This window comes from Lithobates pipiens, unplaced genomic scaffold, assembly GCF_037356315.1.
Source record: "Lithobates pipiens isolate NorthernLeopardFrog02 unplaced genomic scaffold, aLitPip1_a1.2 Scaffold_25, whole genome shotgun sequence".
Lineage (NCBI taxonomy): Eukaryota > Metazoa > Chordata > Amphibia > Anura > Ranidae > Lithobates > Lithobates pipiens.
In genome coordinates this window covers 238,642,920-238,715,008 of record NW_027507787.1, presented here as the reverse complement: position 1 = coordinate 238,715,008, position 72,089 = coordinate 238,642,920, and the positions used below count along the sequence as shown (strand labels likewise).

The 72,089-nt window shown below is 46.3% G+C and overlaps 2 protein-coding genes across 2 annotated transcripts in view; both read right to left on the bottom strand.

Annotated features, from left to right (window-relative positions):
* Window positions 1-1,439, bottom strand: part of HOGA1 (4-hydroxy-2-oxoglutarate aldolase 1) — a 77,670-nt gene extending 76,231 nt beyond the window's left edge. The window contains 2 exon segments of the mRNA XM_077455705.1: window positions 1,248-1,398; window positions 1,401-1,439. Of these exon segments, the coding sequence (XP_077311831.1) occupies window positions 1,248-1,398; window positions 1,401-1,424 (175 nt within the window). The 5' untranslated portion in view covers window positions 1,425-1,439.
* A 14,258-nt stretch (window positions 1,440-15,697) lies between these two features.
* Window positions 15,698-68,528, bottom strand: ANKRD2 (ankyrin repeat domain 2). The gene is made up of 9 exons (XM_077455704.1): window positions 68,312-68,528; window positions 55,835-55,942; window positions 47,520-47,681; window positions 40,737-40,844; window positions 34,153-34,251; window positions 32,435-32,533; window positions 27,408-27,506; window positions 22,067-22,165; window positions 15,698-16,002 (listed from the first exon to the last, which is right to left on the bottom strand). Exons 1-9 carry the CDS (start codon window positions 68,372-68,374, stop codon window positions 15,904-15,906), a joined length of 936 nt encoding a protein of 311 aa, XP_077311830.1. The 5' UTR covers window positions 68,375-68,528; the 3' UTR covers window positions 15,698-15,903.
* Between the last annotated feature and the right edge of the window lie 3,561 nt (window positions 68,529-72,089).

The following is a 72,089-nucleotide window of genomic DNA, read 5'->3' as shown; positions in this document are numbered from 1 at the left end:
ATCACCTACCACCCACCATCTACACCCACCAATCACCTACCACCCACCTCCTGAGATTTTATTTCATTAAATAATTAAAAGATAAAAGAAAAGGGGGAAAAAAGTGCAAGAAAAGCTAAAGAAAAATTCATCCCTTTATATATATATATATTCATACGGGTCCGCCCAGGTGTACAAAATCCCGCGTGCTGCATTTGTAGTCAGATGGAAAAAAAATGTAATATATATATATATATATATATATACTGGATACAGTATATAGAGGAGTGTATAGGAGTATATCGTTTCCTGTACACAGTATATATAAATATAAAGGACTAAATAGGGTCCTGTATATAGATAGTGTCCTGTATACAGTATATAGAGGAGTAAATACAAAGGGCCCTGTATACAGTATATATAGAGGAGTATACAGATAGGGTCCTGTATACAGTATATAGAGAGGAGTATATAGATAGAGGTCCTGTATACAGTATATAGAGAGGAGTATATAGAGGTCCTGTATACAGTATATAGAGAGGAGTATATAGATAGGGTCCTGTATACAGTATATAGAGGAGTAAATACAAAGGGTCCTGTATACAGTATATAGAGAGGAGTATATAGTGTCCTGTACACAGTATATAGAGAGGAGTAAATACAAGGGTCCTGTATATGGAGGAGTATATAGATAGGGCCCTGTATACAGTATATAGAGAGGAGTATATAGAGGTCCTGTATACAGTATATAGAGAGGAGTATATAGAGGTCCTGTATACAGTATATAGAGAGGAGTATATAGATAGGGTCCTGTATAGATTATATAGAGAGGAGTATATAGATAGGGTTCTGTATAGAGAAAGGAGTATATAGATAGGGTCCTTTATACAGAGGAGTATATAGATAGGGTCCTGTAAACAGTATATAGAGAGGAGTATATAGATAGGGTCCTGTATAAAGTATATATAGAGGAGTATACAGATAGGGTCCTGTATAGCGTATAGAGAGGAGTATATAGATAGGGTCCTGTATAGCGTATAGAGAGGAGTATATAGATAGGGTCCTGTATAGCGTATAGAGAGGAGTATATAGATAGGGTCCTGTATACAGTATATATAGAGGAGTATATAGATAGGGTCCCGTATACAGATAGGGTCCTGTATACAGTATATAGAGAAAAGTATATAGATAGGGTCCTGCAGAGAGTATATATAGAGGAGTATACAGATAGGGACCTGTATAGAGGTGAGTGTGCGCATGCTCAGTACCTCGGAGAGGGGTGGCGGAGTATTTCCGGAGGTTGTCGGTAAGTCGCTCATAGTCCACCCGTTCCCGGGGGGTGAAGGGGGTGGAGATGGGGGGGAAGATGCCGGAGATGTCCGGTACGGGCCGGTTTGCGGTGACATAGGAGCGGACAGAGCGGGGAGGAGAGCTCGGAGCAGCATGCTGGCGATCGGAGGAGTCCGGCGGGGACGGAGGGGTTAATGATTGATCGAGCCTTCCCCTCCCCCACACCGGGGTCACACTCGTTACATTATAACCCATCCACCTCTCCTCAGCCAATAGGAGGCCAGGAAAGTGTTCGGAGATTATTGCTACATTGTTACCCCTCTATCTCACCGACAGCCAATCAGAAGCCAGGAAAGTTTGTGGAGTTTTAATACAACTCCTCCGCCTAACCAATAAGAGACCAGCACTATTATACCAATACTCTCCATTCCAACTCCCCCCCCATGCTCTCTGCTGCCCCCCCCCCCCCTGTACTCTCCAACTCCCCCCAATGCTCTTCACTGCCCCCCTGTACTCTCCAACTCCCCCCAATGCTCTCCACTGCCCCCTGTACTCTCCAACTCCCCCCAATGCTCTCCACTGCCCCCCTGTACTCTCCAACTCCCCCCAATGCTCTCCACTGCCCCCTGTACTCTCCAACTCCCCCCAATGCTCTCCACTGCCCCCCTGTACTCTCCAACTCCCCCCAATGCTCTCCACTGCCCCCCCTGCTCTCCAACTCCCCCCAATGCTCTCCACTGCCCCCCCTGCTCTCCAACTCCCCCCAATGCTCTCCACTGCCCCCCCTGCTCTTCAACTCCCCCCAATGCTCTCCACTGCCCCCCCCCCTGCTCTCCAACTCCACCCAATGCTCTCCAACTCCCCCCCAATGCTCTTCACTGCCCCCCCTGCTCTTCAACTCCCCCCCAATGCTCTCCACTGCCCCCCTGCTCTCCAACTCCCCCCAATGCTCTCCACTGCCCCCCTGCTCTCCAACTCCCCCCCCCCCCCCAATGCTCTCCACTGCCCCCCCTGCTCTTCAACTCCCCCCAATGCTCTCCACTGCCCCCCCTGCTCTCCAACTCCCCCCCAATGCTCTCCACTGCCCCCCCCTGCTCTCCAACTCCACCCAATGCTCTCCACTGCCCCCCCTGCTCTCCAACTCCCCCCCCCCAATGCTCTTCACTGCCCCCCCTGCTCTTCAACTCCCCCCAATGCTCTCCACTGCCCCCCTGCTCTCCAACTCCCCCCCAATGCTCTCCACTGCCCCCCTGCTCTCCAACTCCCCCCCCCCCAATGCTCTTCACTGCCCCCCCTGCTCTTCAACTCCCCCAATGCTCTCCACTGCCCCCCTGCTCTCCAACTCCCCCCCAATGCTCTCCACTGCCCCCCTGCTCTCCAACTCCCCCCCCCAATGCTCTCCACTGCCCCCCCTGCTCTTCAACTCCCCCAATGCTCTCCACTGCCCCCCTGCTCTCCAACTCCCCCCCCCCCCCAATGCTCTTCACTGCCCCCCCTGCTCTCCAACTCCCCCCAATGCTCTCCACTGCCCCCCTGCTCTCCAACTCCCCCCCCAATGCTCTCCACTGCCCCCCTGCTCTCCAACTCCCCCCCCAATGCTCTCCACTGCCCCCCTGCTCTTCAACTCCCCCCAATGCTCTCCACTGCCCCCCTGCTCTCCAACTCCCCCCCAATGCTCTCCACTGCCCCCCCCTGCTCTTCAACTCCCCCCAATGCTCTCCACTGCCCCCCCCCTGCTCTTCAACTCCCCCCAATGCTCTCCCACTGCCCCCCCCCCTGCTCTTCAACTCCCCCCAATGCTCTCCACTGCCCCCCCTGCTGCTCTCCACTGCCCCCCCTGCTCTTCAACTCCCCCCAATGCTCTCCACTGCCCCCCCTGCTCTTCAACTCCCCCCAATGCTCTCCACTGCCCCCCCCTGCTCTCCAACTCCCCCCAATGCTCTCCACTGCCACCCCTGCTCTCCAACTCCACCCAATGCTCTCCAACTCCCCCCCCCAATGCTGTTCACTGCCCCCCCTGCTCTTCAACTCCACCCAATGCTCTCCACTGCCCCCCCTGCTCTCCAACTCCCCCCCCCCCCAATGCTCTCCACTGCCCCCCTGCTCTCCAACTCCCCCCCCCCAATGCTCTCCACTGCCCCCCCTGCTCTTCAACTCCCCCCAATGCTCTCCACTGCCCCCCCTGCTCTCCAACTCCCCCCCCCCCCAATGCTCTCCACTGCCCCCCCCTGCTCTTCAACTCCCCCAATGCTCTCCACTGCCCCCCCTGCTCTCCAACTCCCTCCCCCCCACCCCCCCCCCCAATGCTCTCCACTGCCCCCTGTGCTCTCCAACTCCCCCATGCTCTTTGCTTCCCCCCTGTACTCTCCAACTTCCCTCAGTGCTCTCCGCTGCCCCACCGTGCTCTCCAACTCCCCCCATGCTCTCCGCTGCCCCACCGTGCTCTCCAACTCCCCCCATGCTCTCTGCTGCCCCCCCCCCGTACTCTCCAACTCCCTCCTCCCTGTGCCCTCCACCCCCCTCCCTTCTCCAGCCCCTCCAGTGCTCTCTGCTGCCCCCTTGTGCTCTCTAACTCTCCCTGTGCTCTCTAGCCCCTCCAGTGCTCACCTCCTTCCCCCCCCCGTGCTCTCCGCTGCCCCCCTGTACTCTCCAACTCCCCCCATGCTCTCTGCTGCCCCCTTGTGCTCTTCACTGCCCCACCGTGCTCTCCAACTCCCCCCATGCTCTCTGCTGCCCCCCGTACTCTCCAACTCCCTCCTCCCTGTGCCCTCCACCCCCCCCCCCCCCTTCTCCAGCCCCTCCAGTGCTCTCTGCTGCCCCCTTGTGCTCTCTAACTCTCCCTGTGCTCTCTAGCCCCTCCAGTGCTCACCTCCTTCCCCCCCAGTGCTCTCCAGCCACCCCAACGACTCCTCCTATCCTGCTCCCCCCTGATCTCCAGCCCCCCCTCAGTGCTCTCCAGTCCCCCAGTGCCCTCTGCCCCCCCCCCCCCCCGTGCCCTCTGCCTTCTCCCCCCAGTGCCCTCTGCTATTGACAATATGGTGTACTTAGGAGTTCGGCTTTACCTATTCAGCCCTGGAAGAGTTTTCCCCCTTCATTACCAGGCCATTTTTTGTGATTCGGCACTGCATTGCTTTAACTGACAATTGCGCGGTCGTGTGGCGCTGTACCCCAAACATAATTTGCGTCCTTTTTTACCCACAAATAGAGCTTTCTTTTGCTGGTATTTGATCACCTCTGCGGTTTTTATTATTAAACAAAAAAGACCAACAAAAAAAAAAAAACATTTTTTTTTTTTTTTTTTACTTTCTGCTATAATACATATCCAAAAAAATATATATAAAAAACGAATTTCTTCATCAGTTTAGGGCAATATGTATTCTTCAGCATATTTTTGGTAAAAAAAAATCGCAATAGGCGCATATTGATTGGTTTGCGCAAATGTTATCGCATCTACAAACTACGGGATAGATTTAGGGACTTTTATTGTTTTTACTGGTAGCAGCGATCTGCGATTTTCTTATTTTTTTTTTTCCCGGGACTGGGACATTGTGGCAGACAAATCTGACATGTCTCTAGGCAGAACGGGGAATCGCCTTGTTTACATAGACAGTTCCCCGTCCTGCCTCTGTACATCGCGGGTCGGTGGCAGACATAGAGTCCGCAGGCGTGCTCCCGGGGGCCGACACGCCCGCTATCCTCCTTGCACGGACAGATGTGCAGGTACGTCGGTTCGCGCAGGAGAGCCGACCTGCCGCAGTATATCTGCGTGAGCCGGTCGGAAAGTGGTTAAGGTGAGGTCTTGGGGCCCCCTTTCACATTTGTGCGACCTGAAAGTCGCGCCTTGAAGCCATGCCTGTGTAATCTTGAGGTCTATGGATGGACCTCAAGTCGCATCGAAGTACTGCAGGGACTACTTTTGAAGTCGCACAGATATGAACGCTACTCATTGGAAATCATCGGGGGTACGACTTGTCATGCGACTTTGCAATCCCAAGTCGCACAAGTGTGAAAGGGCGCCTTACCCAAATAGGGTTTCCTTCCAGTTTTTCAAACATTGTGAGCAGGATCAGTGCGAATAAAGCGCTACAGATGGAAACAACATCTGAACAGTAAAAAAAAATACATTTTATGCGAAGCCACACAAAACCGCAGCTGGTGGAGACCCGCGTGGCACAGATAGAGCCAGCTGGGGGGTGGCAGGTCAGGAGGAGAGGGGCGAGGAGTGCCAGGAGAGTGTCATCTACCAATCCTCTACTAATGCAAGTCATAGGAAGAAATAATACCGTATTTATCGGCGTATAACACGCACCCCAAGTTTAGGAGGGAATTCGGAGTATAACATGCACCCAAGGGGGTTTTAAGGGGGGGAGAAAGTGTGTTTTATACGCCGATTAAATATGGTAAATGAGGGCGGGGATCGCTGTTAATGATCGTAGGGGTATCACACTGCCGATCTCAGCTGCAGGTCGGGGCGAATCAACAGTTCTGATTCAACTAGCCTATTCCATCCGACAAATGAAAATGAGAGCAGAAGGAATGTGAAGAGATGATCCAAGTAGAAAAGGTAATGAGACTCATTTATAAGAGCCGGAGGATGGGGGCCAGGCGCAGGCGCTGCTCGGATCCACCAATCACTACATACAGTACTATGGAAGAGAAGAGAAACCAGAAAAAACAAACTGATCACGTCAAAAATCTCCTATAGAAGAAATAAGAAGAAGGGAAAATCTATTCTATTTCTCTAAATGTAGCAGAATAAATCCTCAGATTGTAGAGACTGAGCAAAAACTTCAGGGGTGGAAAGCAGGTGCCAGAGGGTACCAAGAGGAGGGGGTACCACAGGGCTGGGGAGGATGAGGCTGGGAGGAGCCAGACTTGGGAGGATGAGGCTGGGAGGAGCCGGACTTGGGAGGATGAGGATGGGAAGAGCCGGACTTGGGTGGATGAGGATGGGAAGAGCCGGACTTGGGAGGATGAGGATGGGAAGAGCCGGACTTGGGTGGATGAGGATGGGAAGAGTCGGACTTGGGAAGATGAGGATGGGAAGAGCCGGACTTGGGAGGATGAGGATGGGAAGAGCCGGACTTGGAAGGATGAGAATGCGAGGAGCAGGACTGGGGAGGATGAGGATGGGAGGAGTCGGTCTTATGTGGATGGGAGAAGCCGGACTTGGGAGGATGAGGATGGGAGGAGCCAGACTTGGGAGGATGAGGATGGGAGGAGCCAGACTTGGGAGGATGAGGATGGGAGGAGCCAGACTTGGGAGGATGAGGATGGGAAGAGCCGGACTTGGGAGGATGAGAATGCAAGGAATTGACTGGGGAGGATGAGGATGGGAGGAGTCGGTCTTATGTGGATGGGAGGAGCCGGACTTGGGAGGATGAGGATGGGGGGAGCCGGTCTGGGGAGGATGAGGATGGGGGAGCCGGTCTGGGGAGGATGAGGATGGGAGGAGCCGGTCTGGGGAGGATGAGGATGGGGGGGCCGGTCTGGGGAGGATGAGGATGGGAGGAGCTGGTCTGGGGAGGATGAGGATGGGAGGAGCTGGTCTGGGGAGGATGAGGATGGGAGGAGCTGGTCTGGGGAGGATGAGGATGGGGGGAGCCGGTCTGGGGAGGATGAGGATGGGGGGAGCCGGACTTTGGAGGAGGAGGATGGGAGGAGCTGGACTTGGCAGGGTGAGGGTGGGAGGAGCCGGACTTGGGAGGATGAGGATGGGGGGAGCCGGTCTGGGGAGGATGAGGATGGGGGAGCCGGTCTGGGGAGGATGAGGATGGGGGAGCCGGTCTGGGGAGGATGAGGATGGGAGGAGCCGGTCTGGGGAGGATGAGGATGGGAGGAGCCGGTCTGGGGAGGATGAGAATGGGTGGAGCAGGACTGGGGAGGATGAGGATGGGTGGAGCAGGACTGGGGAGGATGAGGATGGGTGGAGCCGGACTGGGGAGGATGAGGATGGGTGGAGCCGGACTGGGGAGGATGAGGATGGGTGGAGCCGGACTGGGGAGGATGAGGATGGGTGGAGCCGGACTGGGGAGGATGAGGATGGGTGGAGCCGGACTGGGGTGGATGAGAATCGGAGCAGCTGGTGGAGACCCGCGTGGCACAGATAGAGCCAGCTGGGGGGTGGCAGGTCAGGAAGAGAGGGGCGAGGAGTGCCAGGAGAGTGTCATCTACCAATCCTCTACTAATGCAAGTCATAGGAAGAAATAATACCGTATTTATCGGCGTATAACACGCACCCCAAGTTTAGGAGGGAATTCGGAGTATAACATGCACCCAAGGGGGTTTTAAGGGGGGGAGAAAGTGTGTTTTATACGCCGATTAAATATGGTAAATGAGGGCGGGGATCGCTGTTAATGATCGTAGGGGTATCACACTGCCGATCTCAGCTGCAGGTCGGGGCGAATCAACAGTTCTGATCCAACTAGCCTATTCCATCCGACAAATGAAAATGAGAGCAGAAGGAATGTGAAGAGATGATCCAAGTAGAAAAGGTAATGAGACTCATTTATAAGAGCCGGAGGATGGGGGCCAGGCGCAGGCGCTGCTCGGATCCACCAATCACTACATACAGTACTATGGAAGAGAAGAGAAACCAGAAAAAACAAACTGATCACGTCAAAAATCTCCTATAGAAGAAATAAGAAGAAGGGAAAATCTATTCTATTTCTCTAAATGTAGCAGAATAAATCCTCAGATTGTAGAGACTGAGCAAAAACTTCAGGGGTGGAAAGCAGGTGCCAGAGGGTACCAAGAGGAGGGGGTACCACAGGGCTGGGGAGGATGAGGCTGGGAGGAGCCAGACTTGGGAGGATGAGGCTGGGAGGAGCCAGACTTGGGAGGATGAGGCTGGGAGGAGCCAGACTTGGGAGGATGAGGCTGGGAGGAGCCAGACTTGGGAGGATGAGGATGGGAAGAGCCGGACTTGGGAGGATGGGAAGAGCCGGACTTGGGAGGATGAGGATGGGAAGAGCCGGACTTGGGTGGATGAGGATGGGAAGAGCCGGACTTGGGAGGATGAGGATGGGAAGAGCCGGACTTGGGTGGATGAGGATGGGAAGAGCCGGACTTGGGAGGATGAGGATGGGAAGAGCCGGACTTGGGAGGATGAGGATGGGAAGAGCCGGACTTGGGAGGATGAGGATGGGAAGAGCCGCACTTGGGAGGATGAGAATGCGAGGAGCAGGACTGGGGAGGATGAGGATGGGAGGAGTCGGTCTTATGTGGATGGGAGAAGCCGGACTTGGGAGGATGAGGATGGGAGGAGCCAGACTTGGGAGGATGAGGATGGGAAGAGCCGGACTTGGGAGGAAGAGGATGGGAAGAGCCGGACTTGGGAGGATGAGAATGCAAGGAATTGACTGGGGAGGATGAGGATGGGAGGAGTCGGTCTTATGTGGATGGGAAGAGCCGGACTTGGGAGGATGAGGATGGGGGAGCCGGTCTGGGGAGGATGAGGATGGGGGAGCCGGTCTGGGGAGGATGAGGATGGGAGGAGCCGGTCTGGGGAGGATGAGGATGGGGGGAGCCGGTCTGGGGAGGATGAGGATGGGGGGCCGGTCTGGGGAGGATGAGGATGGGAGGAGCTGGTCTGGGGAGGATTAGGATGGGAGGAGCTGGTCTGGGGAGGATGAGGATGGGGGAGCCGGTCTGGGGAGGATGAGGATGGGGGGAGCCGGTCTGGGGATGATGAGGATGGGAGGAGCCGGACTTTGGAGAAGGAGGATGGGAGGAGCTGGACTTGGCAGGGTGAGGGTGGGAGGAGCCGGACTTGGGAGGATGAGGATGGGGGGAGCCGGTCTGGGGAGGATGAGGATGGGGGAGCCGGTCTGGGGAGGATGAGGATGGGGAGCCGGTCTGGGGAGGATGAGGATGGGGGAGCCGGTCTGGGGAGGATGAGGATGGGGGGAGCCGGTCTGGGGAGGATGAGGATGGGGGGAGCCGGTCTGGGGAGGATGAGGATGGGAGGAGCCGGTCTGGGGAGGATGAGGATGGGGGAGCCGGTCTGGGGAGGATGAGGATGGGGGGCCGGTCTGGGGAGGATGAGGATGGGAGGAGCCGGTCTGGGGAGGATGAGGATGGGGGGAGCCGGTCTGGGGAGGATGAGGATGGGGGGAGCCGGTCTGGGGAGGATGAGGATGGGGGGAGCCGGTCTGGGGAGGATGAGGATGGGGGGAGCCGGTCTGGGGAGGATGAGGATGGGGGAGCCGGTCTGGGGAGGATGAGGATGGGGGAGCCGGTCTGGGGAGGATGAGGATGGGGGGGCCGGTCTGGGGAGGATGAGGATGGGAGGAGCTGGTCTGGGGAGGATGAGGATGGGGGGAGCCGGTCTGGGGAGGATGAGGATGGGAGGACCCGGACTTTGGAGAAGGATGGGAGGAGCTGGACTTGGCAGGGTGAGGGTGGGAGGAGTCGGACTGGGGAGGATGGAAGGAGCTGGACTTGGGAGGATGAGTATGGGAGGAACCAGACTGGAGAAGATGAGGATGGGAGGAGCCGGACTGGGGAGGATGGGAGGAGCCACACTGGGGAGAATGAGAATGGGAGGATGAGAGGAGCCGGACTTGGGAGGAGCTGGACTGGGGGGAGGATGAGGATGGGAGGAGCCATACTTGGGAGGATGGGAGGAGGAGGATGGGAGGAAGATGAGGTTGGGAGGAGCCAGACTGGTGAGGATGAGGTTGGGAGGAGTTGGACTGGGGAGGATGGGAGGAGCCAGACTTGGGAGGAGCCGGACAGGGGGAGGATGAGGATGGGAGGAGCCGGACTGGGGGAGGATGAGGATGGGAGGAGCCATACTTGGGAGGATGGGAGGAGGAGGATGGGAGGAAGATGAGGTTGGGAGGAGCCAGACTGGTGAGGATGAGGTTGGGAGGAGTTGGACTGGGGAGGATGGGAGGAGCCAGATTTGGGAAGAGCCAGACTTGGGAGGAGCCGGACAGGGGGAGGATGAGGATGGGAGGAGCAGGTAGGCCTTAATGCCCATGCACCACATATACTGACCGGCCACTTTATTAGGGCCTCTTGCTAGTCCCGGGTTGGACCCCCTTTGGCCTTCATTCTTGGTGGCGTAGATACAACAAGATGTTGGAAACGTTCCTCAGAGATTTTGCTCCATAGTGACATGATGACATCACACAGTTGCTGCAGATTTGTTGGCTGCAGATCCATGATGCCAAACTCCCGTTCCACCACATCCTAATGCTCTATTGGATGAGATGTGGTGAGTGTGGAGGCCATTGGAGGACAGGGACCTCATTGTCCAGTGGTGAGATGATTGGAGCTTTGTGACATGGGGCATTATCCTGCTGGAAGGAGCCATCAGAAGATGGGGACACTGTAGTCATAAAGGGATGGACATGGTCAGCAACAATACTCAGGTAGGCCGTGTTGATTAAACCATGATCAATTGGTACTAAGGGGCCCAAAGTGTGCCCTTCCCCCCACACCATTACACCCCCACCACCAGCCTGAACCTGTGATACAAGGCAGGATGGATCAATGCGCCAAATTCTGACCCCACCATCTGAAATCCAGACTCATCAGACCCGGCAATGTTTTTCCAATCTTCTATTGTCCAATTTTTGTGATCCTGTGCCAACTGTAGCCTCGGTTTCCTGTTCTTAGCTGACAGGAGTGGCACCCGGTGTGGTCTTCTGCTGCTGTAGCCCATCTGCTTCAAGGTTGGATGTGTTGTGAGTTCAGAGATGGTATTCTGCATACCTTGGGTGTAACGAGTGATTATTTGAGTTTTACTGTTACCTTTTTATCATCTAGAACCTGCCCATTCTCCTCTGACATCAACGAGGCATTTTCCTCCACACAACTTCCACTCACTGGATATTTTCTCTTTTCCCCGCCATTCTCTGTATACCAGAGAGATGGTTGTGTGTGAAAATCCCAGAAATACTCAGACCGGCCCGTCTGCCACCAACAACCCACGCCACGTTCAAAGTCACTTAAAACACCTTTCTTCCCCATTCTGATGCTCGATTTGAACTTCAGAAAGTGGTCTTCACCACATCTAGATGCCGAAATGCATTGAGTTGCTGCCGTGTGATTGGCTGATTAGCAATTTATGTTACCAAGCCATTGAACAGATGTACCTAATAAAGTGTATATTTACCAACTGATCAAACTTCTGTTTTTTTGTTTACATTTCACGTTATAAGTCTTCCCTCTCTTGGCCAGGCAAGGCGCATTATAGCTCCACCCACATCTATGGGGCTCGTCTACTTTCATCCTTCTGCACTCACTGAGTCTTCATGTCTTGTCAGTTGAGAAATGGGGAGGCCAAGGGAGCCCATTGTTGAGCCGTGTTTAGGGCAATGGTGGGGCCAAGGGGGGAACAATTATTGGGCTGTGCTTGGGGCAACGAAGAGGCTAAGAGGGAACCATTTGCTGAGCTACAGTATGATTCGGGGTTATGGGGGGGCACTATTGTTGGGATATGTTTAGGGCAATAGAGGGGTTACAGGGCAATCATTGTTGAGCTGGGGAGACCATTTTTGGGCTGTGTTTAGGGCAAAGGCGGGGCCAAGGGGTAACCATAGTTTGGCTGTGCTTAGGGCAATGGACTGGTCAGGAGGGAAACTGTTGTTAGGCTGTGCTTAGGGCAATGAAGGGGCCCGGAGGGCTCCATTGTTTGACTGCACATAGTGAAATCAAGGGGCCAAAGGGATCAAGAAGGGTGCATCATTATTGGGCTGTGGTTAGGGCAATGAAGGGGCCAGGGTGGCTCCAATGTTTGATTGTGTATAGTGAAATCAAGGGGCCAAAGGGATCAAGAAGGGTGCACCATTGTTGGTCTGTGCTTAGGGCAATGGATAGGCCAAGAGAGAACCATTGTAGAGCTGTGCCTAGGGCAATGGAGGAGCCAAGGGGGGAACCATTGTTGGGCTGTGCTTAAGGCAATAGAGGGGCAGGGCTGTTATTGGCTGTGCTTAGGGCAATGATGGAACCAAGGTGGGAACCATCACTGGACTGTGCTTAGGGAAATTTGAAGGTCCAAAGGGACTACAATTGTTAGGATGTGCTTAGGGCAATGGAGAGGCCAAGGGAGAAGCATTGTTGTGCTGTTCTTAGGAACATCAAGGGGCCCAGGGAGGCACCATTGTTAGTCTATGTTTAGGGCAATGGAGGGGCCAAAGGAGAACCATTGTTAAGCTGTGCTTAGGGCAATGGAGGGGCCAAGGGAGAACCATTGTTGAGCTGTGCTTAGGGCAATGGAAGAGCCAAGGGAGAACCATTGTTGGTCTATGCTTAGGGCAATGGAGGAACCAAGGAGGGAACCATTGCTGGTCTGTGCTTAGGGCAAGAGTGCCAGGAGAGGAACTGTTGTTGGGCTATTCTTAGGGAAATGATGGGGCCAGGGTAAGCACCATCTTTGAATTATGGTTACGAAAACGAGGGGCCAAAGGGGTTACAATTGTTGGGATGTGCTTAGGGAAATTGAGGAGCCAAGAGAGAAGCATTGTTGTGCTGTACTTAAGAACATGGGGGGGGCATAATTTTTGGCCTATGCTTAGGGCAAAGGAGGGACCAAGGGAGAACCATTGTTGAGCTGTGCTTAGGGCAATAGAGGAGCCAAGGAAGGCACCATTGTTAGGCAGTGCTTAGGGCAATTGAGGGGCCAATGGGGGGCACCGTTGGTCTGTGCTAGGGGCAATTGAGGGGCCAAGGGAGAACCATTGTGTTGTGCTTAGGGCAATGGATAGACCAAGGGAAAACCATTATGGAGCTGTGCTTAGGGCAATTGAGGAGCCAAGGCGGGAACCATTGTGGAGCTGTGCTTATGGCAATAGAAGGGTCAGGAGAGGAACTGTTGTTGGGCTCTGCTTAGGGCACTGATGGAGCCAAGCTGAGTACCATCAGTGGACATTGCTTAGGGAAATTTGAGGGTCCAAAGGGACTACAATTGTTGGGATGTGCTTAGGGTAATGGAGAGGCTAAGGGAGAAGCATTATTGTGCTGTTCTCAGGAACATCAAGGGGCCCAGGAGGGCACCAATGTTGGTCTATGCTTAGGGCAATGAAGGGGCCAAAGGAGAACCATTGTTGAGCTGTGCTTAGGGCAATGGAGGGGCCAAGGTGGGCACCATCATTGAATTGTGAAGGAACCGTTGTTGGGCTGTGCTTACAACAAGAGAAGCACCAGGAGAGGAACTGTTGTTGGTCTATTTTTAGGTAAATGATGAGGCCAACGTGGGCACCATCATTGAATTGTGGTTAGGGAAATCAAGGGGCCAAATGGGTTACAATTATTGGGACATGCTTAGGGAAATTGAGGTGCCAAGGGAGAAGCATTGTTGTGCTGTGCTTAGGAACATCAAGGGGCCCAGGGGGGCACCACTGTTGGCCTATGCTTAGGGCAATGGAGAGGCCAAGAGAGAAAAATTGTTGAGCCTTGCTTAGGGTAATAGAAGGGCCAACTGTTGGGCTCTGCTTAGGGCACTGATGGAGCCAAGCTGAGTACCATCAGTGGACAGTGCTTAGGGAAATTTTAGGGTCCAAAGGGACTACAATTGTTGGGATGTGTTTAGGGATATTGAGGTGCCAAGGGAGAAGCATTGTTGTGCTGTGCTTAGGGAAATGGAGGGGCCAAGGTGGGCAGCATCATTGAATTGGGGGGGAACCATTGTTGGGCTGTTCTTACAGTGAGAAGCCCCAGGAGAGGAACTGTTGGTCTATTTTTAGGGAAATTATGGGGCCAACATGGGCACCATCATTGTATTATGGTTAAGGAAACAAAGGGTCCTAGGGGGGCACCATTGTTGGCCTATGCTTAGGGCAATGAAGGGGAGCCAAAGGAGAACCATTGTTGAGCTGTGCTTAGGGCAATGGAGGGGCCAATGTGGGCACCATCATTGAATTGTGGGAGAACCATTGTTGGGCTGTGCTTACAACAAGAGAAGCACCAGGAGAGGAACTGTTGTTGGTCTATTTTTTGGTAAATGATGGGGCCAATGTGGGCACCATCATTGAATTGTGGTTGGGGAAATAAAGGGGCCAAAGGGGTTACAATTGTTGGGATGTGTTTAGGGAAATTGAGGTGCCAAGGGAGAAGCATTGTTGTGCTGTGCTTAGGAACATCAAGGGGCCTAGGGGGGGGCCTATACTTGGGGCAATGGAGGGGCCAAGGCAGAAACATTGTGCTGTGCTTAGGGCAATAGAAGGGCCAGGAGAGGAACTGTTGTTGGGCTGTGCTTAGGGCTATAGAAGGGCCAAAAGGGGAACTGTTGTTGGGCTGTGCTTAGGGGCTATAGAAGGGCCAAGAGGGGAACTGTTGTTGGGCTGTGCTTAGGGCTATAGAAGGGCCAAGAGGGGAACTGTTGGGCTGTGCTTAGGGCTATAGAAGGGCCAAGAGGGGAACTGTTGGGCTGTGCTTAGGGCTATAGAAGGGCCCAGGTGATTACAATTGTTGGGATGTGCTTAGGGCAAAAACTTTTAAACTGATTTTTTAACACTGGAATTAGTTAGGCCGCGTACACACGCGCGGACTGTTCGCCCAACTTTGTCCGTCCAACAGTTTCGGCAAACAGTCCGCTCAAAATTAGCATGGACGGACATGGCCACACACGACGAACGAACAGTTTGCTGAAACCGTGCGCGATGACGTGAACGGCACGTACGACGGGACGAAAAATACGACGTCCTATACACTGCATTATAACTTTCGGCGTGTTAAGCCTTTCTGAGCATGCGCGGAACTTAGTTTGTCGAACAAGCCTACACACGAGGGGACTGTTCGCTCAAACAAGGTTTCAGCGGACAGTTTTACGGAATTTCCGAAAAACCTTGTTCGTCAAACTGTCCGCTGAAAGCCCACACACGAGCGGACTGTCCGCCCAAACACTGTTCAGCGGACAAAGTTGGGCGAACAGTCCGCCCGTGTGTACGCGGCCTCAGAGGTTGTGGGGTAAAAGGTGGGATCATTAAGAACAAATGTGACCCATCGCAACCTTGATACAACAATGCCATGCCTCCATCCCTAAATGTAATGCAAAAAAAAAAAATTGGAAGTAGAACTGGGACTTTACATGAAGCATGTCATTGTAATTGATGGAGATATGTATAAATCTAAGAATTGATTTAATTAATTTTAATTTAATGTCATAATCCTCTAAGGGTGGTCCATGATATTTGAGAGCATAATTGAATTAATAAATTAATTTATAATTTTAAATATAATCATAAAAGATTAACATAATAACTATAGTAATAATGAATTTAATACAAACAATCAATGGACATGATTAATACAATTTTTACAAATAAATGATTCATCTAAAGTCCCATTTCTACTTCCAAACATTGTTTTACAAAGGGGGAGATCAGCTGCTTGGACACCAAATGACGTATTCCTACTTGTGTAGATCCATATTACAGCTTCTTCCAAGAACGGCCTCACATCCAAACTGACAAATCCAAGCTATACAATTCAACTTTATTTTAACAAGAAGCATTTTCTGTACAATAATTTATACTATAAGAGAATCGGCTGTACAGTTATATACTATATCATACAATGTGCATTAAAAAACATTATTTTCAGAAGCATTTCCTAGTCGCATCCATTGCATCTCTCTGCTGTTTCTGAGCATCTCAGCAGTAATTAGTGAAGCGGGGTTCTTCTTTACACTTGCTTCTCCAAGCCGTGGTTTGCCCGCTTCACCAACGCTTCCCGGGTATCCGACTGCCACTGCTGCACCAGATCTGTTGGGGTTTTCCCATCCTGTGTTGCATAAAAAGTGAAAATTGTGTTATTGTAGAAGCTGTTCCTGAACCACGTCACCTATTCTATACTCTATTCTATACGCTCCATATACTCTATTCTATACGCTCCATATACTCTATTCTATAAGCTCCATATGCAGTATTCTATACGCGCCATATACTCTATTCTATACGCTCCATATACTCTGTTCTATACGCTCCATATGCAGTATTCTATACGCTCCATATACTCTATTCTATATGCTCCATATACTCTATTCTATACGCTCCATATACTTTATTCTATACGCTCCATATACTCTATTCTATATGCTCCATATGCAGTATTCTATACTCGCCATATACTCTGTTCTATACGCTCCATATGCAGTATTCTATACGCTCCATATACTCTATTCTATATGCTCCATATACTCTATTCTATACGCTCCATATACTCTATTCTATACGCTCCATATACTCTATTCTATACACTCCATATACTCTATTCTATACACTCCATATACTCTATTCTATACGCTCCATATACTCTATTCTATACGCTCCATATACTCTATTCTATACGCTCCATATACTTTATTCTATACGCTCCATATACTCTATTCTATACGCTCCATATACTTTATTCTATATGCTCCATATACTCTATTCTATACGCTCCATATACTTTATTCTATACGCTCCATATACTCTATTATATACACTCCATATACTCTATTATATACACTCCATATACTCTATTATATACACTCCATATACACTATTCTATACACTCCATATACACTATTCTATACACTCCATATACACTATTCTATATGCTCCATATACTCTATTCTATACGCTCCATATACTTTATTCTATACGCTCCATATACTTTATTCTATACGCTCCATATACTCTATTCTATACGCTCCATATACTTTATTCTATACGCTCCATATACTTTATTCTATACACTCCATATACTCTATTCTATACACTCCATATACTCTATTCTATACGCTCCATATGCAGTATTCTATACACTCCATATACTCTATTCTATACGCTCCATATACTCTATTCTATACAACTCACTCCAGTGGGGAAGAAGAATTCTTTCCTGATTCCCCAGGAGGCAATCACCTATTCCCTGGATCAACTACCCCTAGCATAATTACCTCTATAATTAGTATCCAGTTATATTTTATACATTTAGGAATGCATCAAGCTCTTTTTTAAAACAAACAATCTACTGTGCTGTCCAGAACTAGTTCTTGAGGGAGTCTATGCGACATTTTCACAGCTCTTACTGTCAAGAAGCTTTTCCGTATGTGGCGATTATGTATTTATACATGGAGATCATATTCCCCTTATGTATTTATACATAGTTACATACATAGTAGGTGCGACAAGTCCAACCTACGTGTGTGATTATATGTCAGTGTTACATTGTATATCCTGTATGTTGTGTGATTATATAGTGCCTTGCGAAAGTATTCGGCCCCCTTGAACTTTTCAACCTTTTGCCACATTTCAGGCTTCAAACATAAAGATATAAAATTTTTATTTTTTGTGAAAAATCACCAACAAGTGGGACACAATTGTGAAGTGGAACGAAATCTATTGGATTTTTGAAACTTTTTTAACGAATAAAAAAATGAAAAGTGGGGCGTGTAAAATGATTCGGCCCCCCCTTGCGTTAATACTTTGTAGAGCCACCTTTTGCTGCGATTACAGCTGCAAGTCGCTTGGGGTATGTCTCTATCAGTTTTGCACATCGAGAGACTGAAATTCTTGCCCATTCTTCCTTGCAAAACAGCTCGAGCTCAGTGAGGTTGGATGGAGAGTGTTTGTGAACAGCAGTTTTCAGCTCTTTCCACAGATTCTCGATTGGATTCAGGTCTGGACTTTGACTTGGCCATTCTAACACCTGGATACGTTTATTTGTGAACCATTCCTTTGTAGATTTTGCTGTATGTTTGGGATCATTGTCTTGTTGGAAGATAAATCTCCGTCCCAGTTTCAGGTCTTTTGCAGACTCCAACAGGTTTTCATCCAGAATGATCCTGTATTTGGCTGCATCCATCTTCCCCTCAATTTTAACCATCTTCCCTGTCCCTGCTGAAGAAAAGCAGGCCCAAACCATGATGCTGCCACCACCATGTGTGACAGTGGGGATGGTGTGTTGAGGGTGATGAGCTGTGTTGCTTTTACGCCAAACATATCGTTTTGCATTGTGGGCAAAAAGTTGGATTTTGGTTTCATCTGACCAGAGCACCTTCTTCCACATGTTTGGTGGGTCTCCCAGGTGGCTTGTGGTAAACTTTAGACGAGACTTTTTATGGATATCTTTGAGAAATGGCTTTCTTCTTGCCACTCTTCCATAAAGGGCAGATTTGTGCAGTGTACGACTGATTGTTGTCCTATGGACAGACTCTCCCACCTCAGCTGTAGTTCTCTGCAGTTCATCCAGAGTGATCATGGGCCTCTTGGCTGCATCTCTGATCAGTCTTCTCCTTGTCTGAGCTGAAAGTTTAGAGGGACGGCCAGGTCTTGGTAGATTTGCAGTGGTCTGATACTCCTTCCATTTCAAAATGATCGCTTGCACAGTGCTCCTTGGGATGTTTAAAGCTTGGGAAATCTTTTTGTATTGAAATCCGGATTTAAACTTCTCCACAACAGTATTACGGACCTGCCTGGTGTGTTCCTTGGTCTTCATGATGCTCTCTGCGCTTTCAACAGAACCCTGAGACTATCACAGAGCAGGTGCATTTATACAGAGACTTGATTACACACAGGTGGATTCTATTTATCACCATCAGTCATTTAGAACAACATTGGATCATTCAGAGATCCTCGCTGAACTTCTGGAGTGAGTTTGCTGCACTGAAAGTAAAGGGGCCGAATAATTTTGCACGCACCACTTCTCAGTTTTTTATTTGCTAAAAAAGTTTAAAATATCCAATAGATTTCATTCCACTTCACAATTGTGTCCCACTTGTTGGTGATTCTTCACAAAAAAAATAACATTTTATATCTTTATGTTTGAAGCCTGAAATGTGGCAAAAGGTTGAAAAGTTCAAAGGGGCCGAATACTTTCGCAAGGCACTGTATATCAGTATTACATTGTATATCCTGTATATTGCGGTCGTTCAGGTGATTATCTAATAGTTTCTTGAAACGATCGATGCCCCCCGCTGAGACCACCGGCTGTGGAAGGGAATTCCACATCCTTGCCGCTCTTACAGTAAAGAACCTTTACGTAGTTTAAGATTAAACCTCGTTTCTTCTAATTTTAATGAGTGGCCACGAGTCTTGTTAAACTCTCTCTTCCAGTCCGGTATTTATATATTGTGGAGTCACCAGTCCGGTATTTACAGTGGTGTGAAAAAGTGTTTGCCCCCTTCCTCATTTCCTGTTCCTTTGCATGTTTGTCACACTTAAGTGTTTTGGAACATCAAACCAATTTAAACAATAGTCAAGGACAACACAAGTAAACACAAAATGCAATTTGTAAATGAAGGTGTTTATTATTAAAGGTGAAAAAAAATCCAAACCATCATGGCCCTGTGTGAAAAAGTGTTTGCCCCCTAAACCTAATAACTGGTTGGGCCACCCTTAGCAGCAACAACTGCAACCAAGCGTTTGCGATAACGTGCAATGAGGCTTTTACAGCGTCCTGGAGGAATTTTGGCCCACTCATCTTTGCAGAATTGTCCTAATTCAGTTACATTAGAGGGTTTTCGAGCATGAACGGCCTTTTTAAGGTCATACCACAACATCTCAATAGGATTCAGGTCAGGACTTTGGCTAGGCCACTCCAAAGTCTTCATTTTGTTTTTCTTCAGCCATTCGGTGGTGGACTTGCTGGTGTGTTTAGGATCATTGTCCTGCTGCAGAACCCAAGTTGGTTTCAGCTTGAGTACACGAACAGATGGTCGGACATTCTCCTTCAAGATCTCTTGGTAGACAGCAGAATTCATAGTTCCTTTTATCACAGCAAGTCTTCCAGGTCCTGAAGCAGCAAAACAGCCCCAGACCATCACACTACCACCACCATATTTTACTGTTGGTATAATGTTCTTTTTATGAAATGCAGTGTTCCTTCTACGCCAAATATACTTGGACACACACCTTCCAAAGAGTTCCACTTTTGTCTCATCGGTCCACAGAATGTTGTCCCAAAAGTCTTGGGGATCATCAAGATGTGTTGTGGAGAAATTGAGACGAGCTTTGATGTTCTTTTTGCTCAGCAGTGGTTTTCTCCTTGGAACTCTGCCATGCAGGCCATTTTTGCCCAGTCTTTTCCTGATGGTGGAGGCATGAACGCTGACCTTAACTGAGGCAAGTGAGGCCTGCAGTTCCTTGGACGTTGTTGTGGGGTCTTTTGTGACCTCTTGGATGAGTCATCGCTGCGACCTTGGGGTAATTTTGGGCGGCCGGCCACTCCTGGGAAGGTTCACCACTGTTCCATGTCTTCGCCATTTGTGGATAATGGCTCTCACTGTGGTTCGCTGGATTCCCAAAGCTTTGGAAATGGCTTTATAACCCTTTCCAGACTGATAGATCTCAATTACTTTCTTTCTCAATTGTTCCTGAATTTCTTTGGGTCTCGGCATGATGTGTAGCTTTTAAGGATCTTCTGGTGGACCTTACTGTGTCAAGCAGCTCCTATTTAAGTGATGCCTTGATTGTGAACAGGTGTGGCAATAATCAGGCCTGGGTGTGGCTAGAGAAATTGAACTCAGGTGTGGACAACCACAGTTATAGTATGTTTTAACAAGGGGGGCAATCACTTTTTCACACAGGGCCATGATGGTTTGGATTTTTTTTCACCTTTAATAATAAACACCTTCATTTACAAATTGCATTTTGTGTTTACTTGTGTTGTCCTTGACTATTGTTTAAATTGGTTTGATGTTCCGAAACACTTAAGTGTGACAAACATGCAAAGGAACAGGAAATGAGGAAAGGGGCAAACACTTTTTCACACCACTGTATATATTGTGGGGTCACCAGTCCGGTATTTATATATTGTGGGGTCACCAGTCCGGTATTTATATACCGTATTTGCCGGCGTATAAGACGACCTTTTACACTTAAAAAAACTGAGCAAAAAGGAGGGGTCGTCTTATACGCCGGGTCCGCTGCTGGGATGCCTTCTGGCTGTCCGGTAATACTGTATGTAGCTTCGGCTACATACAGTATATACCACTGAACCAATCCCAGTGAGCGATGTATTCAAATGAATACAGAGCCTGCTCGGATTGGAGCAGCAATCTCTGCCAATCCGAGCAGGCTACACACAGTAGCCTGCTCCGATTGGCTTTGAGAGTGAGGCGCGGGCTGATGATGTAACAGCCTCCGCCAATCCCAGCAGGCTTTGTATTCATTAATAGAATACATTGCTCGCCGTGATTGGCTCCAGCACCAGAAGGAAGAAGGAAATGGCTCCAGCAAGAACGAAGAAGAAGAGGGATATGAAGCGTCGGAAGCCTCGGAATCGGGGGTCGTCTTAAACGGTGAGTACAGGCAAAACATTTTAACTGTGCAGGTTTTTAGGGGGTCGTCTTATATGCCGGGTCGTCTTATACGCCGGCAAATACGGTAATGAAATCATATCCCCTCTCAGGCGTCTCTTCTCCAGAGAGAATAAGTTCAGAGCTCACAACCTTTCCTCATAACTAATATCCCCCAGACCCTTTATTAGCTTTGTTGCCCTTCTTTGTAGTCGCTCCATTTCCAGTACATCCTTCCTGAGGACTGGTGCCCAGAACTGGACAGTATACTCCAGGTGCGGCCGGACCAGAGTCTTGTAGAGGGGAGAATTATCCTTTTATCTCTGGAGTTGATCACTTTTTAATGCCAATATTCTGTTTGCTTTGTTAGCAGCAGCTTGGCATTGCTGAGCCCATCATCTACTAGGACCCCCAGGTCCTTCTCCATCCTAGATCCCCCCAGAGGTTCTCCCCCCAGTCTATAGATTGCATTCAGATTTTTGCCACCCAAATGCATTATTTACATACATAGAGATCACATCCCTCATGTGTATTTATATATGGAGATCATAAAATACTTACTCCATTCTTTGTCATCATGTTGGCTCCATAGATTATTAGCATTTTTATAATTTTGTAGCGGTTGAGTCTGACAGCATCGTGCAGTGCGGTGTCACCTTCCTGTAAAAGGCAAAGAAAAACACCTTAGTGTATGTGTCTTCTATAGGGGGGGGGGGGGAAATAATGATTCGATCCCCTGTAGATGGTGTAAGTTTTGCCCACTTACAAATAGATGAAGGGTGTATAATTTTTATCATAGATGTATTTTATATGATAGAAACAGAATATCAACCAAAAATCCAGAAAAATCACATGATACTTATTTTACTCCATTTATAACATTTGTATTTGATCCCCGCCAACAATAACCCTCCCCCCACAGACTGGCTCCAGTAGGTGCTCATGTGGTACACAGATCAGTCCTGACAATGTAAGAAGGTTCTCCTAACGACAACTCGTTATGTGTATAGAAGACTCCTGTCCACAGAATCTCTTCCCTCCAATCCTCACCATCATGGGGAAGACCAAAGATCTGTCAGAGGACGTCGGGGAGAAGATTGGAGACCTGCACAAGGCTGGAATGGGCTACAAGACCATCAGCAAGAAGCTTGGTGAGAGGAGACGACTGTTGGAGGGATTATTCACAAATCGAAGAAATAGAAAATAACCATCAATCGCCCCTCGGTCTGGAGCTCCATGGAAGATTTCTCCTCATGGGGTGAGGATGGTCATGAGAAAAGTGAGGGATCCGCCCAGAACTACATGGGAGGAGCTTGTGAATGATCCAAGGTAGTTGGGACCACAGTCACCAAACAAACCATTGGTAACACAATACACCGCCATGGATTGAAATCCTGCAGAGCCCGCAAGGTCCCCCTCCTCAGGAAGACACATGTACAGGTCCCCCTCCTCAGGAAGATGCATGTACAGGTCCCCCTCCTCAGGAAGATGCATGTAAAGGTCCCCCTCCTCAGGAAGATACATGTACAGGTCCCCCTCCTCAGGAAGATACATGTACAGGTCCCCCTCCTCAGGAAGATACATGTACAGGTCCCCCTCCTCAGGAAGATACATGTACAGGTCCCCCTCCTCAGGAAGACACATGTACAGGTCCCCCTCCTCAGGAAGATGCATGTACAGGTCCCCCTCCTCAGGAAGATGCATGTACAGGTCCCCCTCCTCAGGAAGATACATGTACAGGTCCCCCTCCTCAGGAAGATGCATGTACAGGTCCCCCTCCTCAGGAAGATACATGTACAGGTCCCCCTCCTCAGGAAGATACATGTACAGGTCCCCCTCCTCAGGAAGATGCATGTACAGGTCCCCCTCCTCAGGAAGATACATGTACAGGTCCCCCTCCTCAGGAAGATGCATGTACAGGTCCCCCTCCTCAGGAAGATACATGTACAGGTCCCCCTCCTCAGGAAGATACATGTACAGGTCTCCCCCTCCTCAGGAAGACACATGTACAGGTCCCCTTCCTCAGGAAGACACATGTACAGGTCCCCCTCCTCAGGAAGACACATGTACAGGTCCCCCTCCTCAGGAAGACACATGTACAGGTCCCCTTCCTCAGGAAGACACATGTACAGGTCCCCTTCCTCAGGAAGACACATGTACAGGTCCCCTTCCTCAGGAAGACACATGTACAGGTCCTCCTCCTCAGGAACACACATGTGCAGGTCCCCCTCCTCAGGAAGACACATGTACAGGTCCCCTTCCTCAGGAAGACACATGTACAGGTCCCCTTCCTCAGGAAGACACATGTACAGGTCCCCTTCCTCAGGAAGACACATGTACAGGTCCCCCTCCTTAGGAAGACACATGTACAGGCCTGTCTGAAGTTTGCCAATGGATATCTAAAAGATTCAGAGAAGGATTGGGAGAAAGTTCTGTGGTCAGACCAAAATGTAGCTCTTTGGCATTAACTCAACTCGCCGTGTTTGGAGGAAGAAAAATGCTGACTATGACCCTAAGAACACCATCCCTACAGTCACACACGGAGGTGGGAACATGATGCTTTGGGGCTGTTTCTCTGATAAAGGTACAGGCCAACTTTGACCCATTGAGGTCCAATGGACGGGACCATGTATGGTAAGATCTTGGATGAGAACCTTCTTCCCTCAGCCAGAACACTGAAGATGGGTCATGGATGGGTCTTCCAGCATGACAATGACCCAAAACATACCGCCAAGGCAACAAAGGAGTGGCTCGAGAAGAAGCACATTAAGGTCATGGAGTTGCCTAGCCAGTCTCCCAGACCTTAATCCTTTGAGAAAAATTTGGAGGGAGCTGAAACTTCCAGTTGCCAAGAGACAGCCAAGAAACCTTAAAGAGGTTGTAAACCTCAGGAAAAAAAAAATAAACCTGCAAGAAAAAGGCATAATGAGCTAGTATGCGTCCAAATGTCCTTTTTTTCCCCCCCACAAATAGAGTTTTCTCTTGGTGGTATTTGATCACCTCTGCAGTTTTTATTTTTTGCGCTATAAACAGAAAAAGGTCGACAATTTTGAAAAAAATAAACACATTTCTTCATCAATTTAGGCCAATATGTATTCTTATACATTTTATTTTATGGTAAAAAAAAAAAAAACGCAATTAGCGCATATTGATTGGTTTGCACAAAAGTTCTAGCATCTACAAAATAGGGGATAGATTTATGGCATTTTTATTAAAAAAAAATTTTTTTTTTTACATTGCGGCGGACAGATCGGACACCTTTTAACACTTTTTTGGGACCCGCAATCAGAGCTATAAAAATGCTATAAAAATGTACTACTAATTACTGTATAAATGACACTGGCAGAGAAGAGGTTAAATGTGTTCACTGGGAGGTGTTTCTAACTGTGTGTGTGGGGGGGGGGGGGGGAACTGACTGGAGGACGAGAGAGATCGCTGTTCCTGATTACTAGGAACAGACGATCTCTCTCTACTCCCCTGTCAGAATGGGGATCCGTCTGTTTACATTGACAGATCCCCGTTCTGGCTCTCAGTGGAGCAGTCACGGGTGGCGGGTGGCAAGACCACCACTGCCTTGCTAAAGAAGCTGAGGGTGTAAAGGTGATGGACTGGCCAAGCATGTCTCCAGACCTAAACCCTATTCATCATCTGTGGGGCATCCTCAAATGGAAGGTGGAGGAGTGAAAGATCTCTAACATCCACCAGCTCCGTGATATCATCATGGGGGAGGGGAAGAGGACTCCAGTGACAACCTGTGAAGCTCTGGTGACCACCATGCCCAAGAGGGTTAAGGCAGTTGTGACGGGAGTCACTTTGGGCTGGGGGCTTGTGAAACCTTGGAGAGCTCTGCCAACTCCTTGTACAGCTTCCTCAGCCCCTCCTATGTGTAAGTTACCCTGTGTCTATTAGGGGCACAGGGTGGCTGAGAACCCCAGTGACAACTTGTGAAGCCCTGGTGACCTCCATTCCCAAGAGGGTTAAGGCAGTTGAGACGGGAGTCACTTTGGGCTGGGGGCTTGTGAAACCTTGGAGAGCTCTGGAAACTCCTTGTCCAGCTTCCCCTGCCCCTCCTATGTGTAAGTTACCCTGTGTCTATTAGGTTCACAGGGTGGCTGAGAACCCCAGTGGCAACCTGTGAAGCTCTGGTGACCTCCATGCCCAAGAGGGTTAAGGCAGTTGTGATGGGAGTCACTTTGGGCTGGGGGCTTGTGAAACCTTGGAGAGCTCTGGAAACTCCTTGTCCAGCTTCCCCGGCCCCTCCCTATGTGTAAGTTACCCTGTGTCTATTAGGGGCACAGGGTGGCTGAGAACCCCAGTGGCAACCTGTGAAGCTCTGGTGACCTCCATGCCCAAGAGGGCTAAGGCAGTTGTGACGGGAGTCACTTTGGGCTGGGGGGCTTGTGAAACCTTGGAGAGCTCTGGAAACTCCTTGTCCAGCTTCCTCAGCCCCTCCTATGTGTAAGTTATTCTGTGTCTATTAGGGGCACAGGGTGGCTGAGAACACCAGTGACAACTTGTGAAGCCCTGGTGACCTCCATGCCCAAGAGGGTTAAGGCAGTTGTGACGAGAGTCACTTTGGGCTGGGGGGCTTGTGAAACCTTGGAGAGCTCTGGAAACTCCTTGTCCAGCTTCCTCGGCCCCTCCTATGTGTAAGTTACCCTGTGTCTATTAGGGGCACAGGGTGGCTAAGAACCACAGTGGCAACCTGTGAAACTCTGGTGACCTCCATGCCCAAGAGGGCTAAGGCAGTTGTGACGGGAGTCACTTTGGGCTGGGGGGCTTGTGAAACCTTGGAGAGCTCTGGAAACTCCTTGTCCAGCTTCCTCAGCCCCTCCTATGTGTAAGTTATCCTGTGTCTATTAGGGGCACAGGGTGGCTGAGAACACCAGTGACAACTTGTGAAGCCCTGGTGACCTCCATGCCCAAGAGGGTTAAGGCAGTTGTGACGAGAGTCACTTTGGGCTGGGGGGCTTGTGAAACCTTGGAGAGCTCTGGAAACTCCTTGTCCAGCTTCCTCGGCCCCTCCTATGTGTAAGTTACCCTGTGTCTATTAGGGGCACAGGGTGGCTAAGAACCACAGTGGCAACCTGTGAAACTCTGGTGACCTCCATGCCCAAGAGGGTTAAGGCAGTTGTGACGGGAGTCACTTTGGGCTGGGGGGCTTGTGAAACCTTGGAGAGCTCTGGAAACTCCTTGTCCAGCTTCCTCGGCCCCTCTTATGTGTAAGTCACCCTGTGTCTATTAGGTTCACAGGGTGGCTGAGAACCCCAGTGGCAACCTGTGAAGCTCTGGTGACCTCCATGCCCAAGAGGGTTAAGGCAGTTGTGACGGGAGTCACTTTGGGCTGGGGGCTTGTGAAACCTTGGAGTGCTCTGGAAACTCCTTGTCCAGCTTCCCCGGCTGGACAAGGAGTATATTATACTATTATATTATATTATATTAATTAATAATATTAATATATATATATATATATATATATATATATATATATATAATTTTTTTTTCTTTATTTATTAAAGTGTATTTTTTTTTTAATTGCCTTTGAAAAACTGCTGCACAAAAAAAAAAAAGTGTGATATAATATATTGCAACGGCTGCCATTTTATTCCCTAGGGTCTCTGCTAAAAACAAAAAAAGCATCAGAATAGGCCTAGTCCTTAAGCGGTTAAGCAGTAACAAGCACTTCCAGTGATTGGCTAGCTGAAAGCAAGGTAGAATAGCTCTAAGCAGAATAAAGTCGGCTCGCCATGTGGCAGTGCGATTCTATGGATGTCGGCGTTAGGGTCCGGTTAGTGGGGGATGGGGGGCCCATCCAGTGATGTGCTGGAAGTAGAAGTTCAGGAGTAGCTACAGAACGTCCCTAATTCTAAGTTTAAAGATAAAAAAAAAAGCAAAGACTTACTCTGTCCTTGGAGTTGATGTCCACCCCGGTGGCAATAAGATGTTCCACTATGTCTGCCTGACCGGTACGCGTGGCAACATGCAGAGGAGTGCTCAGAACCTGAAACATGTCATGGAAAATGGAAAACAGACATCAGAATTCTCTACCGTTATTGGACGATTTCACAGCTAAAAAAAAACAGAAATTCGAGTAAAATCCGAATCCAACGAGAACTATAGACTTTTTTTTTTTTTTATATCGTTCACAATCAGTTGTTTGCAGTGAATTATTACATAAGTGAGCTTGTATGAAGTGAATGGGTGGAAATGCCGAGCCATAAAATTCAGCCTAGATATACCCTCACCGGACACTTTTATTGGGTACACCTCTTCAATTGCTTGGTAATACAAATTGCTAATCAGCTAATCGCATGGCAGTAACTCAATGCATGTAGGCATCTAGACATGGTGAAGACGACTTGCTGAAATTCAAACTGAGCATCAGAATGGGGGAAGAAAGGGGATTTAAAGCGGAGGTCCACCCTAAAATGGACCTTCCGCTCATCGGATTCCTCCCCCCCTCCGGTGCAGTTACCTGGATAATCCAGGTAACTGCACCCACTTCCGGGATAGCTCTCTGCGGAAAGGGGCGTACATTACGCCCCTTTCCGCAAGTGCCCGCCCCCTTCCGCAAGTGCCCCGCTGCCTGCTGGGAAACACACAGATCCCAGAGGCAGCGGGGACCATCTTCATTGCGCAGCGCGACTCGCGCATGCGCAGTAGGGAACCGGGAAATGAAGCCGAAAGGCTCCATTTCCTGATTCCCATACCCAAGATGGCGGCGGCAGCACTCGAGTGTCGATCTAGAGATCGGCTTCGGGGTGCCGACATCGCGGGCGCGCTGGACTGGTAAGTGTCACTATTTTAAAAGTCAGCAGCTGCAGTATTTGTAGCTGCTGACTTTAAAAATAAAAAAAAACGCGGAGTCCCGGCGGACTCCCGCTTTAAGTGACTTTGAACGTGGCGCGGTTGTTGGTGGCAGACAGGCTGGTCTGAGTATTTCTGGGCTTTTCACACACAACCATCTCTCAGGGTTTACAGAGAATGGAAAATATCCAGTGAGCGGCAGTTGTGTGGGGGAAAATGCCTTGTTGACGTCAGAGGAGAATGGGGCAGACTGGTTGCAGAGGATAGAAAGGCAACAGTGACTCCAATAACCTCTCGTTACACCAAAGGTATGCAGAATATCATCTCTGAACACACAACACATCCAACCTTGAAGCAGATGGGCTACAGCAGCAGAAGACCACACCGGGTGCCACTCCTGTCAGCTAAGAACAGGAAACTGAGCCTACAATTGGCACAGGATCACCAACATTGGACAATAGAAGATTGGAGAAACGTTGCCGGGTCTGATGAGTCTGGATTTCAGCTCCGACATTCAGATGGTGGGGTCAGAATTTGGCGCATTGATCCATCCTGCCTCTTATCACTGGTTCAGGCTGGTGGTGGGGATGTAATGGTGCGGGGGATGGGGTATCACCGGTTCAGGCTGGTGGTGGGGGTGTAATGGTGTGGGGGATGGGGTATCACCGGTTCAGGCTGGTGGTGGGGGTGTAATGGTGCGGGGGATGGGGTATCACCGGTTCAGGCTGGTGGTGGGGGGTGTAATGGTGTGGGGGATGGGATATCACCGGTTCAGGCTGGTGGTGGGGATGTAATGGTGCGGGGGATGGGGTATCACCGGTTCAGGCTGGTGGTGGGGATGTAATGGTGCGGGGGATGGGATATCACCGGTTCAGGCTGGTTGTGGGGGTGTAATGGTGTGGGGGATGGGATATTACCGGTTCAGGCTGGTGGTGGGGGTGTAATGGTGTGGGGGATGGGATATCACCGGTTCAGGCTGGTGGTGGGGGTGTAATGGTGCGGGGGATGGGGTATCACCGGTTCAGGCTGGTGGTGGGGGTGTAATGGTGCGGGGGATGGGGTATCACCGGTTCAGGCTGGTGTTGGGGTGTAATGGTGTGGGGGATGGGGTATCACTGGTTCAGGCTGGTGGTGGGAGTGTAATGGTGCGGGGGATGGGATATCACCGGTTCAGGCTGGTGGTGGGGGTGTAATGGTGTGGGGGATGGGGTATCACCGGTTCAGGCTGGTGGTGGGGGTGTAATGGTGCGGGGGATGGGGTATCACCGGTTCAGGCTGGTGTTGGGGTGTAATGGTGTGGGGGATGGGGTATCACCGGTTCAGGCTGGTGGTGTGGGGTGTAATGGTGTGGGGGATGGGGTATCACCGGTTCAGGCTGGTGGTGGGGGTGTAATGGTGTGGGGGATGGGATATCACCGGTTCAGGCTGGTGGTGGGGGGTGTAATGGTGTGGGGGATGGGGTATCACCGGTTCAGGCTGGTGGTGGGGGTGTAATGGTGTGGGGGATGGGGTATCACCGGTTCAGGCTGGTGGTGGGGGTGTAATGGTGTGGGGGATGGGGTATCACCGGTTCAGGCTGGTGGTGGGGGTGTAATGGTGTGGGGGATGGGGTATCACAAGTTCAGGCTGGTGGTGGGGGTGTAATGGTGTGGGGGATGGGGTATCACCGGTTCAGGCTGGTGGTGGGGGTGTAATGGTGCGGGGGATGGGGTATCACTGGTTCAGGCTGGTGGTGGGGGTGTAATGGTGCGGGGGATGGGGTATCACTGGTTCAGGCTGGTGGTGTGGGTGTAATGGTGTGGGGGATGGGGTATCACCGGTTCAGGCTGGTGGTGGGGGTGTAATGGTGCGGGGGATGGGGTATCACTGGTTCAGGCTGGTGGTGGGGGTGTAATGGTGCGGGGGATGGGGTATCACTGGTTCAGGCTGGTGGTGGGGGTGTAATGGTGTGGGGGATGGGGTATCACCGGTTCAGGCTGGTGGTGGGGGTGTAATGGTGCGGGGGATGGGGTATCACCGGTTCAGGCTGGTGGTGGGGGTGTAATGGTGCGGGGGATGGGGTATCACCGGTTCAGGCTGGTGGTGGGGGTGTAATGGTGCGGGGGATGGGGTATCACCGGTTCAGGCTGGTGGTGGGGGTGTAATGGTGCGGGGGATGGGGTATCACTGGTTCAGGCTGGTGGTGGGGGTGTAATGGGGGGGGGGGTATTTTCTTGGCACACTTTGGGCCCCTTAGTACCAATTGATCATGGTTTAATCACCACGACCTACCTGAGTATTGTTGGTGACCATGTCCATCCCTTTATGACTACAGTGTCCCCATCTTCTGATGGCTCCTCCCAGCAGGATAATGCCCCATGTCACAAAGCTCCAATCATCTCACCACTGGACAATGAGGTCCCTGTCCTCCAATGGCCTCCACACTCTCCACATCTCATCCTGATCATATCTATGCCACCAAGAATGAAGGCAAAAGGGGGTCCAATCGGCTACTAGCAAGGGGCACCTAATAAAGGGGGTCCGACCCTCTACTAGCAAGGGGGACCTAATAATAAAGGGGGTCCGACCCTCTACTAGCAAGGGGGACCTAATAAAGTTGGTCCAACCCGCTACTAGCAAGGGGGGCCTAGTAAAGGGGGTCCGACCCACTACTAGCAAGGTGAACCTAATAAAGGGGGTCCAACCCGTTACTAGCAAGGTGGACCTAATATAGGGGGTCCAATCCGCTACTAGCAAGGGGGACCTAATAAAGGGGGTCCAACCCACTACTAGCAAGGTGAACCTAATAAAGGGGGTCCAACCCGTTACTAGCAAGGTGAACCTAATAAAGGGGGTCCAATCCACTGCTAGCAAGGTGGACCTAATATAGGGGGTCCAATCCGCTACTAATAAAGGGGGTCGAACCCGCTACTAGCAAGAGGGACCTAATAAAGGGGGTCCAACCTGCTACTAGCAAGCGCACCTAATAAAGAAGGTTTAACCCGCTACTAGCAAGGTGGACCGAGTAAAGGGGGTCCTAATAAAGGGGGTCCAACCCGTTACTAGCAAGGGGGACCTAATAAAGGGGGTCCAACCCGCTACTAGCAAGAGGGACCTAATAAAGGGGGTCCCACCCGTTACTAGCAAGGGGGACCTAATATAGGGGGTCCAACCCGTTACTAGCAAGGGGGACCTAATATAGGGGGTTCAACCCGTTACTAGCAAGGGGGACCTAATATAGGGGGTTCAACCCGTTACTAGCAAGGGGGACCTAATATAGGGGGTCCAACCCGCTACTAGCAAGGGGGACCTCATAAAGTGGGCGGTGAGTGTATGTGGTGATGGGCAGTGAGGTCTACCTGCCATGCTGCCACATATATGCATAGGGCTGTCATATAAGGGGTAATGGGTCATCTCTTATTTCTGTTACAAGGGATGTTTACATTCTTTGAAATAGGAATAAAAGTGATAAAAAAAAAAGAAAAAAACAGTGTAAAAATAAAAAGTAAAATAAGTAAAGTAATAACTTAAAATAAGTAATAAGTAAAAAAAGTAAAATAAATAATAAGAATTTTTTTTTTAATGAAAGCGCCCCTTCCCTCCATGCAGAAGCGATCGCATAAGTCGCGCACGCATGTGTAAACGGTGTTCGCACCACACATGTGAGGTATCGCCGCGATCGCTAGAGTGAGAGCGATAATTCTAGCCCTAGAACTCCTCTGTAAACTGGTAACCTGTACAAATTTTAAAATGTGCCGCCTATGGAGATTTTTTTTACGTACTGCAGTTTGACGCCATTTCACGAGCATGCGCAATTTTATAGCGAGACATGTTAGGTATCTATCTACTCGGCATAACATCATCTTTCACATTCTACCAAACAATTGGGGAAACAATTATTATTTTTTCTTTTTTTAAGTAATTACCCAAAACAATTGCTTTTGAAAGACCGCTGCGCAAATACCAAGTGGCATAAAATATTGCCACAATCGCCATTTTATTCTCTAGGGTCTCTGCTTTAAAATTATATATATATAATGTTTGGCGGTTCTAACTCATTTGCTAGCAAAAAAAAAAAAATACTTATTTAAACTTGTGAACAAAAAGGGCCAGAAAAAGCCAAGCGGCGGAGACTCGTACTACCTTGTCTTTCACGTTGATTTGCGCTCCGTGGTCCTGAAGAAGCTTCACAACGTCCAGCTTCCCGCCGCGGCACGCCCAGTAAATAGCCGTGGAATCCAACTACAATACAAGAAATAGGTCAATTTTTTTCATTCAAGGTTCTAATTTATCTGAAAATTCTGTGCACTTCCGACGCATTTCAGTGTCCAGAAATTCTCTCTTCATCAGGGCTTGCAACAAGAAACAATGTATCAAACAATGTATCAATGTAATAATGCCTGGGCCTAGAATAGGATTTTATCCAGTGTGATAATCTTCACAGATCCTATCAGTAGTTGGTTTGGTATTGGGGGGGGGGGGGTGAGAGACCCCCGCATGACACGGGTGGAGAGGAATGTGAACGGCTCAGCCGTGAACTCCTCCTAAGCCACGCCTCTGATGCATTTCGGGGCACCCATCGGGGATTAGTCATAGAGGTGGTTCGCCATTGCTTCCTATTGCAAGCCTTGAAGAAGGAGGGTATTTTTGGACCCCCAAAATGTGTTGGATGATCTTTATTTGTCCCTTTAACATCTAAGAAAGCCATTTTACCTTCTATAGGATCGGCTTTTCTGTCCATCCAGTTCAAAGATTTGCCCAGCCTTGTCTGCAGATCAGATTTTTTTTCTCTACAGTTCAGTAACACTTGCAAGTCTTGTCCCTCCTCCTTCCCCCCCCCCCCCCCCCCCGGCCTGTGATTGGACAGTGAAAGGAGAAGCAGCAAACTGATAAGCTCATCTCTCTGTCACTATGCGCTCTCCTGCTGCCAGCACGTCATTTGTAAGCACTGCAACATAACTGATTGGCCCCTTGTACTGCTCCTCCCTCTCCTAGTCTGAGCTCTGCTGTATATGGGATTGGTTGACGTCAAGTCAAGTTCTCTACTCTTATCAGTTCCTTCTGCTGCTTCTTCCTTCCTCCAGTCTGAGCCCTGCTGTACAGTAACTGCGAGATGCAAAATGCAGATACCAAATGAAAAAAAAAAGAAAAGAAAAAAAAACACATTTAATGATATACAGAGCCTTGAAAAAGTATTCATACCCCTTGAAATTATCCACATTTTTGTCATGTTACAACCAAAAACGTAAATGTATTTTATTGGGATTTTATGTGATAGACCAACACAAAGTGGCAACATAATTGTGAAGTAGAAGGAAAATTATAAATGGTTTTCAATTTATTTTTTTAACAAATAAATATGTAAAAAAGTATGGCACACATTTGTATTCAGCCCCTTTTACTCTGATACCCCCTAACTAAAATCTAGTGGAACCAATTGCCTTCAGAAGTCACCTAATTAGTAAATAGAGCCCACCTGTGTGTCATTTAATCTCAGTATAAATACAGCTGTTCTACAAAGTATTGACTCCGGGGGGTGCCATACAAATGCCCCTCCCCCACACTTTTCACATATTTATTTGTATCATTTATCATTTTCCTTCCACTTCACAAATATGTGTCACTTTGTGTTGGTCCATCACATAAAACCCCAATAAAATACATTTATGTTTTTGGGTGTAACATGAGAAAATGTGGGGAATATCAAGGGGTATGAATACTTTTTCACGGCATTGTAAATATTGAAGTTGAATTGTTAGGAAAAGGCGCGCTGACGCATTTCTCTGATCACACAGCGGCCGGTCACTGCTGCCTTGTAAATGAACGTTGGGTTGTGCTGGACGGACGTGTCGCTGTCATACCCGGTCTCTGAAGTTGACGGACGCTCCGCTGTCGATGAGTTTCTTGATGATCTCTATGTGGCCCTCCAGTGACGCTCTGTGCAGGCCGGTCCTCCTGAACTGCAACAAACAACACAGCAAGGTGAGCTCACAGAGATCAGGCAGAGTCATAGCAAGGTGAGCTCACAGAGATCAGGCAGAGTCATAGCAAGGTGAGCTCACAGAGATCAGGCAGAGTCATAGCAAGCTTCAGTCATAGAAAACATTCTATTCCACGCTGGAAAATGGCCCCGTCCATTGGACCTCAAGGGCTGCTGGCCAATCAGGAAGCCAGCGGGCAGGGGAGCAGGGAGATGACATCATCTCTCACTGCCCTGCATCCCTCCAGTTCCGCCCTCACTGTGCAGGAAGCTGTGTGCAGCAGAGAGATTACATCATTTCCCTGCTGCCTATCTTCACTCTGGACTCAACAAAAGAACACCTTAGCAGAAAAGTGACACAGTAGGTGACAATCCGCAATGTGTGGCAGGCTACGTGGCAAGTAACAATCCGCAATGTGTGTCAGGTGACGGGGCAAGTGACAATCAGCAATGTGTGGCAGGTGACGTGGCAATCCGCAATGTGTGGCAGGTGACAATCTGCAATGTGTGGCAGGCTACGTGGCAAGTAACAATCCGCAATGTGTGGCAGGTGACATGGCAAGTGACAATCAGCAATGTGTGACAGGTGACGTGGCAAGTGACAATCCGCAATGTGTGGCAGGTGACGTGGCAAATGACAATCAGCAATGTATGGCAGGTGACGTGGCAATCCGCAATGTGTGGCAGGTGACAATCTGCAATGTGTGGCAGGCTACGTGGCAAGTAACAATCCGCAATGTGTGGCAGGTGACATGGCAAGTGACAATCAGCAATGTGTGACAGGTGACGTGGCAAGTGACAATCCGCAATGTGTGGCAGGTGACGTGGCAAATGACAATCAGCAATGTATGGCAGGTGACGTGGCAATCCGCAATGTGTGGCAGGTGACAATCTGCAATGTGTGGCAGGCTACGTGGCAAGTAACAATCTGCAATGTGTGGCAGGTGACGTGGCAAGTGACAATCAGCAATGTGTGGCAGGTGACGTGGCAAGTGACAATCAGCAATATTTGGCAGGTGACAATCAGCAATGTGTGGCAGGTGACGTGGCAATCCACAATGTGTGGCAGGTGACAATCCGCAATGTGTGGCAGGCTACGTGGCAAGTAACAATCCGCAATGTGTGGCAGGTGACGTGGCAAGTGACAATCCGCAATGTGTGGCAGGTGACGTGGCAAATGACAATCAGCAATGTATGGCAGGTGACGTGGCAATCCGCAATGTGTGGCAGGTGACAATCCGCAATGTGTGGCAGGCTACGTGGCAAGTAACAATCTGCAATGTGTGGCAGGTGACGTGGCAAGTGACAATCAGCAATGTGTGGCAGGTGACGTGGCAAGTGACAATCCACAATGTGTGGCAGGTGACGTGGCAATCCGCAATGTGTGGCAGGTGACAATCCGCAATGTGTGGCAGGCTACGTGGCAAGTGACAATCAGCAATGTGTGGCAGGTGGCATGGCAAGTGACAATCCACAATGTGTGGCAGGTGACGTGGCAATCTGCAATGTGTGGCAGGTGACAATCCGCAATGTGTGGCAGGCTACGTGGCAAGTGACAATCAGCAATGTTTGGCAGGTGACAATCAGCAATGTGTGGCAGGCTATGTGGCAAGTGACAATCAGCAATGTTTGGCAGGCTACGTGGCAAGTGACAATCCGCAATGTGTGACAGGCTACGTGGCAAGTGACAATCCGCAATGTGTGGCAGGCTACGTGGCAAGTGACAATCCGCAATGTGTGGCAGGTGACGTGGCAAGTGACAATCAGCAATGTGTGGCAGGTGACGTGGCAATCCGCAATGTGTGGCAGGTGACGTGGCAATCCGCAATGTGTGGCAGGTGACAATCCGCAATGTGTGGCAGGCTACGTGGCAAGTGACAATCAGCAATGTGTGGCAGGTGGCATGGCAAGTGACAATCCACAATGTGTGGCAGGTGACGTGGCAATCTGCAATGTGTGGCAGGTGACAATCCGCAATGTGTGGCAGGCTACGTGGCAAGTGACAATCAGCAATGTTTGGCAGGTGACAATCAGCAATGTGTGGCAGGCTATGTGGCAAGTGACAATCAGCAATGTTTGGCAGGCTACGTGGCAAGTGACAATCCGCAATGTGTGGCAGGCTACGTGGCAAGTGACAATCCGCAATGTGTGGCAGGTGACGTGGCAAGTAACAATCCGCAATGTGTGGCAAGTGACGTGGCAATCCGCAATGTGTGGCAGGTGACGTGGCAATCCGCAATGTGTGGCAGGCTACGTGGCAAGTGACAATCCGCAATGTGTGGCAGGCTACGTGGCAAGTGACAATCCGCAATGTGTGGCAGGCTACGTGGCAAGTGACAATCCGCAATGTGTGGCAGGTGACGTGGCAAGTAACAATCCGCAATGTGTGGCAAGTGACGTGGCAAGTGACAATCCGCAATGTGTGGCAGGTGACGTGGCAATCCGCAATGTGTGGCAGGTGACGTGGCAATCCGCAATGTGTGGCAGGCTACGTGGCAAGTGACACCCTGAGGGCTCCCACTGATTCTGCATTATGGTGAGTTGAATGACTTCATTTTATATTACAATGTAATCATAGAAATTATGCGCCTCAATCATCCTGACACCATAACAATCATGGCGCCGTAATGATTGAAGCGCCATTACCAGCCATTGCCCTGATAAATTGCCCCCCAAAAAAAATATTTTAGAGCAGTGCCCCTCCCGAGACTAGACTCTGGACCCGCCCCTGGTGGCAGTGAGATGCAATCTTATTAATATGCTGTAGTTGCCACAATTATTTGATATCTACCGCATAATTCTCCAATATGGATAGATAAGAAATGGTTAAAAAAAAAAAGTGATATACTGTTTAGAGAACTAATCTTGAAAGGAGGCCAAAAAAACAAAAAAAAAATATGCAAAGTGGTTGGAGGGAAGCTTCAGAATGGCAAAGATGTTTTTATTACAAATGATGTGAGCGGACTGCAGTTCCTCTTTAAGTCATTTTTATTTTTTTTCTGTTTTTAGCAGCAATCAGTACACACGATCTTTGTATGTATTGGTAAAATCGGGGAGGTTTTGTGGTTTTTGATACATTTGTATTGCGGTGTACAGGATGCGCGTCCCTCGTATGTCCTTCACGCCGAGCTCTGGAGATCTCACGTGTAATTCTAATCACTTCCAACCGCCTGTCCCCGAGGTCTGTCTGCCGCTATTTATACCCTAATAAATAAATCATTGCAGAGACCTAACATGATCTGATTGGTTTACAGCCCGTCTGGGAATATGTGCAGCCTGCGCCGCTTTTCACCGCCTTTCCAGTAAACTTTTTACAAACGCCGCCAAAACGCCGATAGGATGGGAAGGAGACAAGCAAAGAAGAGATACACGCTAAAGGGGCATTAATAACACATTTGTATAGCCATTCGCCCAGAGAATCTTCATATACACTGTATTACCAAAAGTATTGGGACGCCTATATATACATATATACTGTAATGTCAAAAGTATTGGGACACCTGCCTTTTACATGAACTTTAATGGTATCCCACACTTAGTCTGTAGGGTTCAATATTGAGTTGGCCCTTTGCAGCTATAACAGCTTCATCTCTTCTGGAAAGGCCGTCCACAAGGTTTAGGAGATGTGTCTATGGCAATGTTTGACCATTCTTCCACAAGAGCATTTGTGAGGTCAGGCACGGATGTTGGATGAGAAGGCCTGGGCTCGCCGTCTCCGCTCTAATTCATCCCAAAGGTGTTCTATCGGGTTGAGGTCAGTCAAGTTCCTCCACCCCCACAGGACCCCGATGATCTTTGTAGCTGTCTGTAAAGATGAAAAGTCTGACCAACCGCTGTAAGTAGGGTTGCCACCTCATCCCTTTTAAACCCGAACGCATAGTAATTAACTGCTTGCCGCTGCTGTCAAAATGACGGCGGGGCGGGGCGGTGCGGCTCTCGTTCTGGGACAACGTCATATGACGGCATCCCAAGAACGGACGCTCTCGCGCGCACCCACGGATGCGGTGCGACCCCCGATCTCTGTAAAGAGCCATGTGATCGGCTGTGTCCAATCGCAGCCGGTCACATGTAAATAATGGAGATGCCAGTAATCAGCTCTCCTCGCCTCACACGGACAGAGGGTGTGGCGAGGAGAGCCGATCAGCAGCATCTCCACGCAGGGGAATATCTAGGGATGTAATCAGAGCACTGATCATCAGTGCCCTGATTACAATATAGCAATACAGTGTCACCAATCAGTGCCCACTAGTGGCAGTAATCAGTGCCCACCACTGCCCACAACTGCCACCAATCAGAGCCCATTAGTGATGCCAGTCAGTGCTGGCAATCAGTCCTGCCCATCAATGCTCATCACTGCTGTCAATCAATGCCTATCAGTGTCACCCATCAGTGCCCATCAGTACCACCTATCCTTGCCGCCTATCCGGGCCGCCTATCAGTGCCACCTATCTGTGCCAATGAGTGCCGCCTAACAGTGCATATTAGTGCCTCCTCAGTGCCACCTCATTAATGCCCATAAGTGCCACCTCATCAGTGCCCACCAGTTCAGCCTATCAGTGCCCATCAGTGCCACCTCATCAGCCACCTATCAATGCCCACCTGTGCCCATGAGTGCCGCCTAACAGTGCTCATCAGTGCCCATAAGTGCGGCATATTAGTGCCTCCTCATCAGTGCCACCTCATTAATGCCCATAAGTGCCACCTCATCAGTGCCCACCAGTTCAGCCTATCAGTGCCCATCAGTGCGACCTCATCAGCCACCTATCAATGCCCACCTGTGCCCATGAGTGCCGCCTAACAGTGCTCATCAGTGCCCATAAGTTCGGCATATTAGTGCCTCCTCATCAGTGCCACCTCATTAGTGCCCATAAGTGCCACCTCATCAGTGCCCACCAGTTCAGCCTATCAGTGCCCATCAGTGCTGCCTCATCAGCGCACATCAGTGAAGGTGAAAAATTACTTAGTTCCAAAATTTACTGACAGAAAAAAAAGTAAAAAACATTTTTTTTTCTAAATATTTAGTCTTTTTTTGTAAAAATTTAAAAAACTCAGCAATGATTAAATACGACCAAAATAAATCTCTATTTGTGGGAAGAAAATGATACAAATGTTAGTTTGGGTACAGTGTAGCACGACTGCGCAATTGTCATCAAAGTGTGACAGCGCTGAAAGCTGAAAAATGGCCTGGGCAGGAAGGGGGTGTCAGTGCCCAGTAGGCAAGTGGTTACACGGGTTCTGTGGCTGATTAAGGTGGTAATTAAACTCACTTGGTGCCTTATCGGCATTAAATTGGCCTCAGAACCCGTGTAATTCATATGTGTTCGGGTTTAAAGGATGAGGTGACAACCCTAGCTGTAAGGAGGAAATTCTTACCAATAGCCAGCAATGTAAGGGGTGTTCTGTCACTGGCCACCGATGTAAGGGGTGTTCTGTCACTGGCCACCAATGTAAGGGGTGTTCTGTCACTGGCCACCAATGTAAGGGGTGTTCTGTCACTGGCCACCGATGTAAGGGGTGTTCTGTCACTGGCCACCAATGTAAGGGGTGTTCTGTCACTGGCCACCAATGTAAGGGGTGTTCTGTCACTGGCCACCAATGTAAGGGGTGTTCTGTCACTGGCCACCAATGTAAGGGGTGTTCGGTCACTGGCCACCAATGTAAGGGGTGTTCGGTCACTGGCCACCAATGTAAGGGGTGTTCTGTCACTGGCCACCAATGTAAGGGGTGTTCGGTCACTGGCCACCAATGTAAGGGGTGTTCTATCACTGGCCACCAATGTAAGGGGTGTTCTATCACTGGCCACCAATGTAAGGGGTGTTCGGTCACTGGCCACCAATGTAAGGGGTGTTTTATCACTGGCCACCAATGTAAGGGGTGTTTTATCACTGGCCACCAATGTAAGGGGTGTTTTATCACTGGCCACCAATGTAAGGGGTGTTCTATCACTGGCCACCAATGTAAGGGGTGTTCTATAACTGGCCACCAATGTAAGGGGTGTTCTATCACTGACCACCAATGTAAGGGGTGTTCTATCACTGACCACCAATGAATTGGTTATTGAAGGGTTAAGGATCTTACATTTCTTTCAAGGTTTCCTCTGGTGTAAAGAAGGTTGGGAAAGGCTGGTCTACAGATTTTACAGATGAACCCCTGAGAGGTGAAACATGTTGTATTAGACATAACCCATGTGTCCTCTGTGCGTTATCTGGGTTGGCCGGTCTTTCCTTTGGATGTATTTCCAGGAAATGAAGGAAATAATGGTGATTGCTATCACATGACTGAACACGGACCCACGTCCCGGAGTAAGCTTGTATCTCCAGGTTCTCCGGGGTGGGGGGGGGGGGGGCGGGGAATGCACCTCGCCGTCCAAGCAATGCATTGATGAGATTCCGTCCTGCTCAGGTTTCTCAGACAGAGTGCCCGGCCAGGCCGGCTCATTCAGGGGATTCTTATTAATAGACCTACCTCATCACAAGTGTCCGGAGAGCCGCCATCCTCCAAAAACTTCTCAATGATGTTCACCTTGCCTTCAGCCGCGGCTTTCAGGAATGTTTCTGGCAGGATCGGCCCCGTCTATTGGACAGCAATTGTATGGAATGAACATCCAGGTTTATGGACGTTGATTATTATATTACACAAAGCAAACATTCGGAAACAAAATACCTCCCCCCCCCCCCCCCCCCCCTCAGCTCAGCCAGGAGGGTGACACCACTTTTTTTCATGTTGGAGTTAGTGAAAACGGTGGTGTCACCCCACAGCTCACTGCCTGCTGATTGGACAACGCTGGAGTAGCAATACACTAATAAGTCATTAACTCTGCTCACTCCTTATGTCAGCACATGTGTGTGCAGTGGAGTCTAATTGGCTCAAAATGCTGCCCCTCCCATTTATAGGCCCGAGTGCTGGTGCCAGGGATTAGAGTAAGGCCCCTTTCACACTTGGGCGTTTTTCAGGCTAAAAATAGCGCCTGAAAAAATCCGGCCCCTTTCACTCCAGTGTGAAAGCCGGAGGGCTCTCACACTGGAGCGGTGCAATAGCAGGACAGTAAAAAAAAAAAAAAGTCTTTGGAGCGGTGAAGGAGCGGTGTATTCACTGCTCCTAAACCGCTCCTACCCATTGAAATCAATGGGGCAGCGCGGCTATCCCGCTGGCAAAGCACCGCCGTAGCGGCGGTTTGCGGGCGCTTTTCACCCTTTTTTTCGGCAGCTAGCGGGGGTTAAAACCGCCGCTAAAACTACGGTAAAGCGGCGCTAAAAATAGCGCCGCTTTACCACCGCCGCCGCTCCCGCCCCAGTGTGAAAGGGGCCTAAGAAAAGGGATGGTCAGCACTCAGGATGACATACAACAAAATTGTATTCCTTTTATTGAAAAGACGAAGTGTACGATGCTGTAAAAACATCCTACACGTTTCGGACATCCATGACTAAGGACTAACGTCCAAAACGCGATGACATATTTTGGATGTCATCCTGAGTGCCGACCATCCCCTCCCTTACTCTGCTACATTGGAAGTGTCATCAGCCTTGAGGTCTGAGCACCGGGCGGAGCTGTTATGTGGGAACGCTCTAGCACCTACACGCCTGTTTTCCCTTGGGCCCCTCCCCACCCCCTTTACCTGTTGGTGTCGGGACCCGGATCTGAACCTGCAATCTCTGCTGTGTCTGGCAGTCTCTCCTGTTGATGAGCCACCTGAGATGCTGGACAGCTCCCTGGCTGGTTCCTTAGACAACCTTGCCTTCTGTCTTGTTTCTGGTGTTCCTTGTTTCTCTTGAACCTACAACCCTCTGCTCCTCCTTTGAACTTCCTGTTTAAGCCACGCCTTTGCACTTCCTCTTTGCCAGATTATTGTGCTCTCTTCAGTCAATATCTCACTCTTGTCACTCATGCTGCTGTATCTTCAACACCACTCATTACCAACCTTTGGTTTGTTCCTCAACTATGCTTCTGCATGATCCCAACCTGCAGCCACTTGTTACCTACCTTTGGCTTGTTCCTTGACTATGCTTCTACCTGATCCCTACCTGCTAAATCTGCTACTGGACCCCGGCTTGCTCACCTCCTGCTGGGGCGATCCTGAGGACTACAACCTGGTACTAACACACAGCAAAAACAATCCCCACCATCAGGAGCTCTGATGCATACTGGTTCAGCCCGCGTTATCCACCAGAGTGATCTGCTTGTGCACTTATCCTGCTGGTCGATGGCAGTCTCTCTACTGCTATAGCTACTGGTCTCCGAGCCTGACTCCTGACCTTGACAGTTGGGTTCTCTTCAAAATACTTACCTGCCCAGATGATCCAATGTTGTCCTGCATCTGTGACAGCCTGTGCCCGATGCCGCCATCTTGGTCTGCTTCAGCCAACTTTCCAGTCTCAGGGAACCCTTGCTAAAAATGACTATATCTCCAACTCATGACACATTAGTGTGATGGTCAGTTGGAAGAATCTTCCTTACATTGGTGACCAGTGGGAAGAATGCTTCTTAGTAAGAACATTCTTCCCACTGATCACCAATGTAAGGAACATTCTTCTCACTGATCACCAATGTAAGGAACATTCTTCTCACTGATCACCAATGTAAGGAACATTCTTCTCACTGATCACCAATGTAAGGAACATTCTTCTCACTGATCACCAATGTAAGGAACATTCTTCTCACTGATCACCAATGTAAGGAGCATTCTTCCCACTGATCACCAATGTAAGGAACATTCTTCTCACTGATCACCAATGTAAGGAACATTCTTCCCACTGATCACCAATGTAAGGAACATTCTTCTCACTGATCACCAATGTAAGGAACATTCTTCTCACTGATCACCAATGTAAGGAACATTCTTCTCACTGATCACCAATGTAAGGAACATTCTTCTCACTGATCACCAATGTAAGGAACATTCTTCTCACTGACCACCAATGTAAGGAACATTCTTCTCACTGATCACCAATGTAAGGAACATTCTTCTCACTGATCACCAATGTAAGGAACATTCTTCTCACTGATCACCAATGTAAGGGACATTCTTCTCACTGATCACCAATGTAAGGAACATTCTTCCCACTGATCACCAATGTAAGGAACATTCTTCTCACTGATCACCAATGTAAGGAACATTCTTCCCACTGATCACCAATGTAAGGGACATTCTTCTCACTGATCACCAATGTAAGGAACATTCTTCCCACTGATCACCAATGTAAGGAACATTCTTCTCACTGATCACCAATGTAAGGGACATTCTTCTCACTGATCACCAATGTAAGGGACATTCTTCTCACTGATCACCAATGTAAGGAACATTCTTCCCACTGATCACCAATGTAAGGATCATTCTTCTCACTGATCACCAATGTAAGGAACATTCTTCTCACTGATCACCAATGTAAGGAACATTCTTCTCACTGATCACCAATGTAAGGAGCATTCTTCTCATTGATCACCAATGTAAGGAACATTCTTCTCACTGATCACCAATGTAAGGAACATTCTTCTCACTGATCACCAATGTAAGGAACATTCTTCTCACTGATCACCAATGTAAGGAACATTCTTCTCACTGATCCCCAATGTAAGGAACATTCTTCTCACTGATCACCAATGTAAGGAACATTCTTCTCACTGATCACCAATGTAAGGAGCATTCTTCTCATTGATCACCAATGTAAGGAACATTCTTCTCACTGATCACCAATGTAAGGAACATTCTTCTCACTGATCACCAATGTAAGGAACATTCTTCTCACTGATCACCAATGTAAGGAACATTCTTCTCACTGATCACCAATGTAAGGAACATTCTTCCCATTGATCACCAATGTAAGGAACATTCTTCTCACTGATCACCAATGTAAGGGACATTCTTCTCACTGATCACCAATGTAAGGAACATTCTTCTCACTGATCACCAATGTAAGGAACATTCTTCTCACTGATCACCAATGTAAGAAACATTCTTCCCACTGATCACCAATGTAAGGAACATTCTTCTCACTGATCACCAATGTGAGGAACATTCTTCCCACTGATCACCAATGTAAGGAACATTCTTCTCACTGATCACCAATGTAAGGGACATTCTTCTCACTGATCACCAATGTAAGGAACATTCTTCTCACTGATCACCAATGTAAGGAATATTCTTCTCACTGATCACCAATGTAAGGAACATTCTTCTCACTGATCACCAATGTAAGGGACATTCTTCTCACTGATCACCAATGTAAGGAACATTCTTCTCACTGATCACCAATGTAAGGAACATTCTTCCCACTGATCACCAATGTAAGGAACATTCTTCTCACTGATCACCAATGTAAGGGACATTCTTCTCACTGATCACCAATGTAAGGAACATTCTTCTCACTGATCACCAATGTAAGGAACATTCTTCCCACTGATCACCAATGTAAGGAACATTCTTCTCACCGATCACCAATGTAAGGAACATTCTTCTCACCGATCACCAATGTAAGGAACATTCTTCTCACTGATCACCAATGTAAGGAATATTCTTCTCACTGATCACCAATGTAAGGAACATTCTTCTCACTGATCACCAATGTAAGGAACATTCTTCTCACTGATCACCAATGTAAGGGACATTCTTCTCACTGATCACCAATGTAAGGATCATTCTTCTCACTGATCACCAATGTAAGGAACATTCTTCTCACTGATCACCAATGTAAGGAACATTCTTCTCACTGATCACCAATGTAAGGAACATTCTTCTCACTGATCACCAATGTAAGGAACATTCTTCCCACTGATCACCAATGTAAGGAACATTCTTCTCACTGATCACCAATGTAAGGAACATTCTTCCCACTGATCACCAATGAAAGGGACATTCTTCCCACTGATCACCAATGTAAGGAACATTCTTCTCACTGATCACCAATGTAAGGAACATTCTTCCCACTGATCACCAATGAAAGGGACATTCTTCCCACTGATCACCAATGTAAGGAACATTCTTCCCACTGATCACCAATGTAAGGAACATTCTTCTCACTGATCCCCAATGTAAGGAACATTCTTCTCACTGATCACCAATGTAAGGAACATTCTTCTCACTGATCCCCAATGTAAGGAACATTCTTCTCACTGATCACCAATGTAAGGAACATTCTTCTCACTGATCACCAATGTAAGGAGCATTCTTCCTCCTGACCTCCTATGTAAAGAGAATGAGAAAGGCTTCTCTAATGCCGCGTACACACGGGCGGACTGCATGGCCTACTTAGTCCGTCGAAACACATTTCAGCGGACAGTCCGCTCGTGTGTGGGCTTCAGCGGACTTTTTCAGCGTGCAGTCTGGCGTACTAAGTATTTCGGAATTTCCGTAATACTGTCCGTCATACTTTGGTTTCAGCGGACAATACGCTCGTGAGTAGGCTAGTTCGACGGACTAAGTATGGCGCATGCTCAGAAAGGATTTACACGGCCGAAGGTTGCATTGCTGTGTCTTGGACTTCCTATTTCTAGTCCCGTCGTACGTGCTGTACACGTCATCGTGCAAGCTTTCGACGGACTGTTTGTGCATCCGTGTGTGGTCAAGTCCGTTCATTCAAAAGTATGATGGACTGTCCGTCGGATTGTATGACGGACTAAGTAGGCCATACAGTCTGGCCGTGTGTACGCGGCTTGAGTTGTACTAAATCAGGTCGGGGATACATAGGTTTTGACTGCCTCTATCGCTCATTTGCAGTGCATCCGGAAAGTATTTACAGGGCTTCACTTTTTCCACATTTTCTTATGTTACAGCTTTATTCAAAAATGGATTCAATTCATTATTTTCCCCAAACTTCTTCCATTTACAGATGATGGAGGCCACTGCGCTCATTTGGACCTTCAGTGCTGCAGAAATTTATCTGTACCCTTCCCCCTATCTGTCCCTCCATACAATCCTGTCTCGGAGGTCCACAGACAATTCCTTGGACTTTATGGCTTGGATTGTGCTCTGACATGCACTGATAACTGTGGGACCTTCTATAGACAGGTGTGTGCCTTTCCAAATCATGTCCAATCCCCTGAATTTACCACAGGTGACCTCCAATCAGGTTGTAGAAACATCTCGAGGATGATCAGTGGAAACAGGAGGCACCTGAGCTCAATTCTGAGTGTCATGGCAAAGGCTGTGATACTTATGTACATGGGAGGAGCCTGTGATACTTATGTACATGGGAGGAGCCTGTGATACTTATGTACATGGGAGGAGCCTGTGATACTTATGTACATGAGAGGAGTCTGTGATACTTATGTACATGGGAGGAGCCTGTGATACTTATGTACATGGGAGGAGCCTGTGATACTTATGTACATGGGAGGAGCCTGTGATAATTATGTACATGGGAGGAGCCTGTGATACTTATGTACATGGGAGGAGCCTGTGATACTTATGTACATGGGAGGAGCCTGTGATACTTATGTACATATGTGTTGTTTATTTTTTAGTTTAAAATAAATTTGCAAAGATTTCAAACTTCTCTCACGTTGTCATTAGGGTGGATGGTTTGTAGAATTTTGAGGAAAATAATGATTTTTATCCATTTTGGAATAAGTCTGTAACATAACAAAATGTGGAAGCGCAGTCAATGCTTTCCGGATGCCCTGTATTTACTTAATTTAAAACTAGACTGACTTGTTCTGTACAATTTCGGGGTATAAGCTGTAGAAGGTTGGCTTGTACCTCCTGAAGTAAATGATGTTATCTCAATACTGGCCTTTTGCAGGATCATTTATCAATAACCTGAAAGTCAGAAAAAGTCAGACGGAATCATTTCATCAGATATTCCGATCGTGTGTGGGGCTTCATCTGACTTTTGTTTTCGAAAATAGACGGACTGACGGACCTAGAAATAGAACATATTTTAAATCTTTCCGACGGAATCAATTCCTATCGGGGAAAACTGTTTGTCTGTGTGCTGTTCCGATGGACCAAAAACGACGCAAGGGCAGCTACCGGCTACTGGCTATTGAACTTCCTTTTTCTAGTCCCATCGTACGTGTTGTACGTCACCGCATTCTAGACGATCGGACTTTGGTGTGATCGTGTGTAGGCAAGACCGTTTCAGTGGAACTCCGTCAGAACTCCGTCGGAAAAACCGTCAGAGTTTATTCTATCGTAAAAAAACGGTCGTGTGTACGTGGCATTACTATTCCAACCCCCTCCCCCGTCTACCCCCCCACACACACACTTTATCTTTTTTTTTTTGTAAGGTCAGAAGAGGAGAGTTCCAGACTTACAATCTCCTCCACTTCAGGCTCCGGTTCTGGTGCCACCACCAGGGACTTCTTTTTCTTCCTCTCCTGTCTTCTTTTACGGATTTCAATGAAGTTCTCGATTCCGCCAGTGTCGATAATCTCCTTTCTTAAGTCGACAGATGTCTTTCTCACTCGATCTTCACCCTGCAGATGTAAATGTCCAGAAGAATAAACTTTTTATACTAATATGTCCTCAGGCTCAGATTTCGTAGGACTAAAGGCAATGGGCAAAGTGAAGTATCCTCCAGAAAACTTTTAGAAAAATCTTTTTTTATTGCTCAAAACATGCAAAACTACTGAAGGTTGAAATGCAGGCTGCTGCCCATCATTGCACTATGATGTAATTATATTCAAGAGAACCTGTGATTATCCCATGCAGGACAAAACAACACATTTTTCATTAGAGCTGGCAGCCTGTGCTCGCCTTACCTTTGCTCCCCCCACCATTACATATAACTGCCCTCTACTAGGGCTTTTTATATATATTTTTTTATTTATTTAGGACTGCAGTCGGATGAGGGACCTTTGCTTGTTTTTATCCGACCCTTGAAGCTTTTCTCCTCCCACTGACACCATCAATGGGGCATTATTCTTCCAACTGAGAAAATGGTCCATAGTCTCCTCCTCATCTGCACACTCCTCTCGAGGACAGCTACGATCCACCCCACTGCGGAATTTCAAATTGCTCCGAACATAGAGCCTCCCATGGAAGCAAAACCAGGCCAGATCCCTAAATTTAGGGGGTACTCTGTCCAAATGAATCAATCTTAACCCTACCCTCAAAACTGGGCCTGGACAATCCCTTAAGGCCAGTGGGTCATGAAAGACTTCGCTCAAGACTCGACTCATAAGGACTTTCCTCTGAACCGATCTGAGATCTTCAGCCGACAATCGCCACTGCGGCAGTAACTTCAGGCATGGAGCTAGCTGACCACGAAGACCCTTGAGATTCTTCACTTGGCCACCTTCTTCCCAAAGTTGCAGAAAAGGCCTAAACCAAGATCTAAATATGCCTACCCATCCAGGAGGTTCCACTGCAAGCATATTACCAATGTTACATTTGAGAAATAGAAGTGAAAAGAAAAGAACTGGGTTGACCATATCTAAGCCACCCTCCCTCCTGGATAGATAGGTGACATTCCTCTTGATGGGGTTCAGTCTGTTCCCCCACAGCATCTGGAAGAACACACTACTGACCCTAGCATAGAGAGACACTGGCAAGATGCAGACAAAGCTGACATACAAGAAGATCGGAATCAGGTAAGTCTTAATCAGATCAACCCTTTCCCTCAGAGATTTCAGACTTCCATCTCTTCCAGCTGACCACCTTAGTATTGGCAATTTCCAGTCTGCCTTCCCAGTATTTGAGGCCATAATCGCCGGGTCCAAATTCAATGCCTAGAATCTTAATTCTTTCCTGGGGCACTGGAAAGGTGTCCGGGAGATCAAACCCCTCACCTTCCTTTCCCATCCAGAAAACTTCACTCTTTTCCTGATTGATCTTGGAGCCTGATGCTTCAGAATACCGTGATGTCAGACAGACCACCTCCTCTGCTTCATCTGCCCCAGTGACAATCACCGACACATCACCTGCATAGGCAACAACCCTCATAGGCGGCTCACCCGGGAGCCCCACTGGCACTCCACACAACATTGCAAACACATAGAGCAGGGGACTCAGGGGACAACCCTAGCGCACCCCGGAGCCAACCTCAAATGACTGCCCAACCCAACCATTAACAAGAGGAAAGCTTTCTGCCACCCTTATACAAGACTTTCAACCAATCGACAAAACCACCCGGCAGACCTTACTTAACCATGAGTACCTGTGGTTGCTCCTTATAAACACGATCAAAGGCCTTTGCCTGATCCAATGTCAGCAAATACTTTCCCCAGCCTGCAGCACTGCACCGCTCCAAGGCCTCCCGGACAGCTAAAACCGCTGTGAAGGTGCTTCTACCCTGGACCGAACAGTACTGATGGCGATAAAGTAAAGACTCTGCTACTAATGATAGGCAGCAGAAAAATATCTTTGCCAGTATCTTTCTATCGACATTGAGAAGGCTGATGGGGCGCCAATTCTCAATCATCGAAGGATCTTTACCTTTTGAAAGAAGAATCACAGCTGAGTGCCTCATGGAAGGAAGAAGCACCCCCTCAGCAAGGCAACTGTTAAAAACCTCTACCAAATGTCGGGGTCAGAATAGAATTAAAGACTTAAGGCCAACAACAGTTATACCTTGTTTGTAGTTCTGGTAAGGGTCACAAGGACGTCTAATACCATACATTACCCAATCTCCACCTCAATAACCCGCCAGACAGTTACCATGCCGGTTTTAAATAACACCGCAACACCACCGTAAGGCTTGGCCACAAGAGACCAGTAAGATGGACCATACCTCCACTCTCTCTTGGCCATATGAATACCTGCCAAGGAAGTGAGTCTAGTCTCTTGCAAAAATAACATTTCTAATTGGCTGAACAAAAAGAAGGCCATAGAGCGAGCTTTTACTGACTTAATGCTGGCGACATTTATTGTCACCACTTTTGACCGAAGGGAAACTGCCATTTGGGTTATTGGATTGCTTCTTGGCTCCCTTCTCCAACTCCATTTCTGAACCAGAGCTTTGCTCCGAAGAAGCCCCAGATGAGAAAATATCTAACTTGGAGGCCCTATGACGGTTGGAGACAGGCATTGGAGCTTTCCATCCCTGTTTCGTCCTCACCGCCTGCCTCTTCCACCGCCCAACCTTCCTTCTCTCCTCCAGGTACTGCAGGTCAGATTCAGAGATGCTCTCATCTCTTGTTTTTTTCTATGAAGTCTTCACAGAAGACTTCTTTTCAGAGGAAGAATAAGCACCCTTTTTAGTACTCTCTACCACTCCTGGTGGGCAGGGACCTTCCTTTAAGTCAGACTTAGGAGGGGAAGACTCATTGGGGATGGCTTACTTGGGGGGGGGGGGGGCACAGACTTGGAAGGTTCTGACACAAGAGGAGAGGATACAGTAGGCTGGGGGGACACAGAGACAGATACAGAAGGAAAACTTACAGACACAGGAGGGGTGGGCACAGGAACTGGGGAGGGATCCTGAGCAGGACCAGGGGAGTCGGTCACCACAGAGGAGGATGGTACACCAGGGGCCTCACCCTCCATCCTGTCCAGCCCCGACAAGTCATCCATTACCTCCTTCTCCATATTGTGCCAGGCTTCAGGACATTTGCTGTAGGAGTGGCCAAGGCGTAGGCACAGGTTGCACCCGGTCATCTGGGTGCAGTCCTTGGCCATATGACCCTGACCCCGACACACTGAACATATCAAGGCTGAACAGGAGGAGCTCAAATGCCCCTTTTCTCCACAGCGGTGACACAGCTTCGGCTGACCAGGGTAGAAAATAGTCATCCTATCCATCCCTATAAAAGCCGAGGAGGGCAGGTGACGGACAACATTCCCATCCCTGGCCAACCTGTTACCGACAAAACCCCAAGTCCAGATGTTACATTCATCAATGATTTTATCGGGCTTAGTCAAAACCTCACCATAATTCTAGGGCTGAAACAACTAATCGATTAATCGACAACGAATCGATTATGAAATTAATCGATTACTATTTTCATAATCGATTAATGGGCCAGTAACAAAATGGGGTTACATTTAATGAGTCTGATGATATTTACTAGATTGACCCTTTAATAGTATATCTCTCCTCTAATAGTATATACACTATATCATTCCTCAAATAGTATATACAGTATATCTCTCCTCTAAGCCCTTGTACACACGGCCAAGGATTCTGATGGAATGTGTCCAATCGAACCGTTTTGTCAGATATTCCGACTGTGTGTGGTCTGCATCGGACTGTTTCCGTCGGAGTATCCGACGGACCAAGTTTTCCAACTTGTTGGTAAATTTTTCAGACAAAATGCTCCGATCGGACATACTCCGATCATGTGTAGAGAATTCCGATCGGACAAAGTGCCATGCATGCTCAGATCAAATTCCTACACCAAAGCTATTGGCTACTAGCCTGAACGTAGTCCCATCGTAAGGAAATGACGTCATCACGTCGGATTTTCCGACAACTTTGTCCGACCGCGTGTATACAACAGTTTCGGACAAAATCCGACCTGACAAAATCCGACGGATTTGGTTGTCGGAATCTCCGACCGTGTGTACAAGGGCTAGTAGTGTATACACTATATATCCTCTAATAGTATATACACTATATCATTCCTCAAATAGTATATACAGTATATCTCTCTTCTAATAGTATATACCAGGGATATGCAATTAGCGGACCTCCAGCTGTTGCAGAACTACAAGTCCCATGAGGCATAGCAAGACTCTGACAGCCACAAGCATGGTGGGACTTGTAGTTTTGCAATAGCTGGAGGTCCGCTAATTGCAGATCCCTGGTATATACAATATATCTCTCCTCTAATAGTATATACAGTATATCTCTCCTCTAATAGTTTATACAGTATATCTCCTCTAATAGTATATGCAGTATATATCTCCTCTAACAGTATATACATTATATTTCTTCTAATAGTATATACAGTATATCTCTCCTCTAATAGTATATACAGTATATCTCTTCTAATAGTACCGGTATATACAATATATCTCTCCTCTAATAGTATATACAGTATATCTCCTCTAATAGTGTATACAGTATATATCCCCTCTAATATATACAGTGTATCTCTTCTGCCTGTTATTCTCAGAGTGGATTAGATATTTTGCTCCCTAACCATATAGTTGGTTATTTATATTTACCACTGCATAGAGATATTCAAGAATAAATTGTCTTTTTTTTTTAACTTTACATATTACCGTAACTAAATTATACACCGCACTTTTTTTTTTTAGGTTATTAACCGATTAATCGATTAATCGAAACAATAATCGGCCAACTAATTGATTATGAAAATAATCGTTAGTTGCAGCCCTACATAATTCCTTAACAGACCTCTAAATCCCGAGCAGGGACGCTCTAATTAGTAAGAATAATTGTGATCTTTTTCACTGTTGATCTCTGTGAAACTGCAACTGGGGCCAGACCGGCACTGACACCATTCATAGAATATCTTGTATTTTTTTTAATGAATACAAGGCTTTCTCTGATTGGATGAGGTGGGGAGAACGGGTGAAGGTCGTGACGTCACCACTCCTCCTCCCCGAAGGGTTAATGATGTTTCTGGTGTCTGTAGTCTGTAAATTTCCATGTTATTTCTATTATGTTCCTATTATCTGAGTTTGACTTAGAATGTGTTTTTCTTGCGAGATATGTTTAGACTAATAGATTAGAATGGCTGTATTGTTATGGGAACACTTTAACATGACATTTTGATATGTACCTTTCTCACCGAAAATATGATGAGATCGCACGTCATATGGAGATAAACACTTTTTTTATTGGAATTGTTATTCTATTTCTCTGTAATCAAGCCACCCTCCTTTTTATTTATTATAAAACAACGGCTGATCGGCCATATTAAACGAGTATATTTTGATCTCATCTTGTGTGTGGGTCAATCTGTACTTTCGGGATCTCTTGTGAAAATTATCCAGCTGTCCGGTTCAAGTCCTCTACAGTCCCCACTGATCCAAACAGAGAAAGCCTTGTATTCATTGATTTAAAAAAATAAAATAAAATACAAGGTGTTCTATCAATGGCGGCGGTACCGAGAGAGTGACGCACTGTGGTCAATGTGCAGAGAGAGGAAGTCGCTCGGTACAGGACCTGGAAGATCACGGCTATCATTGTATGTAGGGTAGACGGGGGCCGTTTTTAATATTGACCGGACCCGGGGCAAACATTTTCTTGGGCCCCCTCTTCCATGCAATTTCACTCTCCACATGCTTTGAGACATACAATGAATAGCAACTAGACTCCAAATCAGTTTACTGAATCAGATCAGTCAGCGATTGGTTGCCAGAGGTTATTCACTGCTATTTTCTAGAGTTTACAGCACATGACTTCTGCTTGTTGATTGGTTGCTAGAGATTACTGTACATCAATACTGCTCACTGATTGAATTCTAGAGGTTACTGAACATCTATACCACTCACTAATTGGTTGTTAGAGGTTAGTGCATAGAATTACTACTCACTGATTGGTTGCTGAAGGTTACAGCACATCAACTCCTCACTGCCTGCCTGCATATTCACATCCACTGAAATTCAGGGTGCTGTAGCACCATGTTATTTTGAAGAATCCACCTCCAATTTGCTTACTTTTGCAAAACATGATGTTAAAGCGGGATTCCACCCTAAAGTGGAACCTCCGCTGATCGGATCCCTCCCTCCCTCCGGTGTCACAATTGACACCTTTCAGGGGGGAGGGGGGTGGAGATACCTGTCAAAGACAGGTATTTTCACCCACTTCCGGGCATAGACTCCCGTGGGAGTCTACGCCATTTTCTGCCCTGCCGCGCTGTCTGCTGGGACACACACGGGTCCCAGTGACAGCGCGGAGATTTCCCATTGCGCGGCGCGGCTCGCGCATGCGCAGTAGGGAACCGGGAAGTGAAGCCGATTCGCTTCACTTCCTGATTCCCTCACCTAGAATGGTGACTGCAGCAGCCGAGAGCCGAGCGATCGATCGGCCTCGGCTGCCGGCATCGCTGGAACCCGGGACAGGTGAGTGTCCATTTATTAAAAGTCAGCAGCTGTAGTATTTATAGCTGCTGGCTTTTAATATTTTTTTTTTAGGTGGAATCCTTCTTTAAGCGTAACCACTTCCCGACTGGCGCACGACGATGTACGTCGGCAGAATAGCACGGGCAGGCAAATTGGCGTACAGGTACGTCCATTTGTATTTGCCGCCCTGCCATCGGCGCGCACACGTGCCGGTCGGGACCCCCGTGAGTCCGGTCGCGGGTCCAGCGGACTCGATCGCCGCGGGGATACCCGCGATCGTCTCACTGGGAGGCTGAATGGGGAGATGCGATGTAAACAGCATCTCCCCGTTCTGCCTAGCAACAAGTGACACTGATCTCTGCTCCCTGTGATTGGAGCAGAGATCAGTGTTCACTAACACACAGCCACGCCCCCCACAGTTAGTAACACGCCCCTAGGACACACTTAACCCCTACACTGCCACCCCCTGGTTAATCCCTTCACTGCCAGTGTCATTTACACAGGAATCAGTGCATTTAAATAGCACTGATTGCTGTATAAATGACAATGGTCCCAAAAATGTGTCAAAAATGTCCGATGTGTCCGCCATAATGTCGCAGTCACAATAAAAATCGCTGATCATCACCATTACTAGTAAAAAAAAAAAATTGTAATAAAAATGCCATAAAACTATCCCCTATTTTGTAAATGCTATAAATATTGTGCAAACCAATCAATAATCGCTTATTGCGATTTTTTTACCAAAAATATGTAGAAGAATACATATCGGCCTAAACTGAGAAAAAAAAATGTTTTTTTATATGTTTTTGGAGGATATTTATTATAGCAAAAAGTAAAAAAGAATGCGTTTTTTTCAAACTTTCGCTCCTTTTTTGTTAATAGCGCAAAAAATAAAAACTGCAGAGGTGATCAAATACTACCAAAAGAAAGCTCTATTTGTGGGCAAAAAAGGACGTCCATTTTGTTTGGGAGCCACGCCGCACGACCGCGCAATTGTCAGTTAAAGCGACGCTGTGCCGAATCGCAAAAAGGGGCCTGGTCTTAAGCCAGCAAAATGGTCCGGGGCTGAAAGTGGTTAATGACCACAATTGTAGGCAGGACTTTGAAACTTGCTCTTTTGCCTCCCCAGTGGGCAGCCTTCAGCAGAAGTGATGGTGGATGTGACCTCAGGGGGACAAGATATACACATGAATGCCGCCTCTATTTACATATGAATGCCGGTTATTTTCAGGTAAACACAGGGTCTGCAGGTGAGTCATCTGTACATGGCAATAGGGCAGAGCTGGGCAGCAGCAACAGAAGATATCGGGACACAGCACGGGACTAAAACTTCAAGGGACAAGGGAATTTAAACTGGGATAGTTGGCAAGTATGGGGCAGCTGCTTTGGGCCCCACTACAATGATGGGGCCCAGGGCAGCTGCCCCTTTTGCCCTGCCTCAAAAACGGTCCTGAGGGTAGAGATGTTCAGAATCCCCTGTGACCCTCTGGATATCACAAATGGATACTTAAACCCAGCCAAGCTGGCCCAATGTAGATTTGAACAAATGATAACTCCTGGAGTTCCGCTTTAAGTCTAAATTTTGATATAACAACATAAAGACACAAACATGACACCATCATCACTTAACTGATATTTACAAAGAAAAGAATACCTTCAAGTTGGCCAGATTTCGATTGATTGGGGGTTTGATGTTCTCCTCAATAATGTCAGTGCAGTCTATATCGATCACTCCGATCTTCCTAAAACGAGGTTTAATTATCTAAAGAATAACAGATTAAATATGATATGAGATTCTCAGGCATAAACATTTCATTCCTTTACATGGTGTTACAGACAGCAGAGGAGGTCCAAAAGCACAGCATTTTGCATTGCAAAACAGGAGAGGGCTAAATGAGAAACTATCCGATGCTGCGGCCCCATATGTCAGAGTTTCATTATTCGGGATCACCACTGTGAGTTTTCAGTTACTCCGAGTTCCCTTAATGGCATTCTAAATAGAACCCTTCTGCATTTTATTTGGTTGAGCAAAAAACGTCTCTGAGAGACCATTATAGTGTAGATGTAGTAGAAGTTAGTCACATTCAACTGGACTTGTTCTGTGATGTTGAAGATGTTTTTCAACTTATCTAATCCACTTCCTCAGTTTTAATGAGTGATATCGAATAAGTCAAGTTGAACCTGACCAATTACTACTAGCTATACCATGACCTGAATACTTGATAACCTTTACAAACATTAGTAGTCACAATGTAGCCAGTATTGGTTAGTCACATTAGAAGACGTTTTGCAGCTTATCCAAGCTTTTACTTCAATTCTATTGAGTGTTGGAAAACTTTAGAACAAGTCTAGTTGGATGTGACCAATTACTATTAGATATACCATGACCTGGATACACGAGAACCTTTACAAACAGGAGTAGTCACGACGTAGCCAGTAGTGGTTAGTCACATTAGACTGACCTTGTTCTGTAATGTTGAAGACGTTTTGCAGCTTATCCAAGCTTTTACTTCAATTCTATTGAGTGTTGGAAAACTTTAGAACAAGTCTAGTTGGATGTGACCAATTACTATTAAGCCCTTGTACACACGGTCGGAGATTCCATCGGAATGTGTCCTATCGGACAGGTTTGTCGGATAATCCGACTGTGTGTGGTATGCATCAGAATGTTTCCGTCTGAATATCCGTCGGACCCAATTTTCCAACTTGTTGGAAATATTTTCCGACCAACTGGTCCGATAGGACATACTCCGATCATGTGTAGAGAATTTTGATTGGACCAAGTGCCACGCATGCTCAGATCAAATTCCTACATCAAAGCTATTGGCTACTAGCCTGAACGTAGTCCCATCGTAGCGAAAATACGTCATCACGTTCTGAAAGATCAGATTTTTCGACAACTTAGTCCGACCGTGTGTAGGCAAGAGTTTCGGATCCGACTGAGAAAATCCGACGGATTTGGTTGTCGAAATCTCCGACCGTGTGTACAGGGGCTTAGATATACCATGACCTGCATACACGAGAACCTTTACAAACAGGAGTAGTCACAACGTAGCCAGTAGTGGTTAGTCACATTAGACTGACCTTGTTCTGTAATGTTGAAGAAGTTTTGCAGCTTATCCAAGCTTTTACTTCAATTCTATTGAGTGTTGGAAAACTTTAGAACAAGTCTAGCTGGATGTGACCAATTACTATTAGATATACCATGACCTGCATACACGAGAACCTTTACAAACACGAGTAGTCACGACGTAGCCAGTAGTGGTTAGTCACATTAGACTGACCTTGTTCTGTAATGTTGAAGACGTTTTGCAGCTTATCCAAGCTTCTCTTTCAGTTCTACTGAGTGTTGGAAAACTTTTGAATAAGTCTAGTTGAATGTGATCAACTACTACTAGATTTACCATGACCAGGATGCACGTGAACCTTACCAGGCATGAGTGATCGCAATATAGCTAGTTGTGGTTCATTACAAACTAGACTTGCTCTGTTATGTTGTTCCGTAATTTCTCTGAGCCACTTCTTCATTACCAAAGCGTCACGAAGATATGCCAATATATTTAGGGCTATGGTATAGGGTATGTTCTTGGCTTTTCTTAGAACTGAATAAGTATGTTGAAAAAGCTATGAAACATCTACACCAGGGATTCCCAACCTTTTGAAGAGTGAGGGCCACTTAGTGACTTGGTAACCAGTCGCAGGACACAATGAGTGTAGCGGGCGGATGACAGGTCTGTGCCCACTCTGCATATAGAGAGCAGACCCGGATACAACCCACTCTACTCTGTGGACCCTTCGAGGTAGGTGGTGTACCTGCAGATCAGTTTGAAAGCAGCCCAGTACCCACTGCAGAACAGATATGGCCATATTTGGTATCACTTCGCCTGTGACGGGAGCCAGCGCCATACAGGAAGCATTGGCTTATGCGGCTCTGCTCCACAGCCGATTGCTTTCTCCATCGCCAGCTTCATTCACAACAGTGAGGCTCTAGGATGACGAATCGTGATCCGGGCTTGCCAACCAGCCGTCCCAGAGCAGGAGGTCACGGGCCACATCAGAGGGCTCCGTGGGCAACATGTGGCCCCCGGGCCACTGGTTGGGCACCCCTGATCAACACCATCACATACATAAGTCTAGTTGAATGTGACCAACAGTTACCATATACCATGACCTGGATGAATGAGAACCTTTACAGTCATGAGTGGTCACAACAAAGCTACTAGTGGTTAGTCACATTCAACTGGATTGGTTCTGTGATGTTGAAGATCCAGTTCCATAGCTTCTCCTCAGTTCTAATGAGTGTTGGGAAACGTACAGAACAATTCCAATTAAATGTGACCAATTGCCACTAAATATACCATGACCGGGATGAATGAGAACCTTCACAAACATGTAGTTAGTCACATTCAACTTGTTCTCGAATGTTGAAGACGTTCTGTAGCTTCTCCAGACCACTTCTTAAGTTCTAATGAGTGTCAGGAAATGTATAGAACAAATCCAGTTGAATGTGTCCAACGACCATAAGTGGTCACAGCATAGCTAGTAGTAGTTCATCACATTCAATTGGACTGTAATGTTGAAGACTTTCCCTAGCTTCTCCAAGCCTTGTCTTCATTTCCAATGGGTATCAGGAAGATATCCCAGTGACTAGAGGGGTATTTTTTATGGGTTATGTTTCTGACACTTATTAGAATCGCAGGAGTGTCTTGGAGAAGCTATGAAACATTTTCAACATTACAGAACAAGTAGAGCTGAATGAGACCAACTACTTCTAGATATACTATCACCTTGATGTATGAGGACTTTCACAGATGTCAAATTGTATCTTAAGCCAAAATTTATTTTGGAAGTTTGAAAGTTTTGAATAGCATGGTGAAGGGTTTCATTGCTGTCAGGTTTTCATTGCTGAAGACAATATCTGAATCTGATATCAAAAAAAAGTAAGGTTTTATACCAAATATTAATTATATGTACACATTTCCCCCTTCTTTATAGTAAATGTAAATTAGGAGTGACTCGTAATTTAAATGGCTTTCTAGACCAGCAGTCCCCAACCTTTTTAGCACCAGGGATCGCGTTTGGAGCCAGTTTTTGCAGGGGGAGGGGGGGCGTGGGTGTTCACTGAGTCTCACAACCCCCCTTTATATCAGTGTCCACAGTTCCCCTTTACATCATAGTTCCCCCTTTAAATCAGCCCATTGCATTGTAAAGGGACACTGTGATATAAAGACCCCATTACAGTGCCCCCTGCAAATCATGCCCCTTTATCATAGTGCTCTTTACAGTCATGCCCCCCCCACCTCTGTGCCCCTTGTAGTCATGGGCCCCCTCCCATCACAGTGCCCCTTGCACTCACACCCCCCCCCATCACAGTGCCCCACCCCCTGCCCTGCTGATAGGATGACTTTGGCGGCCCGGTTGGAGACCTGGGGGAATAGGCACAGGCTGACAGGACAGCCATGGCCTGTGGTCGCCACTCACCTCCTGCTGTGCAACAATGGCCCGCTAATCAACAGGCCATGGACTGGCACGGGTTCCCAGCCCAGGGGGGCTGCTCTAGACCATCCTTTCTCATGCTGTTGACTCCAGAGGAACCCTTGATGTAAGGGACAAACAGCTAAAGTGATGTCATGCTGATGGCTCAGCCAAGTCCCTGGAACTATGCAGGCACCATCAGATGAGAGGTCAATCAGCCACAGCTCAAGGAAACCCCTAGCCACCTCTCTAAGAACCCCAAGGTTCCACAGAATCCTGGTTGGGAATGGCAGCTCTGGACTGCCCACCTAAAATTGCATCATGCATGGCATTCAATTTTAATTTTTGGAAGTTCTTCTTTTGTCTTTTTATATCCTTATATCTGTCTTTTTGATTACAACGGTGCTCCATCCCGCACATCCTGTCATCACAGCTCCCAGTTTTTGAACCACATTCATACATAGCAACTGTGTAAGCATTTTATCCTTGTCTGGGATTCACCCGCTTATATTATCCTGGAGGCCACGGCCACCAAAAAAGAATGAAAATCCAAAAAATCGGAGTTGCCACCAGAAGAGGAATGGAAGGGAAATCTTTCAATGGGAACACTCGTTCTGGTGAGAGCTGTCTAAGGCCGCGTACACACGCGCGGACTGTTCGCCCAACTTTGTCCGTCCAACAGTTTCAGCAAACAGTCCGCTCAAAATTAGCATGGACGGACATGCCCACACACGACGAACGAACAGTTTGCTGAAACCGTGCGCGATGACGTGAACGGCACGTACGACGGGACGAAAAATACGACGTCCTATACACTGCATTATAGCTTTCGGCGTGAAAATCCTTTCTGAGCATGCGCGCAACTTTGTTTGACGAACAAGCCTACACACGAGCGGGCTGTTCGCTGAAACAAGGTTTCAGCGGACAGTTTTTCGGAAATTCCGAAAAACCTTGTCCGTCCAACTGTCCGCTGAAACTGTCCGCTGAAAGCCCACACACGAGCGGACTGTCCGCCCAAACACTGTTCAGCGGACAAAGTTGGGCGTACAGTCCGCCCGTGTGTACGCGGCCTAAGGCGGGACAAAATGCAAAAAAAAAAAAAGGAATACGTTTTGGCTCTAGGTATATTAGGGCCCACTCACACTATCGGGCTGTGGTAGCACATGCATGTTCAGCCACACAATAACATGAGTTGCATTAAGGCAGTTCATTCATATGACTGGGCTACACAACGCACCATAAATTCACCAAAATTGGTGCATGTAGCCTTATTGGCAGAGCTCCGGACACAATACGTTAGTGCCTTGCTATCCGTTGCACTGCGCTGCAACACAGGTCCATCAACACACAGGTCCATCAACACACAGGTCCATCAACACACAGGTCCATCAACACACAGGTCCATCAACACACAGGTCCATCAACACATAGGTCCATCAACACACAGGTTCATCAACACACAGGTCCATCAGCACACAGGTCCATCAGCACACAGGTCCATCAGCACACAGGTCCATCAGCACACAGGTCCATCAGCACACAGGTCCATCAGCACACAGGTCCATCAGCACACAGGTCCATCAGCACACAGGTCCATCAGCACACAGGTCCATCAGCACACAGGTCCATCAACACATAGCTTCATCAGCACACAGGTCCATCAACACACAGGTCCGTCAACACACAGGTCCGTCAGCACACAGGTCCGTCAGCACACAGGTCCGTCAGCACACAGGTCCGTCAGCACACAGGTCCATCAGCACACAGGTCCATCAGCACACAGGTCCATCAGCACACAGGTCCATCAACACACAGGTCCATCAGCACACAGGTCCATCAGCACACAGGTCCATCAGCACACAGGTCCATCAGCACACAGGTCCATCAGCACACAGGTCCATCAACACACAGGTCCATCAGCACACAGGTCTTTCAGCACATAGGTCCATCAGCACACAGGTCTTTCAGCACACAGGTCCATCAACACACAGGTCCATCAACACACAGGTCCATCAGCACACAGATCCATCAGCACACAGGTCCATCAGCACACAGGTCCATCAACACACAGGTCCATCAATACAAAGGTCCATAAACACACAGGTCCATCAACAAGGTGCATCGCCACAGCACAATTGTGTGAATGGGCCCAAAGGGTTTTAACACACAGGCTGAACACTTAGGCCGGCTATACAAGGTGCAGCAGGAACCGGCCAAGATGTGAACCATTACCACTATCAACTTGGGTACAACCAGCCTGCCGGATTCTCTTCAGATTATCACTAGTGGCTGCTGTAGCCAACAGCAATAGTCACTGCACCAAGTCACAAAGCTCCAATCATCTCACCATTGGACAATGAGATCACTGTACTCCAATGGCCTCCACACTCACCACATCTCTTCCAATAGAGCACCTCTGGGATGTGGTGGAATGGTAGATTGGCATCATGGATGTGCAGCCGACAAATCTGCAGCAACTGTGTGATGTTATCATGTCACTATGGAGAAAAATCTCTGAGGAACGTTTCCAACACCTTGTTGTATCTATTCCACCAAGAATGAAGGCCAAAGGGGGTCCAACCCGCTACTAGCAAGGTGTACCTAATAAAGTGGCCAGTGAATGTATATACAATAGGTGTGTGTATAAAGAATGAGGAAGGACATCTGGTTACAAAGGATGGGGAGATGGTGAAGGTATTGAATTTATTCTTCTCCTCAGTCTTCACGAGGGAATTAATGGGGCTTCAGTAACCAAAACTGCAGTGTTTATCCTCAAGACACATCACAGGAAGACCCTCCATGGTTAACAGAGGACAGAATTAGAATTAGACTTGGGAAACTTAACATTAATAAATCATCAGGACCAGATAGCTTGCTCCTGAGGGTACTTAGGGAACTCGGTCAAGTAATTGCCAGACCATTGTTCCTAATTTTTACTGACAGTCTACTGACTGGAATGGTACCAGCTGATTGGAGAAAAGCCAATGTAGCACCAATATTTAAAAAGGGCCCAAAATACATCCCTGGGAATTACAGACCAGTCAGCCTAACATCAATAGTATGTAAACTCTTGGAGGGGACGATAAGGGACTATATACAAGATTTTAGTAATGAGAACGGTATCATTAGCAGTAATCAGCATGGATCCATGAAGAATCGTTCTTGCCAAACCAATCTATTAACCTTTTATGAAGAGGTGAGTTGCCATCTAGATAAAGGAAGGCCCGTAGACGTGGGGTATCTGGATAAAGGAAGGCCTGTAGACGTGGTGTATCTGGATAAAGGAAGGCCCGTAGATGTGGAGTATCTGGATAAAGGAAGGCCTGTAGACATGGTGTATCTAGATAAAGGAAGGCCCGTAGACGTGGTGTATCTGGATAAAGAAAGGCCCTGTAGACGTGGTGTATCTGGATAAAGGAAGGCCCGTAGACGTGGTGTATCTGGATAAAGAAAGGCCCCGTAGACGTGGTGTATCTGGATAAAGGAAGGCCTGTAGACGTGGTGTATCTAGATAAAGGAAGGCCCGTAGACGTGGTGTATCTGGATAAAGGAAGGCCTGTAGATGTGGTGTATCTAGATAAAGGAAGGCCCGTAGATGTGGTGTATCTAGATAAAGGAAGGCCCGTAGATGTGGTGTATCTGGATAAAGGAAGGCCTGTACATGTGGTGTATCTAGATAAAGGAAGGCCCATAGACATGGTGTATCTGGATAAAGGAAGGCCCATAGATGTGGTGTATCTAGATAAAGGAAGGCCCGTAGACGTGGTGTATCTAGATAAAGGAAGGCCCGTAGACATGGTGTATCTGGATAAAGGAAGGCCCGTAGATGTGGTGTATCTGGATAAAGGAAGGTCCATAGACGTAGTGTATCTAGATAAAGGAAGGCCCGTAGACGTGGTGTATCTAGATAAAGGAAGGCCCGTAGACGTGGTGTATCTAGATAAAGGAAAGCCCGTAGACGTGGTGTATCTAGATAAAGGAAGGCCTGTAGACGTGGTGTATCTAGATAAAGGAAGGCCCGTAGACGTGATGTATCTAGATAAAGGAAGGCCCGTAGACGTGGTGTATCTAGATAAAGGAAGGCCCATAGACGTGGTGTATCTGTATAAAGGAAGGCCTGTAGACATGGTGTATCTAGATAAAGGAAGGCCCGTAGACGTGGTGTATCTAGATAAAGGAAGGCCCGTAGACGTGGTGTATCTAGATAAAGGAAGGCCCGTAGACGTGGTGTATCTAGATAAAGGAAGGCCCGTAGACGTGGTGTATATAGATAAAAGAAGGCCCGTAGACGTGGTGTATCTAGATAAAGGAAGGCCCGTAGACGTGGTGTATCTAGATAAAGGAAGGCCCGTAGACGTGGTGTATCTAGATAAAGGAAGGCACGTAGACGTGGTGTATCTGGATAAAGGTAGGCCCGTAGACGTGGTGTATCTGGATAAAGGAAGGCCCGTAGATGTGGTGTATCTAGATAAAGGAAGGCCCGTAGACGTGGTGTATCTAGATAAAGGAAGGCCCGTAGATGTGGTGTATCTAGATAAAATAAGGCCCGTAGACGTGGTGTATCTAGATAAACGAAGGCCCGTAGACGTGGTGTATCTAGATAAAGGAAGGCCCGTAGACGTGGTGTATCTGGATAAAGGAAGGCCCGTAGACGTGGTGTATCTAGATGAAGGAAGGCCCGTAGATGTGGTGTATCTAGATAAAGGAAGGCCCGTAGATGTGGTGTATCTGTATTTTGCAAAAGCATTTGACACAGTTCCCCATAAACGTTTACTGTACAAAATAAGGTGTGTTGGCATGGACCATAGGGTGAGTACATGGATTGAAAACTGGCTACAAGGGCGAGTTCAGAGGGTGGTGATAAATGGGGAGTGCTCGGAATGGTCAGGGGTGGGTAGTGGGGTCCCCCAGGGGTCTGTGCTGGGACCAATCCTATTTATTTTATTCATAAACGACCTGGAGGATGGGGATGGTGTAAACAGCTCAATCTCTGTATTTGCAGACGATACGAAGCTAAGCAGGGCAGTAACTTCTCCTCAGGGTGTGGAAACCTTGCAAAAAGATCTGAACAAATGAATGGGGTGGGAAACTACATGGCAAATGATGGATGGCAAAAATCTGAATGCAATCTATAGACTGGGGGGAGAACCTCTGGGGGGATCTAGGATGGAGAAGGACCTGGGGGGTCCTAGTATATGATGGGCTCAGCAATGCCAAGCTGCTGCTAACAAAGCAAACAGAATATTGGCATTAAAAAGGGGATCAACTCCAGAGATAAAACGATAATTCTCCCGCTCTACAAAACTCTGGTCCGGCCGCACCTGGAGTATACTGTCCAGTTCTGGGCACCAGTACTCAGGAAGGATGTACTGGAAATGGAGCGACTACAAAGAAGGGCAACAAAGCTGATAAAGGGTCTGGAGGATATTAGTTATGAGGAAAGGTTGTGAGCTCTGAACTTATTCTCTCTGGAGAAGAGACACCTGAGAGGGGATGTGATTTCAATATATAAATACCGGACTGGTGACCCCACAATATATAAATACAGGACTGGTGACACCACAATCTATAAACACCAGACTGGTGACCTCACAATAGGGAGGAAACTTTTTTGCAGAAGGGAGACTCGTAGCCACTCATTAAAATTAGAAGAAAAGAAGTTTAACCTTAAACTACGTAGAGGGTTCTTTACTGTAAGAGCGGTAAGGATGTGGAATTCCCTTCCACAGGCAGTGATCTCAGCGGGGGGGGGGGGGGGGGGGGGCATCGATAATTTCAAGAAACTATTAGATAAGCACCAGAACGACCGCAACATACAGGATATACAATGTAATACTGACATGTAATCACACACATAGGTTGGACTTGATGGACTTGTGTCTTTTTTCAACCTCACCTACTATATAATACTATGTAATACTATGTAAGAAACTTAAAATGTGTTTTTGAAATTGTGTATATTTCTGCATCATGTATCAATTTTATGTTGGAGATGGGCCAGACATAATTAATGCAATCTGTATCTTTTATTAAAATTACATTAAATGCCAAGAAATACTGTAATTATATTGAATTAGTGTTGTAACCTGAGAAGTGTTGGCTGGTGTACAAAACCTTATTAATATTTGGTAACTGGGATGGTTTACTGACAAACTAAAAGTATTAAATTACCGGCATGATGCTTCTTGTTTTATGCGGTTCTATTAAATGCTTTATAAACACTATAAAAATGTGTTGCATCAGTTAATGTTAACAAGTTTTCATTATTGTCCTATATTACATATTTAAAAAAAAAATTATTATAACTAAAAGTATCGTAACTGAATTTAAAATTTCATCATTCAAAAAAATAAATAACCTAAACATTTTATTTATTAACTAAATGTAAAATTGTATAATTTATAATGATAAATAAAATACAATTCAAATCGTATCATTTATAAAGATAACTATAATAAATTCCAAATTTTATCAGTTATAAAGATAACTAATCTAATCTTTGTATTCCGAATATATATATGTTTGCTCTATACATATAAGCTCTATGCATATTCATTATAGTTTCCTAATTACATATAAAAAAATGTATTTTAACTAAAGCGCTGCGCAAACTTTTGGCGCTATATAAATCCTGAATAATAATAATAATAATAATAATAAAAGAATAGTAGGTAAATTTCAAATGTCATTATCCTTTAAAAATATTAGGATAACTAAAATAAATTTCAAATTTTATCAGTTATAAAGATAACTAATCTAAACATTGTATTTCTATATCATTTTTACCCAACTTTAGTTACCTAATTACCATTTGGTGTTTACTCTTAAATTCAATTTTTTATATATATATATATATATATATATATATATATATATATATATATATATATATATATATATATATATATATATATATTGCTCTATACATATAAGCTCTATGCATATTTATTATTGTGCTATATTACATATAAAAAATGTTATTGTAACTAAAAGTATAATAGCTAAATTTCAAATGTCATTATCATTTAAAAAAATAAAGATAACTAAAAAAATAAAGATCGTATAGTTTATAAAGACAACTAAAATAAATTTCACATTTTATCAGTTATAAAGTTAATTAATCTGAACATTTTATTTCTATATCATTTTTACCCAACTTTAGTTACCTAATTACCATTTGGCGTTTACTCTTAAATTAAATTTTTTAAATATATATATATATATATATATATATATATATTTTATTTATTTTTTTTGCTCTATACATATTCATTATTGTGCTATATTACATATAAGCAAATGTATTGTAACTAAAAGTATAATAGCTAGATTTCAAATGTCATTATCATTTAAAAAAATAAAGATAACTAAAAAAAATAAAGATCGTATAGTTTATAAAGACAACTAAAATAAATTTCACATTTTATCAGTTATAAAGTTAACTAATCTGAACATTTTATTTCTATATCATTTTTACCCAACTTTAGTTACCTAATTACCACTTGGCGTTTACTCTTAAATTAAATTTTTTAAACATATATATATATATATATATATATATATATATATATATATATATATATTTTTTTTTTTTTTGCTCTATACATATTCATTATTGTGCTATATTACATATAAACAAATGTATTGTAACTAAAAGTATAGTAGCCAAATTTCAAATGTCATTATCATTTAAAAAAAAAAAGAATCAACATTTTTTATTTATTAAATACATTTTAAATCGTATAGCTTATAAAGACAACTAAAATAAATTTCAAATGTTATCATTTATAAAGATAACTAATCTAAACATTGTATTTCTATATCATTTATACCCAACTTTAGTTATCTAATTACCATTTGGCGTTTACTCTTAAATTAAATTTTTTAAACATATATATATATATATATATATATATATATATATTATTATTTTATTTTTTTTGCTCTATACATATTCATTATTGTGCTATATTACATATAAGAAAATGTATTGTAACTAAAAGTATAATAGCTAGATTTCAAATGTCATTATCATTTAAAAAAATAAAGATAACTAAAAAAATAAAGATCGTATAGTTTATAAAGACAACCAAAATAAATTTCAAATGTTATCATTTATAAAGATAACTAATCTAAACATTGTATTTCTATATCATTTATACCCAACTTTAGTTACCTAATTACCATTTTGCGTTTACTCTTAAATTAAATTTTTTAAATATATATATATATATATATATTTTTTTTTTTTTGCTCTATACATATTCATTATTGTGCTATATTACATATAAACAAATGTATTGTAACTAAAAGTATAGTAGCCAAATTTCAAATGTCATTATCATTTAAAAAAAAAATAATCTAAATTTTTTATTTATTAAATACATTTTAAATCGTATAGCTTATAAAGACAACTAAAATAAATTTTAAATGTTATCATTTATAAAGATAACTAATCTAAACATTGTATTTCTATATCATTTATACCCAACTTTAGTTATCTAATTATCATTTGACTTGTAAATAAAAAATGTTTATATATATATATATATATATATATATATATATATATGTTTCTTTTTTATTTTATTTTTGCACTATACATATAAGCTCTATGCATGTTTTAAAAATATATTTAGCTCAAGCAATCACTCGCCTCATTTTCTTCTTCCAGCCTTTGGTCGATGAGCTCTGTGGCCCATTTTACTTTGTCTTCCATTTCCAGGTTTATAATCCAAAATGTAAACCGAAAGTCAGGAAATTATTTCGAATGAGTTCTATCGATATTAATTATAGATTTTTTTTTTTATTTTTTTCTGTGATGGAATAATTCGTAGGAAGCTGTGTTGATATCAGAAGGGTGATGAACTGTCCATCTCTGCCCCCAATTCTCGGAGAACTTTATAGGGAGCCTCTGGAGGACGCTCCACCCTTCTCCCTTTCGGAATAGTCAGGACCACCATTCCAGATGAACAGGTGTAGGCCTCCCGCACATGACCTGGGGGCCTTTAACATGAGCTCATCTTCCACATTATGTCACGTCTCTCTCCCTGACCTTAGGTCACCTTTACAATCCACTCTTCAATCTGCGGGCCCCTCGTGTCCCCGTGACATCTTCCGTAAGGACTTGTCTGTACAAAGTGTCAATGTAGGTTTCCTTTTTCACCTCCATGTTTACTATATCAGCAGTACACTGTTTTTATGTATATATCGTCTTCACTTTTCATTTCTTACATTTTTCTGATCCGTTTTATTTTATTTTTTTCAATGCAGGAAAGTAATTCCATTAATGCAGAACCCAAAATTGTAGCCAAATTGGAAAAAAAATGCCAACTTTTTATTTGTTAGATTTTCTCATTCACAAAGCTGTTGCTTAACCGCTTGCTGACCACCCCATAGATGTTTTACCGCTCCAGGGCGGAAGCTGTGCGCTGGATGACGTATATATATATATATATATATATATACACACATGATCTGGCTCTTCCGGGTAGGGTGTGCACATGCGCACTGGCACGGCGGGTACCGCAGACTCGATGCCCGCCCGCAGTATAGCCGACACTCCTGTACCGGGCCTAGGCCCCAACGGGAACCCGGACACCTGTAAAACACGAGCAACAACTGTATTGCCTCATTGCTAACTCTTCTGGGTCCCCCTGCAACCCCGCCAGCTTCTCCTCCTTTTTCTTCCTCTGGCTGCCCTGCATCCCCACCCCCTGCTTTCCGGGCCTTCCTATGTTACCCCCACCCCTACAGCATTTCCGGCCTTCCCTCCTCTCCTGCCAGCAACTGCAGAGGGCACACAGGGGTATGTTTTAGGATGGAGAGCATGGGGGGGGTTTGTGGTAAATGTGTACTGTTTACCAGGGCCCCTCCCAAATGAACACAATGAGCGATTGGCACCAATTAGTCACTGTGTCCATTCATCGCTGAAGCATAGCAAACTGTGTTGCCTATGCTTCAGTTTGTGAATGAACAGGGAGCCTCAGAGCGCTTCCCTTTTCATTCACTGTCCAGAGAAAGGGACTGGGGAGTCTCGGACTGTGTAGACCAGGGGGTCTCAAACTGGCGGCTCTCCAGCTGATGCAAAACTACAAGTCCCACAAGGCATTGCAAGGCTGACCGTTACAAGCATGACTCCCACAGGCAGAGGCATGATGGGACTTGTCGTTTCGCAACAGCTGGAGGGCCACCAGTTTGAGACCCCCCCTGGTTTAGACCCTTGATATTTGATATTTCACCAAATGCCACCCAACAAGGCTGTTAAAGAATTTAAATAAAAAGGAGGGGGGGGTACCTTGTCAGGTAGGCTGTATGGGGCCCCATTATTTCTAACAGAAGCCTTGTCCACTGGCACCCGCCGATTGTTTAGTATACAGGCAGAACCGTGGAAGGGGGGGGGGGCAGATGTAAATTAGTTACCTAAATGGGTGAAGGTCCACTTGCCACCCAAGCCAATTCTGGCTATTCTCTCCTGCATGTAAAAAATCTTTTTTTTTTTTTTTGCTAGAAAAATTACTCAGAACCCCCAAATATTGTATATATTTTTTTAGCAGAGACCCTAACGAATAAAATGGTGGTCATTGCAATTTTTTTATGTGACAGGGTATTTGAGCAGCAATTTTTCAAACGTGATTTTTTTTTGGGAAAATAAACACTTTCATGAATTAAGAAAAAAAAAAAAAAAAAACAATATTTACCCCAATTTATTTGCATAATGTGAAAGGTGATGTAACACCGAGTAAACACATACCAAACGTGTCACACTTTAAAATTGCGCACGCTCGTGGAATGGCGCCAAACTACAGTACTTTAAAATCTTCATAAGCGACAGGTTACCAGTTTAGAGTTACAGGGGAGATCTAGCGCAAGAATTATTGCTCCTTCTCTAACAATCACAGTGATATCTCAAATGTGTGGTTTGAACACTGTTTACATATTGGGGCGCGACTTACGTGAGCGTTTGCTTCTGAGTGCGAGCTCAAGGGAATGGGGGCGCTTACATTTTTTTTTTTTATTGTTGATTTTATTTTTACACTTTCCCTTCCATTTTTTTTAATTGTTGATTTTATTTTTATACTTTCCCTTAAAAATGTTTTAATTGTTGATTTTATTTTTACACTTTCCCTTCCATTTTTTTTAAATTGTTGATTTTATTTTTATACTTTCCCTTCCATTTTTTTATTGTTGATTTTATTTTTACACTTTCTCTTCCATTTTTTTTATTGTTGATTTTATTTTTACACTTTCCCTTCCATTTTTTTATTGTTGATTTTATTTTTATACTTTCCCTTAAAAATGTTTTAATTGTTGATTTTATTTTTACACTTTCCCTTCCATTTTTTTTTAATTGTTGATTTTATTTTTATATTTTCCCTTCCATTTTTTTTTAAATTGTTGATTTTATTTTTATACTTTCCCTTCCATTTTTTTATTGTTGATTTTATTTTTACACTTTCCCTTCCATTTTTTTATTGTTGATTTTATTTTTATACTTTCCCTTTAATTTTTTTTAATTGTAGATTTTATTTTTACACTTTCCCTTCCATTTTTTTTTAATTGTTGATTTTATTTTTATACTTTCCCTTCCATTTTTTTATTGTTGATTTTATTTTTACACTTTCCCTTACATTTTTTTATTGTTGATTTTATTTTTATACTTTCCCTTTATTTATTTTTTATTGTTGATTTTATTTTTATACTTTCCCTTTCATTTTTTTTATTGTTGATTTTATTTTTATACTTTCCCTTTACTTATTTTTTATTGTTGATTTTATTTTTACACTTTCCCTTTCATTTTTTTTAATTGTTGATTTCATTTTTATACTTTCCCTTTCATTTTTTTTATTGTTGATTTTATTTTTATACTTTCCCTTTACTTATTTTTTATTGTTGATTTTATTTTTACATTTTCCCTTTCATTTTTTATTTATCTCTCTACTATGCTGGAAAGCTTGAGTTTAAAAAAAATGTGTTTACATCCTCCAGACCCGGAAATTACGCCATGACGTCACTTCTGGCCTTCCGAAGCTCATAGAGATGGCCGGAGACCATCTGGTCCCTGGCGAGCTCTATGGTAAACTGCTGCCAGGGGCAAATTCATTCTTTGGCTCCCCAATCGCACAGGAGAGACCAGAGAAGCACCGGAGGCCAGCAAGACACCCCCTCCCGCCACCTGTAAAAGCAATCAAGCGGCTAGACAAGCAATCAAGCTGCTATGATGGCTTTTACAATGTAGGGATCGCCGGCTGAAAAAAAAAGATATCTGAATGATGCCTGTAGCTGCACCCATCATCCAGATATCTCCACTCAAAGTCTAGGAGGTCATGTGATGCCTACCTGGGGGACAGTAGCGGCTGGTGGTTTTTTAGTTTGGGGGGGCTGCAAGCAACCACCCCCCAGCCCCCGCAGCACCTCAACTCCTCCTCTGTTTG

What these genes read in the sequence shown, in the direction of transcription:
- ANKRD2 (XM_077455704.1), bottom strand. Translation starts at nt 68,374, where the DNA reads ATGGAAGACAAAGTAAAATGGGCCACAGAGCTCATCGACCAAAGGCTG. An exon ending in GAAATCTGGCCAACTTGAAG is followed by an intron (nt 47,682 to 55,834) that starts GTATTCTTTTCT and finishes TTACATCTGCAG; the next exon opens with GGTGAAGATCGAGTGAGAAA. An exon ending in CTCCGGACACTTGTGATGAG is followed by an intron (nt 34,252 to 40,736) that starts GTAGGTCTATTA and finishes TGTTTGTTGCAG; the next exon opens with TTCAGGAGGACCGGCCTGCA.